The following is a 58,019-nucleotide window of genomic DNA, read 5'->3' as shown; positions in this document are numbered from 1 at the left end:
TGTCCTTAAGAGGTTAAAGCACTAAAACAGATGAGTGTAGGTTTAATGTGATATAATAAATACTCCTAGCATCACTGACTGGGAATACAAGGTGATAATTAGAGTTGAATTTGTTTAGTAATCTTGTAATGATGTGTGTATATCTCTCAATACACCTGAATGATTTCTTATTCTGTCTCCAGCTTTTTTATTTGTTGAATACAAGAACAATGCTTGGCCAGTATGGAAAAAAAAAAGGGTGATATAATAAATTGGGGCTTATGTATTAAAAGTGTGATATTTAAAAGGTAACACCATAGCAACCACTGTACTGGTCAAATCGGCAGAAGGTTTTCATTGGTTGCTATGGTGATAAGAGCCCTTTTCCAAAGTATAAGGACGAACACGTGAAACGTACAAGGTTCCTCGTAATTTAACTCATGGGTACCAGGGCTGGACTGGTGATGATAAGGTGGTCCTGGCACTTTAAGGTCAGTGGCCACCCGGTGATGTAGGTGCGACCGGCAGCTGGACATGCCGTTGTTTTTGGCTCATGTAGCGTGCGGCTGGGCATATTCCGCAGTTGGCCACACGTTGCAACACCTGCTCTGGTCAGCAGATCGGGTGAGTAAGCGTGCTGATGGCCAGTGGCCCACCGAACATTTGCCCAGTATGACAGATGGCCAGTCCAGGTCTGACAGGTTCCATGGGAGAACACAAACATTCTTCATGTTATCATGGACTTAGTCCATGTTCCTCTAGTATATCAGATGCTGAGACTTGGGCGCTGGTGGAAAGTTCTTTTTCGACAACCTTTTTCCGTCTTCTTTTCGGATGAAATTTGTCCAACATTTTAGCTTTCGGAAATCCCAATCGTCCATCCAGGTTGCCATGGGAACAAGAAATAAACACGTAGAATAAGAATAGGGAGATTTCCGGTCCTATGCGGGAGATGATAACCCTTGGTCACTGACCTTTTTGTGTTTTTCTACTGGTGTCCACTCCAGAATTGGTTATTGTCCAACAAAATAGCACTTTTGCATGGAACTTTTTAATAGAAACCATTACTAACCCGCAACGTCTTAATTTAAGACCAAGATATGTTATGCCGAAGGCAACAAGAACGTATTTAAAGCTGCGAGTTCCTGACTCTGGAAAGTATTCCTCCATTACCGATAACAAATGAATACAAGCTGTACCAAAGACAAACGTAATTATACCTCAACGAAGCCAGATCAATTCTCATCGCTGCTAGCTGCGGCTTCCTCGCTTCTGCAGGAAAACCGTAGGTCTGTCTTCATCAATGTCTTAAGTTGCTGAAAGTTTCAACTCCATGTTTTAACTATGCATTTTGCGGGGCCAACTCCCTTCACCTGCAGACTCTTGGGGTATCCACATTGTGGTTTGTTTCTATTTGAGGAATATCCCATAGGGGTTAGAGATTTTCACTAGCCCACTTTAAAGCCTGACCATGTGCTGGTCCTGTATCTGCAGTTCTCTGGTCTTGGTTCCCATACCGCTGAAGTCCATGAGCTGTACCGAAGTAGGCAGAAGATATGCAAGGACTTATGTGTAGTGGGGCTATGTATATGTTAAAGGAAGGATGGGTCACCAAGAAAATGCACTTTCACTTATATTCCAACAACATATGTTTACAAATGGAGACAACATGGTTCAAAGATAAGTCTCGCAAAAATGTTTGGATTAAAATACTTAGTAGCCTCGCTGATATATTTGTGTCTGTATTAATGGCTGTACTATTGGCGAGAGTCAATGTGAAATATCATGAGTTCTTCACCGACAGCATTAGAGGAAATCCCGAGATACGAGGAGGAAGAAGCACATTGCTCTCCATGGATGACATGTCTTCTGCGTAGAGTCCCAGTCCATGGAGGGCACCACTGATGAAGCCAGGTACGAAGGATGCTCTGTGGTCTGCTAGGAACCACCTGGTCACGTGTAGGGGACCAAGTCCCACTACGTGCCCTGACGCATATGAGACAATATATTCAATGGAATATAAGTGGACCTCTTGAACAATCCAAGAAAAACATAGAAATGCCATAGAAGATCGATAAAGGAGCCAACAGGAGTGTATATTCTGCTTAAAGCCCGGTGGCTATATGTGTAACTACAGGAAAAACACACAAGGGCACTTCAGGCAGCAGTTCCAATTCATCAAATCAGATGAATTTCCATTCCCTGCTGCCACCCGTCACATCTCAGGTTCTGGCGAGCGAGGAATGGTCAGAGAGAAGTCCATCTGTGTGACAATGTGATGGGCAGAGCCGGCCTTAGGCGTTCTGGCGCCCTGTGCGGACTACTCCTCTGGCGCCCCCCTCACTACCCCCCCTCTCTGCCCCTTCAAACTACCCGCCCTCTCTGCCCCTTCAAACTACCCCCCCATGCCCCTTCAAACTACCGCCCCTCAAACCACCCCTTCAAACTACCCCTCCCCTCTGCCCCCTCAAACTACCCCCCCTGCCCATTCAAACTACACCCCCCCGTCCCTTCAAACTACACCCCCCTCCCTCTGCCCCCCCTCTCTGCCCCTTCAAACTACCCGCCCTCTCTGCCCCTTCAAACTACCCCCCCATGCCCCTTCAAACTACCGCCCCTCAAACCACCCCTTCAAACTACCCCTCCCCTCTGCCCCCTCAAACTACCCCCCCTGCCCATTCAAACTACACCCCCCCATCCCTTCAAACTACACCCCCCTCCCTCTGCCCCTTCAAACTACACCCCCCTCCCTCTGCCCCTTCAAACTACACCCCCCTCTGCCCCTTCAAACTACACCCCCCCTCTGCCCCTTCAAACTACACCTCCCCTCTGCCCCTTCAAACTACACCCCCCCCTCTGCCCCTCCAAACTACACCCCCCCTCCAAACTACACCCCCCCTCTGCCCCTTCAAACTACACCCCCCCACACTTACCTTGTTGCCGGAGTCCTGCGGTGAGAGCGGGAGGCATCCGTCTTCTCGCTCTGCCGGCATTTCATGTTGAGAGCCGGAATAGTCCGGCGCTCAACATGAGATGCCGGCACAGCGACGGAGTCACGGAGAGTAAGGGGCGCCGAGCGGTTGCCGAGAACTTCACGAGCAACCGCTCGGCGCCCCTGACCGGGACATAGATTTAAGCATCGTTTTTTTTTTTTAACTTTATTTAACATGAATGATGTTAAATAAAGTTTAAAAAAAAAAAAAACGATGCTTTAATCTAAGTCCCGGTCAGGCGCCCCTGCAACCATGGCGCCCTGTGCGGTCGCACAGGTCGCACACCCCTAAGGCCGGCCCTGGTGATGGGAATCCATTCAATGTGGCTGCATATCTGATGTTCTCATAGTGTATTTTCTTCAGTAATGGGGTACGTGGGGATTACATGGAATCTGTTTTAGAACTCTAATGAATATATTACACAAAAGCTCCTATATATAGAAGCACAGAAAGGGACGGCAGATAAGAACCATTCGGCCATCCGGTCTGCCCCACCTCTTAATGCTTACATGCTTGCTTAAATGTCTTCACTGTATTAACCTCTACCACTTCTACTGGAAGGCTATTCCAGGCACCCACTACCCTTTCAGTAAAGTAATATTTCCAGATGTTACTTTTAAACCTTTGCCCCTCTAGCTTACTTCCCCTTTGAAATAAATTTATATTCTAAATATTTTACCGTCTGTCACCTCCCAGGATATGTATATATATATATATATATATATATATATATATATATATTAAGAGCCTTTAACTTTTCCTGGTTTTATCCCTAATCCATGCACCAGGTTAGTAGCCCTTCTCTGAACTTTCTAATATAACTATAACTAAGGCAGTTTGTTTCCGAAGTTTTCCGTAGAAGCCCGAGTCAGTATTATCGCTCTCATAAGATTTCTGACTGCATGTTCTTATTCCTCCCCGTATCTAGATATCTGCAGTGCCTGCTGCCGCCTGTCAGTACAGAGCGCTGAATGCCGCTCAGTGTTAGAATGCGGCAGCAATAAAGTTGCACTCATTGTAATCCATACACCGCAGCCTGTATACTTCCCGAGCATGTGTGGGCGCTTGGAACTCTGGGTAAACGCGTAGGTCGTTGACGTCACGGAGCAGCGACAGCCAAGATGGCGGCGCCCTTGGTGAGAGCTGCGAGGAGACCGGTAACGGGGCGCTTCCTGAGTACCACCGGTAAAAATTAAGGGGGGATGCTATAAAATAAATGAGTGTACAGACGTGAAAAAACACGTAAGGAAACCATTAGCCTGGATGTAATGGGCAGGAGGGTGACCAAGGAGGAAGTATGGGGGCTGGTTATGAATACCCCTCTCAGTCATGTCATGTGGGGTATTATGAGTAGTGTTACATGAGACTGCTGTGAAAAAACGGGGGGGAGCATCACGAGAAATACCAGAGATAGCAAATTCTGCTCATAATGAAGGAAATGGCATATAAAGGGTTACATTAGGTATTTGGATAGAAGATATTAGAGCATAAAATGCAGCTTCATTAATGTCATATTCCGGTGTCCCAGATAGCCCCGGGACGCACGCCAAAGTATTCTGTAAGTGCTTTAATATGCATTCATTTAGCCTTTAAAGTGTGTGTAGTTTTGCTTGAAGCAGGGACCGATTTTATTGGGAGCGCCTCACTAATTGGCTGCTTGAAGCAGCCAATCAGCATCAGGACGGCTCTCCCAATTTAATAAGTGGGATCACTTTCTCCCCGACGCTGGAGCGGACTGGCGGTGAGTATAATCACGTGTCAGGAGAGGCGGTCGGCTGAATGCATGTCCTTCGCTGCATTTGGTTGAGGAGTGGGGGAGAGGGGCAAATCCATATGGGAGATTCTGCCGATTCTTTAATGGACATTATAAAAAATTAAAGGGACCCCAAGTTATCATATCAGCTAAAATGGCTGCAGTGCCCCTTTAATTAATTGGGATGTTGAGGTTTATTTACGATTGATGAATCGGGGGGGGGGGGGGGGTTTGGTACAAGCTGATCATTTTCTCTTCATTCTCAGCTGCGCTATGGAGACGAGCGGCACCCCTGGGCCCTCTCCCAAACCAGCAGTTTGAAGGTCAGGATGTGGAGTCCTTGGAGAAATATAGAAGCTTTACCCGATATTACAAGGCTGCTGAGGCGGAGAGCAAGAAGCCATGCTGGTGGAAGACATACAGAAAATACCAGCAGGGACTCTCAGGTAGAATTGGTAGTGGAGGGGTGTGTGTGTGTATATATATACGTGTGTGTGTGTGTGTATGTATGTAAAGTGACATCTTAATGTCCCAAACAATATCCAGAAAAATACTAAATGGTGTGTTATGGAAATATTTAAAGAGCCATTAACTACTAAAGACAACTGAAGACTAAAAGTCTCCTGAAAATGAAGTGTGTTTAAGGTGCCGCTTCTACGTTTATATTTCTGCATTTTACATGGCATTTTGACTTTTAGACATACTGTATTTTTTTAATTCAACTGCATCCCATCAGAGATGGAATCAGATCAGCTTCACATTTATTTTATTGGGTTGTCTTCACATTACATTATATTTATTTATAAAACACCGGCCGATTCCGCAGCGCTTCACAAAGAAGCCACATTTGAGGAACTGGTGCGTGTTTGGTTTGCACTTAACCAAAATATTAATTTGTTGTTTCCAGATGAAGTTGAAGAGGTCGTGGACATTGGATTCCCTGTCTCCACACCTTCTCTTGCTAAAAGGGCAATGGCCAGAAAACAAGAGCTGAAGGCGAACCGGAAGAATCCAGAGATGGAGAGAGCGGCACGCCACCGCACATGTATGTAGCTTTAAAATTGAATTTGACAGCAGATACAAACCATTCAGTTCCCAGTCTTATCCTAGTTTCAGGCTAGCCATATGGCTATACCATGCATATTTAAATTCCCTCACTCTACCACTTCTGCTGGGAGGATGCACTGCTTATCTACCACCCCTCAGTAAAGAAAACCTCCTTACCCATGGCCTGAAATACATGTTAGAAACATAACTTATGTATGAGGTATGGAGCCATTCTCAACATCTATATGACTGTCCCTACGCATGAAGGCATTTCTCACATATTAAGTTAGCAATTGTTGCTATTTTGTTTTCCACGTCTCAGCTACGTAATATCTTCAAAACAAAATAAGACAATTACCATAAAAAGCAACAAGCACAAGTTATGGGTATTTCTGATATATTAAAAGCTATGAAGGTGCAATTTCCCTGGAAACCCTGCATGTGGCGTGTGTTTAGACTTCTTACAGTATTATTCTCATTCTACAATCTTTGTAGTGTTGCTGCTCTGGGATGTATTTTGTTAATAAAAAGAAACGGGCTGAGAGGCGATACTATGGATTATTATTTTTACATACATCACCGATTCATTATGTGGACTGTTTGGCATCGTATTTGTTTTTGTTCAGCAAAATGTCATATTGTGGTCTGGCCTAACACAGATTTGTGTATACTTAAATAAATATGTTAATCAGAACAATGTTAAAGTATTCCTAGGATTTGTAACCCATATATTTAATGGTAAAGCCAGAGCCACAGGATTTATTTTCCTACCGAGGTTAGTGTCACATAGGTAAACAGAATGGAAAACGTAATAATGTAGACATTTTTGGTCTTTACAGTTAATTTTGAATTCCTGTTTTATAGCATTGACATGGTAGTTCATAAAACCATAAGGTTCAGCGTGCACAGTGGCTCACATTGTTAGCTTATGCACTTGGCTTTGATAAGTGATTGAAATGATGAACTTCCGAGCAGTTTGTACTTTTACATAGTTAAGTCCTCAGTTAACGTCGGCAACGTATTGACAGATGAAGATTGTGTATATGACAATACTTTGCTCCTATAGTGCATATTCCGCTGGATGATGTTCGAGCAGAGTGGGAAAGGACCAGCGGCCCCTTTCATGTGCAGAGAGTGGCTAATCACTATGGAGTGTACAAAGACCTTTTTGGGGAAGCAACCTTTGTTCCTTGCATCACAATTAAGATCCATTACAACACGGGAGAAGAGTTGGCGATGCCTGTTTACCATGGAAATGTGGTGACTCCTTCAGAGGTTGGTATCGGCCCGTTTGGTGCAGCTAATTACAAAATCAGCCCCTTTCCAAAGTATCAAATATAATGGGATTGTTTGGTAACCTTTCTCCTCCCTCCACCATTTTTTTTGGTAAAGTGATTGGTAAATTAAAAGTTATATTTTTGGGTTTCTTTATGTAATCTAGGCAGATTCAGTTCCCATTTAATATGTTCAGTGTGGCAATCTGTTTTGTCCATGACTATAAGTAAAATATGAATCTAAATCCCTGCTTCACTTCCAGGCTGCTGAACGCCCCGAGGTGACATTCGATGCCGAAGAAGGCTCATTGTGGACACTTCTGCTCACCAACCCAGGTCAGTTCAGGCCTGTCTTTGTAGTGGGATAAGTCCTTAGGGTAATAAGGCTGTAGGTCAATCCCTAATTGTGTTCATGGATTGTATGAACGGTTACATGACTATGTTACTGTTTGTCCCTTGCATTTCATTCTGTGTGTAAAGTGAGCTTGTGTTGCTATTGTGTTCTGCAGATGGCCACCTGAGGGATGCAGACTCTGAATATGTCCATTGGCTGACGTGAGTGTTCTTTATCACCTCAAGAAAATACATTAACCATGTTTAACCTTTTTATTTTTCCGTGTTTATGCGCTCACTCTTGTCTTATTTTGCATTTTTCTACTTTGCAGTGGAAATATTCCTGGAAACAATGTCCTTTCTGGAGATGAAATCTGCCATTACTTTCCCCCATTCCCATCTAAGGGCACTGGCTTCCACAGACACATCTTCATTCTCTTTAAGCAGGAGGGGCACATCGATTACAAAGAGGAACAGAGACCAAACCCATGGTAAGCTTTTTTTCTCTCTTTCTCTCTCTGTCTCTGTCTCTGTCTCTCTGTCTCTGTCTCTCTCTCTCTCTCTTGTTCATGGACAGAATTACAAATAGAGGTGGTCTTACTATGTTTAGTCTGCTAAGATTTCTGTATTTCTTCCACAGTCACAGCCTAAAGCTAAGAAGTTTTAAGACATTAGATTTCTACAGGAAGTACGAGGACAAGCTGACTCCAGCTGGCCTGGCCTTCTTCCAGTGTAAATGGGAGGAAAGTGTTACCCAGGTTTACCACAATATGCTGAGTACGTTTTTAAAGTGCAATAAGTGCCATAAGAAATACAGTTTCAATGTTTAATATTGTGCCGCACAAAATCTCTTACTTTTGACAAATAATTTTCTCGTTATTGCTATTGTTTTATGTAGCACCATCATATTTCATAGTGCTGTACAATGGCTAGGCAGGACTCAAGTAGTATATAACATAACATTCTGATTTACAGAAACAGCTGAGGAGGGCTATATAAAGTTTATAGTATATATGAGTTCTGCGGTGTTTGGAAGACGATTCGAGTGCTCGCTAGTTCTTTGCATCTCAGTAAACCGTTCTATTATATGCAATGTATTTTTGTGTGAAGCCATTTACCTTTTATTCACTTTGCTTTCCTCTTCCAGACATGAGGGAACCGATTTTTGAATTTCAGCGTCCTCCTGTTTATCACCCTCCACAAGTCAAGTATCCTCATGGGAAACCCATTCGGTACCTGGACCGATACCGAGACTCAGATGAGATGACATATGGGATTTACTGAGACGGGACCTCCAAGGCGGGCAGCTATTACTGTGCCTGGGATCTGTCTTGCTTACGTTTCTGACGATGTTTTTGTATAGATAAATTTGTTCCCCAAGACCATCAAAATATGTTGCATTTCTCATTCCATTTGCCGTGAAGCATGTGTTGAAAATTTCCATTCTTCTGGTATACCGACACAGGCAGCGATACTATGCCCCAGAGCTTTTCATTCAAAGGATGTTAAACCGCGGTAGTATTCTGTTTTTTGCTGTGAAATTAGGGTTTGAAATCAAAATGAACTCTGGAGATGATGTCACAATCTGGCAAATATCTACTGATCGTTCCGGCAGCCTGCTGGGTTTGGCAGCTTAGTATTGGGTTTTGTACTTTTATTCACAATTAAATTATCTTGTGTAGTTACTTCAGATAAATAGAACGCTGTGTTTTACTTCTAAAGTAAATAATAATGGTAGGAACAGCAGCCATGATCTCCACAAATCTGAGACTGTTGTACATGCTATTGCAGTGGTTCCCAAGACACACAAACACAACGGTTAAGATTTTTTTGGATCTCCTGTTGGAATAAAATGTGGTAATTACAAAGTCCTGTGCTGTTAGTGTGTTTTGAGGGTTGAGTCTTGGTTCTAGCACCTTGACTTCAATATACAGTATGAAGATCCAACTCCAGTGAGACTTCTCGTGGAAGAAGATCTTAGCTGTCCTATATAATGCATATTTAAATCCAATCAGATTCATGTCTCACCTGTTCAATAATGCATTAGGCAGGGCCACTGCTGCAGGGGGCCCCTTAACCAGTATTACCCCAGTGCCCAACCTGATATTGAGCCACCCTTTTATGGTAGGGTGGACAAAGCAGTACATTTATATACGGGGGGGGCGGCAGAATGTGAGGGAGTACCACCTACATTAAAAGGAACCTCTTGTCATTCATTAAAGTGCATATGATGACCTGCCATAATCGAATTCAGAAAATCCTGAAAGAGAATATCCGGCCATCAGTTTGTGACCTATACCTCAAGCACGATTGGGTTATACAGCAGGAACGTGACCCGAAGCACATGAGTACGTCCAATGGCTCCAAAGAAGCAAGAAAAGGTTTTGGAGCGGCCAAGTCAAGGTCCTGACTTAAAACCCAATTGAATGCTGGAGTACGCAGTTCATCCTAGAAAACCCTCCAATGTAGCTGGGAAGAGTCGGCCAAAATCCCTCCAGTGATGTTAAAGACTCAATGCCGGTTATCGCAACAGTTTGATTTCACCTTATGCCGCCAATCAGTTATTAGATTTAATCAGCAATTTTTCGCATTGGTGATAAAGGTTTTGATTAACTCTCTACCTTAAATAAATGATCATTTAAAAGCAGCATTTTGTGTTTATTCACGTGGTCTTATTAAATTAGTTGGTAATCTGAAACACTTGAATGTGACGAATAAGCAAAAATAGAAGAAATGTATTTTTATGTCACAGGATTGTATGTAACTGTAACTTGTAACTGGCCAATTTAGACTATGGACCCCTAGCCCTAGCTTCTATTTCAGAGGCTGGCATGTACTGTAATGTCATGATGGGCAGCAAGAGATCCTCCTTGCGCTAAGTCCAGAGGGACAGCTGGGGGCCGCTGTTCTAGATCATTCCTGAACATTATGTCAATTTAATACATTTGTGCCAAATACGTATCTTGTAATGCTTGATATACTACATGGGGTTACTGAAGCCTCCTTAGGTATGTTAAAGACCTTAAATAAAACCGTGGTGGCAGCGAGAGTTTTAGGGCAATGTGCTTCTCCTGTTCACTGCAGGATCTTTCTGAGGGGTACTTGGCGTTAACTCTTTAGCACACAAAGTCCTGTCACCAGCCTAAAGAGTCTGCATGGGTCCCTCTAAAATATATCTGTCCATACCATTCCAGCTGCTAGAGAATGTATTGAATGAGGGTGATAGGAGTTGTACTTGTTGTAATGGTTGCTTGGCACGCAAGCACTCCTATTAAGCTCATCCAGACAGTAGCAGTCAGCGTTCAGATTGTTTGCAGTTATGCACCACAGTCCTGCTAAACGGAGCAACCTCCCATCAGAGGTGGTAGAGGGAATTTAGACATGCACGGGTCAGGCATATGGGTCCCGAATCTTAAGACGAGACCGACGACTGATTAAGGTCTTTACAGCGCGAAAAACAGGCAGACTAGACGTGCCGAATGGGTCTGATCTGCCGACAGCTTCTATGTTTCTATTTTTACTAAAACAACATTGGAAACAAATCCAGATTGTTTCCTGGTGTTTGTATTTTTTCTTTACCCAGCTCCAGCCCTTTACTGAGTTTCCTTTCCTCCCTTTGGCCCTCCCTTTCGCTCAGACTCTAGACTATACTTCCTCCTTCTCTTTTTCATGGCCCTCCCCAGGCCCATCCTCTCCTCTCCTAGAGTCCTTCCCTCTCATCTGTCAGTCCCTGGGACTTTAGTTTCGATTCGTCGCCGCGATGTCTTCCGTAGCAGCTTCTCATGTATGAGACTCAGCCTTCATTACTTCCCTATTGCCTTTTCCTAGCAGCGGAGGAACAAATGAATTCTCCATCCCGTCCAGGGTTCCTGACAGCGACCTCAAACCACCAGATACTTCTTTAGTCTCGGCTGGGTCCTGGACAGGCGCCCCTGTAACCCACTCCTAGCTACATCTGATTGTTCCTTCAGCCTTCCATCTCTACCACAAGCTCAACATGTCGGAATCCGAAATCATTCCAGAATCTATCCGGGAAAAGCTAAATTGTAGCATCTGCCTGGAGATGTTCCGTGTTCCTCTGACGCTCCCGTGTGGCCATAACTTCTGCCAACCCTGTATCCATGGGCACTGGGATCATGAGGTAGAATCAACGGTGCCCATTACCTGCCCCGTGTGTCGGGAACATTTCAAGGAGCGTCCAGAGCCCATGAAGAACGTCACCATCAACGCGCTGGTGGACCACTTGAAAGACGAAGAAAAGAAAAGACAAAAAGGATCTCCCATGAGATTGGAAACCAAAGCCGGAGTGTTGGAGGCCACCTGTCCTCGGCATCACAGAGCCTTAAACCTCTTCTGCTGCACTGAGAAGAAATGCGTCTGCGTTGAATGCTCCGTGACAGGGTGTCGGGGACACCAACTAGAACTTACCGAGAACGAAAGGAGGAAAGAAGAAGTAAGATGTATATGTGTGTATCATAAAATATCACCTACTGCTGCATTCATAGCTTTTAGAAACAAATTTAAGCTTGCAATTTTTGTTGTTCAATAATTAGAATTGTTTTGGAAATATCTGGTTTCAAAATGAAATATTTGGCTACATTTTGTAACCCATTCCGGGCCCAGTCAGGTGCCACACCTGTGCCATTTATTGGCTACTGAGCCTTGGACGGTTGTTTTTGAAGGTCCATTTTGTTTTATGATGTTCGTCTTTTTATGTCACAGTACAGTGCTACAGAATATGATGGCGCTATATAAATCAATACCTAATATAATGTGCTGCCTCTTTGTTGTCAAGTGTTAAGGATACTCCCCAATGTCACCTGTATTCAAGCAGGAATTTCGGCTGTGAGATACCATTGAGAACAGCATCAGTTAGGATACCTAGATATATCGTTGTATCATGAAGTAAATTTCCTGCCCTGATATTGGTGTAAAAAGAGACTTTTGGGGCATATTCTTAGCCTTCCATACCTGTAGGACCTCCGTTTTGTTTCGCATGGAGTGTAATAAGAGTCGCGTGGCTATTAAGTGAATTTTCTTTTGCCCTTCACAGGCGAGACTGTCTGCCGTTCTGCATAATAATAGCGGTAACAGGGAACAGACCGGAGCCGAGATAATGAAGCTGGATCATCTCATACAGAACATAAAGGTACAGAATGTGACGACGTTACTCGCTGTCACTGCAGATATGACGCATTTGGCCCATCTAGCCCATTTTTAATGCTGTAGAAACTCCGACCTTAATCATTCCTGGATGTTTAAATTCCCTCGCTGTATTAGCCTCTGCCACTTCTGTTGGGAGGCTGTTCCGTTTATCTACCACCCTCTCGGTAAAGTAAGACTTTCTTACGTTACATCTAAACCTCTGACCCGCTTACGTGATGTAATGTAAAGCTGGTGAGCTGAAATTGCAAACTCCTACTTTGGTGAATAGACCCCTCTGAGTTGGCCTGGGAGCTAACAGTTCTTTGTGGAGCGCTTTGGGTATTAAGTGAATTCCTGGCTAAATTTAACGTGTATTCATTTGGCATAAGAGGAGGTCACTGATTAGCGGACGTTCTTCGTTGTTATTTTTTAAAGTTTTTTTAGGCTTTTAAAGGAGCTTTCATGTTAGCAAAGCAAACTTTGCTGCTTATTCATATACCTGTTAGCCGCTTCTCGACCTCAGTAATTGTTATTGTCATTTTAAATTGTCTTATATATTTTCACTGTCCCCTATTGTAACAGCGCTACAGAATCTGCTGGCGCTATATAAATAAATGTCATGTCACCTGCACACCTGTGTACAAGCATTGGAAGTGCTCGTTCATGCTTTTATTTTGCATTCGCTCCTAGTGGCTAAGTTCAGGATTGAACATGGTACAGTATATAAGTATGTCTTCTAAACGTTCGGACATACCGGATCGTGGAAGGTTACGCGGCGGGCCTGGACTGCCCACCTGGCAAATGCCCAGCGGACCGGTGGCCACAGATCAGATGTTCCAGGATGCGGCCAGTGGCTAGATATCCCTGGCTGCAATCCACATGAGCGCCTACATCATTTGCTCAAACAAAAGGCCATCTTTCCTCGGATCTTAGAAAATAGGCATCTTTCGGTCTTTTTTTTTATTCTCCAGCCTTCTCGCTCTTCCGCAGGAATGTTGTAATAAAAGGGTGTCGGGCATCTCGAATCAGTTTGAGCGGCTGGCTACCGCGCTGGATGAATGTCGCACCTTGGCTATAGAGTCCATAAGGAAAGAGGAAAGGGCAGCTGTCGAGCAGGCGGTGAGAAACCGGGATCATTTACAGAGGCATATGGAAGCGCTTGAGAAGCAGAAGAAGGAGGCAGAGGAGCTGCTCCTAAGCACTGATGACATCAGATTTCTGCAGGTCGGTGATGCTATAACAATAGAGAGAGCGTTACATGCAAAGACAAACCCTTACAGCGGCATGTAAGGATGACTTCTCTGGAGGACATGGCAATTCTCTGGTTACCAGGGGCCACTGACTGTATGTTAAGTAGGGACAAGGCTTTTATGGATGATAACTGTTTGGCTCAAATCTATGCCGGCCGTATCAATACAGAATTTTGGGGACAAATGTAAACTTTAGGGACAAACTTTTTTTTCTAGGATCCAGAAAGAATGTATCCGTAGCGATCAACAGAATTTGCTTCTTGGCTTCTGGGTTCTTTCTTCCCTGTTTCTCTTTATGTTGAGGGCCACTTCGGTTCTTCCTTTGGACACACAGTCTGGTTCTGTGATAAAGACAAGGCTGTGGTTCACGTCTCAACATATCTGTGTTCCAGGGCCTTCCTCTTCTCGTCCCGCCTGGTTCCATCCCATTGTTGGCCAGTGTCCCTTCGTGTGGCACATTGCAAGTGGATGCGGTGACCACAATCCTACCTGAGGTGTTCAGGCTACTGAAGACAGAACTGCCTAATGCCCTCTACCCAGCGATGCCAGAGGCTACCGATGAAGGTCAGTTTCCATAAAATGCAACACTTATTGGAATCATTACTAGTGATAATATTCCGAGGCTGTTACATTCTGTTATTCTGTGCTTTAGACCCCAAAGGTTCACCCTCTCCTGAAAGACCAAGGGCAAAGCAGCGAGGACATGCACTTATCATGAGTGAGCACAGGAAACGTCTTTATAAAGGTAAGGCTTGGACCTAGATCTATGTAACTCCTCAAAACATGTCTTCTTTTATAAATTTGGAATGTATTATATTCATCATAACATACATAAGCTCATGGCATCTATTTGAGCATAGAAGAACCCAACAGGTAGATCTTTAGTTGAGACTGAACCACAACCTCCATGATTTCATGTCTCATACACACGAATAACGCACATGGAAACCATACTTCAGCATTAGCTAGAAAGCTATCCATTCGCAAATCATTCTCTCGGTGGATCTGCCTTATAGGACCATGAGTGATGAACGATGAACCACAGTCGTGAAGACCACAAACAAGGCTGAGAAGAATTGACTATTAGTAATAGAAGTCGCTGTGTATTCATGATACTGGTACTGCCCCAAACAGACGCTTCCATCGGGAATTTCAGCATTTCCTCTTTCTTGCAGATTATCGTAACCTGAGTTTTGATGCGAAGAGCTCCAACAAATACATCCAGCTTTCACGGCAGAATTGTAAAGCTTCTCATAAAGCCTGTCTCACCGGGAAGCCTGTCTCTCATCTGACGCAAAGATTCCAGAACTGGCAGGTGATGTGTACTGATGGATTTTCTGAAGGACACCATTACTGGGAGGTTGAGATCTCGGACTTCTTTGTGCAGTTGGGTGTAACGTACAGCCACCTGGCGCCTTCCAAAGGAGAAGAGAATAAAATTGGGCGCAACCCCTTCTCCTGGTGCCTACAGGTACAAAGGGCCAACCACTCAGCCTGGCACAACAACCAGGAGCAACGACTTCAGCCACCAAACTACCTCACAATTGGGATTAGCTTGGACTGCACAGCCGGCAAACTATCGTTCTACGGGGTCAAAGATGGTCGTCTTGATCTCATCCACTCTTTCACCTGTATCTTTACGGATACTCTGTACCCAATCTTCTGGATTGGCGAGGGAGCGAGTGTTTTATTGCACCAGACCCAAGATAATTCAGACGTGGTACAAAGAGTGTTGGATATGAGTATATCACCTGGTCAAGTTTAATGTGAAAGGGCAAAGGCATTTGATCATATAGTCGCATCCCCAGTAGATTACAGAGAAGCTGTCACTCTCCATAAATCCACATTTTTACATTATGGTGCATTTTTTATATTAAAATGTAAAGACATAACGAGGTACAAGGAGAAGACCGTTCTTTTGGGCTAATGAGATATTATGTTGCATTTTACATTTCAAGACAATAAATAATGTAATAATGTCTACAAATAGGAAAAAACAATAGAAATGTATTAGAAACCCACTTTATGCATGTATCTTTAGAACAACCATCTTATCCGTGCTTAAAAGTTATTCCTCCCCTTTCTAAGAGGTTAATTCCCATTGGTAAAAGCTGATTGGTCAGATAAAATTGTAGGGGCAGTTTAAGGCGAGGGGGTGATTTCAGGACCCGAAGAATATTAAATAATATGAAAAATATTTTTTATTAGTAGTAAACATATTACACAATATCATAAAATATGAGCTCCTTGGGCAAAAATAGTAGATGCCGAAACCTAAAAGTATATTGCCCCAGCTTTATCTCTTCTTGTTTTCAGAACCAATTAAGATCAAATAAATGCCTATTAAAATAAATAATGCTATAAACGTTTTTATGGAATGTCTATGTATTGTTGATTAATTATTTTTGTATGTGATCTTACTAAACAAATATATATATATAAATATATATATATATAAAAGACACAACCTATAGGACATCTTTACCAAAATCTGCATAAGTGGCACTTTCTCTTTAATAGGAATTCCAACTGAATCGGAAAATACTGGTTCAGGTATATTGTTAAAAAAAATCTTAAAATTATGTTGCTGTAATTTCCTGAGCAATATATATATATATATATGTGAGCATGGATGTGTACTTGTGTGTGTGTTTGTGAGCATGGATGTGGACTTGTGTGTGTGTTTGTGAGCATGGATGTGGACTTGCGTGTGAGCAGGGCTGTGTAAGTGGGGTGAGTATGTGTGTGTGTTAGCGAGTATGAGTGCGTGTCATTTGTGGTATGTTGGAAGGGTTAGTAAAGGTTAAAGATAGCACAGACGAGTTGTTTGGGGCAGTGCTGGCACAGAGGAGCTGTTTATGTTGGGGGGGTCCCGTGGTTTCTAGTTACGCCCCTGCGTCCATTTTAAAGAGGGCCCCTTGGGAGCTACGACATGGGGTTAAATTACATAATCTACCAAATCCACACGTGCCCTCTGCCCGCCTTGTTATTGATCATTTATCAGCCAATCGTTAAGCCTGTAGCTTCTTAACGTCACTGCACCTGCAGTCCTGTTAGATACGTACCCATGTGGGCGTGTCTAAACTGATTCCCTGTGACAGTCCAGGCGCCCGGATAGGCTGTTGCTAGGCTGCGTGGGCGTGGTTACTTGTCACCGCAACATGGCGCTGAACAGGAACCATACGGATGGCGGAGGTGTCGTAATTAATAACAGCGAAAGGTGAGCGATTGGCCGGCAATACATAGAAATAAACCCCGTAGTGGGTTATTACAGTCACCGCTTTACCGTGACGGGCGGCGGACTGTCCGCGCTTATACCAGCTAACGCTGCATTCAAGGCGGGTGTGTGGGCGTGTTTATCCCTAGTAGGGACACGCCTACCTGTCAACAAATGTCCCTTTAAAATTTAATACGTGAGAGTAACAGCTGCAGGCAACGGAGGTTTCCACCAATTACAGTGTTACTCACAATAATGGGCATATCAGGGTTCATAGATTGCGAGCTCTAAGGTCCAGAGCCCACAACACCTTTTGACACTGTGATATGTCACCTAATTGTGCAACAGCGAGAATCTGTTAGTGTTATGCAGGGACATACTGCTGGCTCCTACATTGCAGATCCTATAGGGCCCTTGAAGCATTATTGGTGCTCAGATGGATCAGCCTACCAGCAGAGGTGGTAGAGGTTAATTCAAACATGCATAAGACAAGACCAAAAAACTGATTAAGGTCCAGGGATCAGTAAAAATGCGGCTTATCTGCCGTCATATTCTATGTGGCGCCTGTTATTTATTGATCGATGTATATAGCGCTGTCATCTGCTGCTGGAGGATCTGTAATCATTAATTACTATGCCTGTGTATCTTATTAATGATCCACAATTGGAAGGAAGGAGAGGCAGGCCCCTCGGCACCTTCCATGGGGGGGCCCTAAAGTAAAAATAATAATGCTACAAAAATAGCTCTCGTATGTACTGGCGGTTCGGTGCTCGGCGCCCCCACGCTTGCTGAAAAAACAGAGAATGAATACTTTCTCGTGTGCCTGACATCCCTCGGGGTGGGGCAACTCTTTGCTGCTGTCTGACACCATGCAAGATCCATATGTCACAGGACTCAGTCTTGTTGGTTCCTGTCATAAAATGACATCATAGCTCCTTAACCTGGTGTAAGAATGCAAGGCTGTCACAAAGGATAAAATGAGAGATCTGCTAAGGGTTCACATAGAGTGCATTTAAGGTGCTTAGTGGAACCCTTCCTGATGTCATACTCACCGCGGTCAGCTACACATTGATGATGACATCACTTATGACCCCTGCTCTCCAAAACAGATACGTCCTTCCATGGCACTTTACACGTTGGAATGTTTTGTAATCGGATGGGAAGTGTTTCCGGTTCATTGTCACTCATGTCCATCTTTTTTCTTCCAGCGTCCTAATGTCTTATGATCATGTGGAGTTATCGTTCAGCGACATGGAGGACACACCAGATGCTTTCAGAGGGACCAAGAAGGGCCAAGTCATCCTCACCCCATATAGAGTAAGCAAACACGCATGTGTCCAAACCTAGCCGGGGCTTTTAGATCCACGTTAGATTGTCTTGCGTGTTACAGGACATCTACACCAGCCGAGCAAGATCTCTGACATCTTCAAAGCTCCCCCTTGACTGCCCCTGATGTAGACGTAGAGATCATTAGCTCTCCCTCAAAGCGAAGCTCCTTGGTGAGCGGTCACTCATCAGACAGCCGGACTCCTCGCCCTCTGCATCGAGCAATGCAAGCTAGTGTTCCCAGTTCCTATCTTAAAGAACAAAAAGCTTTTCTGACCAGACGCCATTGAAGCACATGGTGCCCGGCCGGGCCAGATCTTCCATACTCATCTTACTCTCGGGTTTGGTCTCTGGACCAGCGTTTAAGTGACATATCGATGAAATTTTCAGAGTAACAGTACTGGGGTAACAACTAAAGTAAACACGCCAAGATGCTCCTATTGTTCAGGAAGACTTCTGGGTACCTTTAAAGTTGGACATCAGCCAACCCCCCCCGCCCCAATATTTAAAAATTGCTTTCCGCAGCTGCTCCCCAATAAAATGATTGGTGGTGAAGCAGCAGGGGTGATTTCCTAGAGTTGTGTTTGGTCATCAGCAGTACTTTTTGTTTGATCCACAGGTGATTTTTGTGTCCAAAGGGAGAGATGCTCTGCAGTCCTTCATGATGCCTTTCTATCTGATGAAGGGCGTTGAAATCAAGCAGCCTGTTTTTGGAGCAAACTTTATTAAGGGTGCCATCAAGGCAGAGGCTGGAGGTAAGTGACGTGTGAAGCTAGAGCAAGTTGTTGTCCATCATCAGTTGGGGCAAATAGGAAGGCAGGGGTGAGAGGGGCAACAGGAACGGGGTGTTAAAAATGTATCTCTTGTGACTGCGGCCATATATTGACCTGCTAAAATGGAAATTAATGTATGACATCACCCATGTCCCGACGTGTACATTCGATGAGATGCTCTATGGCTGTCACCGTGGAGGGCTATCTCATTCAGTAGCCCATGTGTGCTGAGTGGACACTGCTTGCTCATCATTGTCGGTAAGCAATGTGCGCGTAACACAAGCAGAGCTGCAGAGCCGTTTCCAGCGGTTCAGAGAATGATGTCCATTCACCTGTTAGATGACCCCCTGCATGCTCTAAGCCATTTATATATATATATATATATATATAATAATCTGGAACCGCACACACGTGTTTACGGGAAGCCATCGTAGCCTTAATATGCTGAGCTTACGGCTGATCCTGTTCTGGCTCTGGAGTCTGCTGTAGCAGCATTTTCTTTCTCCATCCAGCTGACGTTTATCATGCAGTTTTTATGCCAGGAAAGCATCCCTGATCCTTCATTTTACATTTCACTTTATTTATTCCACTTGTCTAATGGCTTCTGCTACCAAATAAACTTAGAACCTTAAATCGCTCGAGCCCTTTGGGGATTAGCGTATAATAATACTCTACGTTATCACTATAAACCCTGAAAGGGATGTTTATTCACCTTCTATCTTATTCTTCCTTAACCTAATAATAGATTGTAAGCTCCTACGAGCAGGGCCACCTTCTCCACTGTATCACTATGCCTTTAAAGTTAATCTAATTGCCAGATTTTATGTGATTGTTCATTTTTATTCTCCCCGTATTGTGAGGGCGCTATGGAATCTATAAATAAACAGACTTCCCAAAACCAGTGAGCTTCACCCGCAAGAAGAGTTGGGTTGGCCCTGTATAATGCATAGTTAATGCATAGACCTATTGGACCATCGTGCCATAGCAGCTCACCCTTTTGTTGCCCTTAATGCATCTCAGCGTTTCTGAATTTAAACCTCCTTCTTCTGCCCCTCTATGTTTCTGTAGATGACGGCACGTTAACCTGGTGCCCGTTTGTTCTTCTTCTATAGGTGGCTGGGAAGGATCCGGGACATTTAAACTCTGCTTTCCTTCTGGAGGCGCTATAGAATTTGGCCAGCACATGTTACACGTAGCCTCTCAAGGTGAGTATTGGTTTGGAGGATATTTGGTTAAAAAAAAAAATACTAAAAAAAGGGACTATTTTAACTCAGAAGACCTGAGATACAAAGTTCTCCCCGTTCTCCTCGTATAGAAAGGCTGCTGCCAAATTTAACAAATTCATATTAATGTATCTCTATTATTCTTCGGCTTAGCATCAAGAGGAGGACCTCCTAGTGCTGGGTATCCGTATATGCCCAACGGGGGCTATACTTCCCCACCTCCTGCAGCAAATGGCATCTACCCCCCTCCTCCTGCTGGGTATCCGTACCCCCCACCTCCAGCTGGTACGTAGCGGGGTTCTTTCATCATATGGGTGTTTTGAAGGCATTCTAATGCAGTAGGTGCAGTTGATGACCTAATTTAGTTTGTTCTGGTGAAAGTTATGTCCAGAATCATCATAAAGGGGCATATGCTGCTTTAACCCGAGATATATATATATATATATATACAGTGTCAATTCATACAAGCCTCTCGTTAGGTTCCCTGTCTCTTTGATGTCATCGCTTCTGTTATTTACCCCTGCAGAGTTTTATCCAGGACCTTCAGGTCAGGATGGTTCTCTGACTTATATGCATCCTCCACCTCCTCCTTACCCAGGACCCATGGAGTCTCCCTTAGCCTCTGCTCCTGACCTCCACTCCACTTCTGCAGGTGAGTATCGGCGGACTGAGTTATCACTCTGATCTTAGATGAGTATCGCCTGTTTTGGAGAACCTGACATCTCAGTTTTATAAGCTCTCAATGTTTGAGTTGTTGAAGACGCATGTTCTGGCAGTAGGTCGGACCAGGGATGGATTCATGTCTGGCAAACATCAGAAAAAAATCCCCATTATGGGTCCAGTGACCTATATTACTACTACAAGGACTTCTATTTTTAATAACCGGATCCTTTATACCAGATAGAAAGATCAGTTAATTTAGAGCTATTTAAAATGTTACCATCTTTTATGGACCTTTCCAGTCCCTTTTTTGAAGAATTCTGTGTTTATGGAGGTACATCTTCCACAGAAGTTTGTAACCTCTAAGTTTTGTAATCATGTCATGTGTTAAAGTAGCAGCTCTAAATAACAAAAGTTTTAAAGGCATCCCGAGTCATTAAAGCTCTTTCCTCTTCTGTCTGTCTCCTTTGTAGCCGAAGCTAAAGCTGCAGAGGCCGCCGCCAGTGCCTACAACAGCCAGGCCAACCCTCCGCATGTCTACATGTCTACCGTAAGTGATCAGCGGAAACATTCTTATCATCTGTCGGGAACTTGTATTTTTCCCCCCAGTGTCAGCTTTCTTCTCTCTCTATTTTTTAAGGATTTCCCCCCACCCCCTCCCTACTATCCACCAGAAGACAAGAAAAAACAATAAAAAGGTTACATTTTGGAGACCACTGAGGAGGCTCCTGTTGATACCTTACTGCTTGCAGGCTAGAACCCCAACACATGGAGGATCAGGACACCAAAAGAAGGCTATGTGTTCCCTTTGACCTTGGTTGCTGCCTTTGTTGTTAACCATTCTGATTCGCTTGCCACCCCATCTGGCGGAATAAAACATGTTAGACGTGTCTCATTGACGTGGTCATGATCTTGTAGCTAGATCTCCATTAACGTGACATGTCTGCCAGCATCTTCTAGTGGCCATACAGCTCTAATCCTACCCCCCCCCCAAATGATGCCATGGACTGTACTGTATTGTGGTATAGAAAGCATGCAATTATTCCAATCTCCACGTGTTTTCATTGCTAAATATATAGGAGAATAATTTAAAATATAATTTATTTTCAAGGAGTTTATCTAGTTTTAGGAATGCAATTTGCATATCACATTAAAATATGAATAAAATATTAGATTTATTTTGTCTTTTATTGAGATTTGGATAGAGAATGATTGACATGTGCATGTTTTGTATTTAGGCTGGACGCGGGTAATTAATTAAAAGAATATGTTTAAAAAAAGAAAAAAAGAATATGTTTAATATCTTTATTTAAATGCTGGGGTTTAGTGAATGACCTCATTCATTATGTGACTTATAACTGCAGCACATAGTACAAGTCAAGCTCTGTATGGGTCTGGTGCACGTTTCCATTGTTTTTACCAGCCATCCAGTAATTAAAACTTGCTTTTTTGTTTGTATATGCAGCGAGGTAACTTTGACTCAAAAGTCGTTGGTTCTCACTGTATTTTAGTTGATTACCATTTACTACCGGACATATTGCAAAAAAATGTTAATTATATATATATATATACTGTATATTTATTTTAATGCAATTTTTTTTTTCTTTGCTTGTTTGACGTAAAACAAGCAATCGCTTGCACATATGTGCAAACACAAGCATTAGGTTCACAATTTGCTCTCCCACGGCTTTCTCCTATAGCTGTAGGGTTCGGGCTCTTCCTCGATCATGTTAACCAACCATCGAGGTAGAAAGGACAGAGTATGCGGAGATGGAGGACACTGTCAGATCAATCAAAAGGAACAGCCCTGCGGAAAGGACCCTTTGGGTCACTTTGGTTATAACGAGGGCACGTCAAACAAAGCGAAACATTCCTATGTTTTTATTGTTTAACAATTGAAGCACCAAAGGTTCAGGGTATTGGGTTAAATCCAGTTCTCTTACCCACAACTCCCATATGGTAAATCTTAGCTTATTGATACAGTGCACGTAACATAGAGAGCGATTGAAATTTGTAGCAGTGCTTAGTAAACATGGCCCTATTTGTGTTTCTGCGTGTTAAAGAGCAAAGTCCGTTTAAAGTTATGAGCTGCGGTAGAAACGTGCTGTGCTGGACATTACTATCGGGTACGATCTTCCTCTTATTTCTTGTCTGCCGGGGGATCGTGGGATTCGGCAGAAGTCTCTGAAACGATCTGGGGAAGAGTTGGTGGAATATGATGGCCGGGGCACGTGATTAGGATTCCAATCCAGTTCAGGTAGAGACGGTTATCAGATCTCAGACTGCTTTTTAAGATAGCATAGACAGTATTCTTGTCGAGAAACCGGCATCAATTGGTGTTTCTTATAGATCCATATTTTTCACCAATGACCCCCTTGATGTCGATTTGGGGTCCGTGTACTGAACCGACATCCAGCATTGGAGCGAGAGGTAGGTTAAAAAGTTTGGTTCTGCTCATATAAAAACATTAATTCTTTAGTACATTCAGCGAATAAATCTTAGCAGATCTGTCATTTTTTCCCCCTAAATAAAAACAGCACATGAAGTTTTTCAGTACTATGGCAACGACTGATCAGTGTCTGCTTTTTTTGTCACATGACGTGTTTCCAGCAAACAAACCACATGAATTAAGCATTTTTTTATAGGATGAAAGAATTGTTTCAGCGCTGTACTAGAAATTTTTTTTTTTTTTAAATGGTCCGTTTAATTACAAGTTTCTGAGTATTTGGAACAGCACCTCTGCCGGCAGAACCGTTCGGTCTATCTAGTCTGCCTGTTTTTTCCATTTTAAGATTTTTAATCAGTCCTCGGTCTCGTCTTATATTCAGGATAGCTTTATGTCTATCCCATGCATTCCCAGAATTCCTTTGCTGTATTAGCCTCTGCCACCTATGACGGGAGGCTGTTCCATTTATCTACCGCCCTCTCGGTAAAGTAAAGCATCTCTCCTCATTTGAAATAAACTTCCCTCCGGTACTTGGTTAAATCCTTTTAATTATTTAAATGTTTCTATCACATCCCATATCTCTTCTTTCCTCCAAGCCGTACATATTGAGATCCAATTTCCTTAGGACAACCCTATGGCTATTTAACCCTCCTGAATACGTCCGAAGCTGGCTGTGTCACCAAAACGACTTACTTTTAACCAATGGAGTATGGCTGCCCTTACACATCGCATGGCTGCCCTCACAGACACTATAACATGTTTCCTAATGTGTACGTTTTCCTTGTTTTGCACCCAAGTGGATCCAAATCCTCTAAACATTTACCCCCCCACCCCCGCACCTCCAGTCCCTTGCCCAAGATCTGTTCGGCCTACGCAAGCGTGGCTTACCTACAGCCAGCTCCAGAGATCACGATAACCAGTAGGGTGACCACTTCCGCCATGTTTTCCAGGATGTGGAATGTATGTGGGATGTATAGACTTATGGATGCCTTCCCCAATATGTAAAAATTCTGTGTGTCCTGGAAAACATGGCTGATGTGGTCAACCTAACCCCCAATAACAAAACCCCCAACTTGCTCGTTTGGTGCCCCCGTTACTTTCAAAAGGAGCACTTTCCTGTAGAGTGATTGGCTGAAACTGGTGAGAATTAGAATTTGTAATGGTGAGGTAATTTAGGGCATTTAACTGTGTTTTTTTATTTCAAAGGAGGAGCAATGTTAGAATAAGAGGTCATGATCAAAAACTAGAGGGTTTTTCTTTACTGAGAGGCATATCCGGGAACTCTCTGAGTTTGACCCGGGAATTTCCGAGTGAAGCTCCAGTTCCCTGGGTCAACGCCTAAATCCTCCGGTTCACGAGAGTGGGGTCTTGACGCGCCCATTTCCCCATTAAATGGGGGTGTTTCTTGCGATGTCAGCTGGAATGCCCACCGATGTCAGTGTGCAGTCCTGGCCGTGTCCCGCAAGAGAATGCTCCGGGTAGCCGGACCTCAGAAGTTCCCAGGTATGGGGGGAGGTGTTGGTAAATGGAACAACCTCCTAGCAAAAGTGTCAGAGGCGAATAGAGTGAATACAGGGAATTTAAACCGTTTCATCTGTCATCGAATTGTTTCCGTGTATAAAATATTTATAACAAAATATTTCCATCGAACTCTTGTAAAAATGACCAGTAATTTTGGTTTTTTTTGGGTCAGAGGACACGTATCCAAATAAACCCTGTTTTGTGTTTTACTTCATTGAGAGCTACTTTATTTCACGATTTATCTTCGTACTGAGCCCTGAGGTTCCTCCACTACAGCTCTGTCGCCAGCCTGCACCCCTGGCAGCGAGGTAGTCCCACAAAGGTCTCCCACGAAGTGTCTGCAGGAGAACGGGGTAGAGTTCTGACTTAAATTAACTCCGGACTCAGTTTATCGTTGCTCTTTGGTTGATGTTACACTCCTGTATCGTTCCTGCATTGCTTTGATCGTTTAATCTGTTCTTGACCCGGCTTTACCTGACTCTGTCTCCAGCTTTGCGATTTGGCTTCTCAAAAGAGATATTTTGGTTCTGACCCGGCTACGTTCTGACTTTGGCTCATCTAAGCATTTGAGCTCAAGTATTCCGTCACCCATTCTGCTCAAGGGGATCCTACCTACTGAACCGATACAATTTCTAAACTTAATTAATTTGTATTTGGATTCAAGTGTCCGTCAGCTGATTAGCTCTGGGACATGCTAAGGTAGGGTACGTGTGTTACTGTATGGTGTTAATGTATGTGTAAGTATTTAGTGTTAGCATGTGTGAATGAATGCTCTCAGCTTTTGTGTGGGCGCATGTTTGTGTATAGTGTTACCATGAGTGTGTGTCCGCATGTAGTGTTAGAGTGTGTGTATGTTAGTGTATGGTGTTAAAGTGTCAGGTGAGCCTAGGGTTAGTGGTACAAAGGAGAGGCGTGAGATAGTATGTGTATGTATGTGCATGGTGTTAGAATGAGTGAGTTTGCATGTGTGGATGTACGTGTGTTTTATTTAGAGGAAGCGAAGACATACTGGACCCAGGTAACTCTAATCCATAGATTAGCTACTTGTAACTCTCAGATGATCAGTTGGGGAACTATATATATAGTGTTACTAGTTAAAAGACACAAAAAACTTTTAATTAGATGGTACACACAAAATGTAATGACACTAACTATGGTACATTCCATTTATGACATTCAAAGTAAAGAACCCCAAGTTATTTTGTAATTGTTTGTGTTTAAAGTTTAGACTAATAGTAACCAAAGACTTTAGTGCATCTAGAACAAGATGTTTGGTATTTAAGATAAAAAAGTACGGGCATGAGATGAATAGATAATTTTATCTACTCCCTGTCAGTCCCCGTCTTGTGCTCAATTTAAGATAAACACCGGCTTAAAACAGCGCTAAAAAGTTTGGAAACATTCATCGAGCAGCCAGTTTGAGGTCCGTTTTCTGAATTCCAGAATCATATCCACTGGAACGTTATACATATTCATACAGGTAGTAGTAAAGTAGTTTTTTTTTCCCCTTTTGCCATAAAAACAACTGTATTCATCTTATCAGTCTCTTCTATATGGCCTTCAAATATCAGTTGTCTAACATTTACCTCCCCACTGCCTGATTTTTGCAGGGCAGTCCCTATTTTAAACACAGTCCTGCGTTTGTTGTGGGGATCATGGGCTGGTTGAGAAGATCCTCTCCATCAACAGAAGTCTAATTTCTGGGTTCTGCCCACTCCATGGGCCAGTGGGTGCAGCCCGGACACTTTCATCCTGTGCTCGCCCAATGCTAACATAATGTGCCTCTGGGCATTTCTAGCCGGTGGCCATACCCTACAGCACCCGGTCGGCTAAGCCTACCGGGGCCACAACTTGCACAAGAGGGGCAACTGCTCAAGGAGTCCCTCGTTGGCAATGCCCTGTGTCTTTGTTCTCTTCTCTACTTATTTGTGCTTCCCAAGGCTGCCCTCCTGACCTCCAGTGCGATATCACTGTGGGCACAGCCTCTGCCCCAGTTCTACCTACCAGGGCACAATTTGCATGGGCAAGAGGGTCAGCTGCCCCAGGCGCCCATAATTGGCAATGCCCCTGTGCCTCTTTTTGCCCTTCTCTGCTTCCTTGTGCTTCCCATCACCAATGTTGAGGCCTTCTACATGACATCATTTGCATCTTGCCTTGTTTACTCAATGTACAGCACTGCGTATGATGGCGCTGCACATAACAATAAATAATAATTCAATCGGATGATACTAACTCTGAAATAATATTAATACTAACCCAAAATGATGGGCGATGAACCTCTGCTTGAAGGTGCTGTACATTTGGGCACGAGCCTCCCTCATGCACCCTCTGTCACTCATGCTTTCACTTCCTTAAAGTGATAAATTTGTGGTTTCCTCTCTGAAACTGTAAAAGGACCTGAGATAATACACAGTGTTGACTTAGAAGACTCTGGTGCAGTGAGCAGTCCGTGCTGTGCAATAAAGGAGCAGTCCGTGCCATGACTCCTGTGTTTGGGGACCAGTGAGTAGTTTTGCTCTGAGATGTTTACTCTGTTAAAGAAGGCCGGGCTGTGGGAAACGTAGTAAGTAATAACAGAAAACTTAAGCGAGCGGGACGGATGAACCGGTACTATGTAACGTAGGAAGTCGCAGATACATGGGGCATCTCCCCAGCAGAAGCGGTTACGGTTCATACAGTGAGGGGATTTAAACATGCATGGGATAGGTGTAAAGATATTCTGAATGTAAGTTGAGACCAAGGACTGAGTAAGGTTTGAGTCTCTACATCAGTGAACATGGGCAGACAAGATGGGTCTGATCTGCCATGAAATTACTTAGGGTTATTCGGGGAGCTGTTGGCGCTGTTGGCACTGTGGTGTTGGTGGTGGTGTAAGATTCATCTTGTGTGTAAGCATCCTGTGTGATCAATCTGTTTTCAGCGACAGCGTGTGTACTCGATGAGTATGGGATATGAGTGTCTGTATCGCTGAATTCTGCTCCATAAGTGAGGGACTCTGAGCATCATGGACCTCAACGACAAAGAGGGTGACCGCCCCCCGCCTGGAGATACAGAACAAGAGGTATAATATTCTCTCTTTACACTTACATGTTATATAATCTCACTCCCCGCTGCAAGAACTTCTGCCCTCCTACACCCCCCGGCTGCAAATACCAGGGGTGGAAAGGGCTGCCCCAGTTCATCTACCTGTTTACCCCTTTAACTGGGTGGCAGATCTGCAATTTGGATGTGGCAGTTATGTGAAAGCGGCAAATATATGTCTTAAAGCTATACGTTGTGTGTTGTGGTATTACCTGGAAATCTGAAATGCTGTTTCTCTCCTACTCTCTCTAATCATCCTCTCTGTTCTTCCTCTTTCTCTCCCGCTCCGTTACTTCACTCCAGTCTGTAACTCTTCCTCCTCTTTCTTAAATGTCCTCTTTCTAGCTGCTTTCTTCCTCACTCCAGCCACATCTCTCATTTCATCACCATATTTCTCTTTTTGTGATCTTTATTCACTAAACTGCGAGTTTATGGCCGCCTTGCACTGTTGTCAAGTATTTGATGTCCGTGAGTCATGCTCTGCCATCTCAGCCCATCCCTTGTTCATCGTCTCTGCCTACTTATTTTCTCTTTCATCCTTGACTGCACTCTCTCTTATCTCTGATCTCAGCGCTCTCTCTCTTTCTCACAGATCTCAGATCTTATCATCCCATCTTCTTCTAATACCGCTTCTTTCTCTACAGATGGAGTCATTAGGCCCACATCGTATCACCCGTCGAGAGGTAGGAATGATGAAAGCTTTCTTTTGCCATTTGACAGAAAACTAGTGAAACTTTAATGTAGGATAAGGAATATTTTACGTATGAATTAAATCATTCCATTTAAGAAAGGTTTCTCTCGCTGCAGTGAAATACTTTGGCTGAGCACACCTTGGTTGGTATCCCAACATCTATTCAATTTCCCAGGTTATGGAAACTTTATGAGAGATTGATGGGTCATCATGGAAAAATTATGAGTCACATAAGCTGGGGACCTCAGAGGTCTTTTCTTCCATCTAAAGACGGTTCTCTTATGATACTCTACTTTTCTTCTGCATTGGCCCAAAAAAAAGGACTCAACTTGAACTAAAGGTTATACCTCTTCTTGGGCCAATATAGTAATAGCCATTTTCCTTGTCAGTGTTATGTATAAAAGCTCAATAACCCAGCTGCGTTAAATTCTGCCAACTTCCCCAATCTGGTTGGCACAGTCCCATCACAGGCACCTAAATCATATTGGTCAGAAATAGAGTTCTTGTTACTGCAGTCTAGTGCCGGACTATGCACTGAGAGGGCAAATGGGCCAGACGGGGGTGGGTCCAAGGGTGAGCTGTGGGGTTATGGCATTATGTTATCTCTCCCTGCTTATTTTACTGTTAGAAATGACCCTATGATCCCTTTGTTTTTCAGGCGAGGTATGGAAAGAGAGGGACTGGAAGAACCCCTCAGTCCAAAACCATTAAACAGACCACTTCCGAACCCAAACCTGTCTCCCCATCTGTACAGGTGAGGCAAATCCAGATGCAGGTGACGTGAAAACAAACCGTAGCTTTTATTATTCATTATTCTTTGGTTTCTATTATTCCCTCAGCATAATCTACTATATGGAGAAGCTCTGTATACTGTCCTACATAGAATGGGATGTGCGGAACCAGAGTATATATTCGACACTGGCCAATTGTATGACTATTTACAGAAGGTAAGAGAACCGGATCATTTTTATAACAGTTTTACAGAAAATCTGGTATATAAGCCCTTTCTGTAGTCCCTTTTACTAAGTTCTACAGATGGTTAGACTCCATTGTTGGAATTCTGAGGGCCAAATAGGTTCTAGGTTTAGCTGGGCGAGCGAATGTGGGCTGGAGCCCAAAGCAGATCTGGTCCAAAGGTAAGGGTGCAGCAGGCACCACCTAGTTTAGTGGTTTACATGGACCGATCATATGACGCTGACAATATAAAGCCACAAATTCAAAAATCTTATGAAGACACCATTAGGTACAGATTACTAATACTTAAGGACAATCATTTTGCTTTTTTTCTAGGCTTTCAGCATGGAACCTGAAGAGCATGAAGCCATTCTACAGCATGTTGAAGGACTGCCGGTAATAACCACTAATATAAGCCAGACGAGGTTAGATAACTAATGTCATATGTATGATGTGAAAGACATCTGATATATTGCCTGTGCCACATGCTACACCAAGGAGGCAGCAGGAGATTAAAGAGATGTATGCATGGCTGAGAAAGCGGGGTAGGAAAGAGGGATTTGGGTTTTTAGAGAACTGGGCAGACCTAAAGTCCCAGGGGCTTAACTAGAAAACATGGAGCCCTGGTGCGAAAATTGCCACGGCCCCCCCTAACTTCAACAGCTAGTCTCAAACAAATTACACACACTTACTCATACTCACTAACACACAATTCCACCTCACCCCACTTACACATCCATGCTCTCTCACACACACACAATTACACACCCGTGCTCACAGAATTACACATGCACGCTCACACACACACAACTACACATCCACGTCACACACACAACTATACATCCATGCTCACACAACACACACAAGTACACATCCATGCTCAAACACACGCATGTATACACCCATGCTCTCACACACAAGTACACATCCACACACACAATGTGATCTCTAGTGCACCCACCCTGGGAAGTGCCAAGGTATGAACGCAAGTGCAGAAATTCCAAAGGGTGAGGGATTTCCTTCCCTCTCTTAATACACACTTATGAGTCTGGTTTAGATTTGGGACGCCATGCTCAACCCTTACTACTTAGTGGTATCATCACCTCTAGTTCCTAGATCAGGCCAGGAAAATATATGTAATCTTTACCAACCAGCAGATAAACCCTCGCCAACGAGGGGAAATATACTCTCACTCATTTGCTTTATTTTCCTATTCATCACAAGTGAGTGGTCTAGTGGAAATTTCCAGACCCACCAATGGGTTATATTTGTCTCAAAGTATGCATAAAAATAATAAATCACCAGAGTGAACAAAAAAATGTACATTTTAAATATAAAGAAGATAAGAGGTGATGTTTACTTAAAACAAACTTTTATTTTGGATATACCCAGAAAGAAAAATGATGGCTTTAGTATACGTCATCGTATCCACAAAGGATAGGATGTGAACCGTTGTTACAAGGCATGTCCTGTGTAATTTGGAATTTGTCATAAATTGCACCCATTTAGTGTATGTAAATAAAAATACTTCAAAAACGCATGTACCCACTAACCTTAAACTAAACCCACTCCAGAATAATAATAATGGAAAAAAAGCTTAAAAAACCCAAAACACTGCCTTAAAAGAAACTTTTATTCTTTTGAAACCTTATTTACAGAGTAAGGAATGCAATACAAACACACAAACGTTGGCAGTTACACAAACGCTAACGATGGCTGTATATAAAAACATCATCAAAGGTGCATTTTAAGACCATATTGTCCCGAAACCACAGAATGGCAGTTTCTATTTGATATTAAATAACACATTATTTTGATTTGCTGTACAGGATATGCATTTTCAGTGCTTTTGATACTTTTATAATCCACCCCATTGCTGCAAGCCTCACTTCCTCTAATGTAACCACGGCCCTCCTCTATGAAAACAGAGCGTCTATGTCAATAATTCCTTGTGAAACCGACGATTACTGGTGTTGTAACCCATGTCCTGGGCCAGGCGTCTCAGGAGGTTGTGGATATCTGGAAGGAATTGCGTTGAAGCAGACCTACTCATCTCCCACTATCTTCACCGTTAGGGGGACCGGATGTCCCCCTTTCAGGTGGCTGTTCTCTGGATAAGTGTTCGGTCCCCATACCAAATGTCCCTCTTTTGAAGGCACAGTCCCTCTTTGGGACCCAAATCCAATCTGTCTCTCTTTCCCCTCCTAGTGTTTCTGTCTTTAAGGAGCTCACAATGTCTGCTGAGTATGAGGGTATAAAAGTCTTCTAGAGCCCCAAAGGTCTTCTAAGTGCCTTACTCTGTGACAAAAATGGCTATTAACAGGTTAAAGACACACAGTCTTCATGAAGCTCTTTACAAACCCAGCATTTTATGTTTTCTTTACAGCCACCAATCTTCTGTGTAAAAGTCACCGTCAAAGAAGCCAAAGGCATTCTGGGAAAGGATGTTAGTGGTAGGTAACTTTATTACCCCAAGGAAATAAATAAAGGTTGTTAAGAAGCGCAACAGTCTAGTGAAAATATATTCACCAATAAAAAAAAAGCACTTCTGTGAATATTTAAGTGCAGCAGATTCACAAGAGGCAGAAAAGGTGACCTCGCACACAAATGTGTATTTGAAACAAAAAAATACTAAATTTATGCATCTTCCAAAAAAATACCTTAAACCCTCCAGAAAAAAATATAAGTGTGCAATCATTTTTCGGGAACTTTATTGTCTTATCCAAGCTTTTCAAAAACAATTTAACCGGGGGGGGTAGTTTGTGCCCTGCAATATTTTCTTGTTGCTCCTCTCTTTGCACAGGTTTCAGCGACCCCTATTGTATGCTGGGGATTGACAATCGTGCGACCCATCGGTCCAGGGACAACAGTCCTAGCCATGAAAAGAAGCAAAGGCAGAAAGCAGTCGTGCGCAACTTGATTCCAGAAGATCAAACACACAAGACCCAGGTCAAAGCCCAGACCTTAAGCCCTGTGTGGAATGAGACCTTCATACTGTACGTACCACCACCCTCCACCACTACGTTGGTCAACTGGCCTTTCAACCCTAAATGCAGTGTTTGACCTGGGAGATTTGTTAATTTGTATTTTTTCTAAAAGGTACTCTAATTTAGTTTTTTTTTTAGTTTATATTACCATTGTTTGTCTTTCAGGGAAATTGAGAACCTAGACAAAGCATGGTTTCATATGGATATGTGGTGAGTGGGATGTGATTCAAGTGGTTTAATGAAACATAATCACTGCCTTGATGTTGTCTGTTGTGAACTTCAGTTGTCCATGTCGATTTCTTTGAAACAAGGCTGTCATTGGAAATTCCGGTGCCCAGAAAGCCTGAGCCCCCATGCCCCTTCCATTAGCCTGTTTACCCACTGTGCATTTTGTTAAATAAATTAGATTTTATTCAATTAAACCTCACCCTTCGCTGTGTTTACCCCTTCCATTTGTATCTGATATTTTTCTCTTTGTATTTTTTTTTAATGCTCTATACAATACCAATAACAAACCAAGTACTGGCTTTTCTGTGCACGCTAAAATCATTTCTCTTTCCCAAGGGATTCGGATGATGTAGAATCAGTCAGAGCTAAGCTGGGAGAGATCACAGACCTGCACGGGCTGAGGAGGTGAGGATCCCACAATGAGTATGGCAAAGTCTTCATCTCAAAGGTCTCCTCTCCGTACAACCCTCTCTAACCTATATTGATGATGGTGACCGGACCAAACCTTTAAAAGAAAACGCTCACGTATATTTTTGAAAAAGTTTGTTTTGTAGCATCTCAACTTCTTACATTTAATCAATTCCATAAATAATGTAACAGATTTTAAAATGGAAATCAAGGAATGGTACCTGTGTCCTAATATGATGATACATTCAGCTTTTATTTAGTCTAAACTACCAAATACTCCCTCTCTTTCTTTTACTAAGAAATAGATCACTAGCAAATTTCCACTGCATGTTTCCTTGCTTTCTATGGCTACTTTTTTACTTTTTTTCAGGATATTTAAGGATGCCCGGAAGGACAAAGGGCAGGATGACTTTTTGGGGAATGTAGTTCTACGCCTGGGGGTAAGCGTGTGTTGGCCAAGGGATCCTTGGTGGTAGGAAAGGGAATGGATGGGGAGATCTCGTTTATGATGTTTTCTTTTGATGATGTTCTAACCATTACATTCTGTCTAGAACCTGAAGTGTAAGGAGGATTGTTGGTACAATCTGGAACCTCGGACAGAGACCTACCCAGAGAGAGGGCAGTGTCACCTGCAATTCCTTCTCACGCACAAGAAGGTCAGATAGATTTCAAGTATAAGTGATTTGATTGTTTACTAAACGTAAGCGCACCTGAGTTTGCAGTCAAGACAATTTTGCGTAATGGCACATAATGTCCAACTCACATATTCAGGAATGCCAAGACAAGTGCACACTTAATAGCAACTCAACTTGCAACTCATAATGTGCTGCAGTCAACTTCAAAATTCAAGTCTATCCTCGGTTATCATGTGGAAGACCAATGTTTGCTTACCCGGTAGCGAGGCATTTTTTGGTTAATACAGTTTGGGGATGGAACAAGTATAAAGTTACTTTGACATAAAACAAGACCAAGAACCAAGAATAGGTAGGCTTGACCCAATGATAGCTGTCATATTTAGTATTTTTGTGTTTATATAGAGACTTGTGGAGCAACTATGTGTGCTGACCTATGCTGTTTTTCCTCTAGAGAGGGACAATGCTGAGTAAAACACCAAGTTACATTGTTCACCGTCAATTGCTCCAGCAGTTTATACGTCATGAGATCAAATGCCACCAGGTACGTAGCGTGAAAACCTCTGCGACCGAGTGTTCCTTGCAAATTACTGAATTACATGGGCATGGTTAGGAGGCCCTTACATCATTCACACTGGAGACATCAGCTGGCTTAACCACACAGGGAATCTCCGTCTCTCCGTGATAGAGATATACTGATAGACAACCCAGTATATTACCGGATTGCCTCTTTGCCAAGAGGGTAAAGAGAATGAGCAGGGGCTCCTTGAGTAGGTTAATTGTCCTACAAACACCATAATACGGGCCATGGAGTAGGAAGCCATATCCCTGATTTTTTTGGAGGCTCTATTTTTTCTGTTACCTGTTAGACTTTTTTTAAGGGGGTGTTCCACATATAGGAGCAATAATTGCACTTTCTAGTATGTTTTGCTTATAAACCAGAACATTTTATTATTTCCTCTGATGTTTTAATCACATAAAAACAACACACAAACATGTAAGAAGCTTTTTCCTGTTTTTGTGTCATACGATAAGTGTTCCTGGCAAAAACTATGAACAAGGCAAGCTTTTACACAATTTAAAGGAACGGGTTTGGGCATTTAACAGTATTGGGGCAGCATTTGGCTATAAAAATGTCAAATTGAGCAGAGCAGGTAGAACAGCACCTTAGATGCCATGTTACGCTATGACTTTTTTTATACCCAGAATAGAAATATATTTTAGATGTTTCTTCCAAGGCACGACAAGTCCATCTCAAGGCACTTCTTTCCCCTTAGGCTGCTGGCACCATGTGGGATGGGGAGATCAGTCCTCATGGCTGTACTATCTTGTACCTGCACGCTACTCAGAAGGACCTATCTGAATTCCACCAGGGCCTTGCGTGAGTGTTGGGTAGCCGGAGACCTTTCCTGTTTGCCGTTCCCAGTCTCCATTCATCTCCTGTTTATCTTTGGCCTGTGATACACTGTGATACAATATATTGCATTGTGGTTGATCAAGGAAAATGTATACGTTCAATTACTCCATTTAAAAACATTTATGGCATTTGGGTTCTATGAATGGTCGTGTTGTACTGACTACATATTAATTTCATTGATACCCTTATGTTTGTTGTCCATCAGCAAGACACCATTAATATTTCACGCGATGGGAGTGAAAGAGTGAGAGCGCGTGATCACCGTATTGTGATATTGTGTATGATCAGATTATTTCTTTTTTGTTTCTTTTTGGCTGCTTTGGCCCCTGTTCTTCTCTAACCTCCTCCGTTATGCCCCCTTGTCACCCTTTTCCTTGTGTTCCCTCAGGCAGTGGCTGGTATATAGTAAGCTGTACCAGAGCCTGGAGTTCAGCAGCAGCTGCTTGCTTCATCACATTACTAGTATTGAGTACCTTTGGGTTCAAGGACGGCTGCAGGAGGAGCAGGTACTACCTCTGTGCAGGACGTGCAGCGTGATGCGTGCTTTGAATTACATATGAATTACATAAATATTATTATATCTGTATTCATATAGTATTTCATCGATTTGATGGATTTTTTTCTCCTGCGTTATGATGTCATGGTAAAAATAAACAACTGTAGTCAGAGAGGAAGGAGACCTTACATGACCTCAGGGTTCAGGGATTAAATTCACTTTTTGTTGTAAAGTTTACATGTTGTATAATTAATATTTTGAGCCATGCATCCACGGATTTCTACTATTGTTTTTTTGTGCTTTACGTAATTGAAGGTTCTTTATAGAAGGTTCACCTTAGTTCCCAAAGTTCTGTGCATTTGTAAATATTTTAATGCCTGCATATTAATGTAGAAAAAAAGAAAAAAACATTCTGGATTTTCAATTTTTTTTTATTCTACGTTGTCCCATTTGTCCCATTTACTACATGTGTACTGGGCCTGCTTCATGTCATTGTATCTTGTGTCCACTACAGAAAACTGAGCTGGCAGAGTCTTTTGAGTCCCTCCTTCAATATGGCGTGTCCGTACTGCGGAAATATCGCATTACGTTCCCTCTCTCTGCCTCACGGTCTGTAGAACATTTACAGGGTCTACTACGGTGAGTGACCACTCCAGCAGCGCCTGGCTCGTTATATCAAACTATTGCCGGCTTGGGTTCTTGACATAATCAATAGTGGTTGCTCATTATTTTCCATAATTCCCGAAGGTCCATGTGCCTAAGACATCAATTTGCCCATTTGCAAGATATTTGAATTGGAAGAAGGAAGCCATGGGATATTTTTAATTCCGGGGTTCCAGCTAAAGCGTCATGAATTGGTCCATTTGGCTGTAAACCCAGGATGTGTCTTATAGACATTATGCGTGTACCTTAAGAGAACTTCCATGACAACTGCTCAACTTAACACTTCTTGTCCATACAGGGTACTAATTCAAATGTGTAAGACCAAGGCTTTCCGAGAGATGTGTTCTTTGGCCCCAAGTCTACAGGAAAGAGTATCTGATGCTATCAAGGTAACCTGGTAAACGCTACACCCTTGCCAATGGGCTACTTCTCAGATCACTATATCCATATTATATCCATTATCCCCATACAGGCTGGAACCCATGAATGGTTTGATATGAAGCGTCAGCATCTTCAGCCAATGATTCAGGTTGGTGTGAAAGAAAGAAGCAATAGCTCATCATGAGCTGTATGGAGATAGAAATGCGTGTTTTTAGTATTTAAGCAACATATATGTGTCAGAGCACAAAACACACAAAAAACAAATAAGAAAAAATACTGGTGAATTTTGATTGGTTGTTCAAATACATGGAAAAAAGTCTAACTCTACCCTAGAATTCAGCTTCAACAATTTTATACAAAGAAACAATTAAAAGGAAATATGAGGTCACCCTATTTTTGAGAAAGCAACGATATTTCTGTATGAGGATTGGGGCATTTTCCATCCTTTTTAGAATATGGATGCACACCTCCATGCCTGATGCCATTGTAGAACCTTCAGATCTTAATAAAGATACTTCTTCTACACTGTAAACTGATTGCTACGAGGGAAGAAATGTTTGCCTTTCATCCCATTTCCATTTAATTTATTAAGCCGTATTCATTTTCTCGGTCACTGCTTCTGTTTTTCTCTGCAGAGCCAGGAGGACAACCTTAAGTCTTTGCTGTGTCTGGTAACCGATATCATCAGCGATCTGCAGAGCTGCCACAAGACCTGGAACAAGTGTTTCTTGAAGTAAGATATATGCAGTGAGCTATTTGCAGTCTATAAAAGAACGAGGAGCAACATAAAAATGAGAAAATACACATTCATTAAAACTATGTCAATTAGTGCTCGGCTTCTGAGTCTCCAGGGGAGAAGATACTGCTAGATAGGGTGCACAAACCAAATTTTTAGTGGAGGCATTTCTTTCAACATTGGGGGTTTGTTGTAAAGCAGTATATAGGTCATTATTTCTGTTAACCTCTTGGCACTGGTCTACTGTATTCTCAGCACCGTTAAAGTTGATATCTTCAGCCTTACGTTCCTGGAACTGGAGGAATTGGTAAGTAGCGTGTATATAAATGTAAACTTTTGCGGAACTCTATAGTTTAGCTGGTGTTGTTATACTTCTCAGATGTCTGCACCCCTCTCTATCTGTCTGTATTTGCCATTTCTCACTCTTATTTTGTTCAGGTTTCCCAGCATTTGCTCAGCCAGCTCCCTTCACCAAACCATAGTTCTCAACCACCACTCTCTGAGCTCCTGTACCAGCTCTACATCACCTTACGAGAGCTCCATAAGCTTCACATCTACCTACCCAAGAGGTAAACATGGTCCATCAATCACGTGGGTGGATGTCACCTATACTAAGTTACTTTATTCAATGATATTGTGTATTATTACAGAAGACGATGTCCCTTGTGTTGAGATTATGACTGCTCTTATAGTTAAAGACATTTTTTCTTCCAGGGATGTCCCACTTCCATTGTCTGGATTCCATCGCTGGTTTGTAAACTCATTACCCAACTGGCTGCTGAAAGCTTACACCACTGCTCAAGAGAGAGTGCAAAGAGCTGTACAAATTGACCAGGTGAGTGGGACCTGGGAGGGGATACTCTATGTTTCATAGGCATGCATGCTTGTCCTGAAATGATTTTGAGAGAATGAAATACAGCCTTATGGTATGTTAGAGCTTCAAGCTTAGTGGCAATTTCTTAGCCTGAAAGAATCTGCGATGATGCCAAGACAGTGCTCTTGGTTTGATTACCAACACTCCTATCTTCCAAAGTCACATAGTCAATATATTTTCAAGCATGGCCCACAACATATATTAGGTTGTTTAATACATACAGTAACATGGGCATCCAGAGTATCCTCTATGATACTGTTGGACTGTGATGGAAATTGAGTGGAACTGAGAGTCTGTCTATTCTATTTGGCTCTCAAATGACCCAAGCACAACGTCCTCACTAGCATATCACTATGTGAATGTTTGTGATTCCACAGCTAGTACCATTGTCAGAATTACAGAAACATAGTGCTTCCACTGTGGATCTGTCCACATGCTTCACACAGATCGGTCGCACGTGGCAGCAGCTCGACTGGCCGGATCCTGAAGAGGCTTTCATGATTATGGTAAAATTCACAGAGGTGAGGAGGAAAAAAGTAAACAATCTATTAAAGATTGTTAATGTTACATTAGTTTTTGTAGAAGTAGTCTATGAATTTTCTGTTGAAGGGGTGTTGCATCATTGATGAGTCTGAAATAAGATGTTTTCATGTCTTTAGGCAACCCTTGTACCCTGGCTGATTACCTTCTATGGTTCCTCATGGGGTCTTGTTTAAGGATGGCTTACACATTCATGGATCATCTATTTTTTTGTATTCTCTCTCTCCAGGACATGTGCCGCATTGCCCTCTCTTACTGCACGATGATTAAAAAAAGAGCAGAAGAGATATCAGAAAGAGGAGATGCTGGGCAAGCTGCAAACAAGGTGACCGTTTTCCACTTGATTGTCTTGGTGGTTTATATTATCTGTGGTTAGGAAAGTAACCTGATGTTTCCCATTCGTGCCCTTAGCTCTGCCTGGTTGTGAATAACATTGAACAGCTGCACTTGGTGGTGCAGTCCTTGCCTGTGAACTTGGACTGGGAAGGCCTGCAGCGTAAAACACGTGAAGTTATCAGCACAGACCAATTCAAGCACACGCTGTATGGCCAGCTGGAGATCGCTGTACGGTCCCTGGACCACGAGATCAGAAGTGTTGTGCAGGCACTTGCTCAGAAAGTAAGGGTCTCCTCCTTGTTCCTCTCAACATTCCCTCCATCACTTTCTCTTCCCAACTCTTATTTACTGTTCTGTCTGTGATGTCTGACTGTACTTCCCATCACCCTCACTTTTACATCATTCTGTCTTTATCCACATTCACTTTCCCGGCTCCCTTCCGTCTAATCATTCCTCCTACTGCTGTATTTCTGCTTCTCACTCCCACATTTTCTGTCTATTTATCACATAGTTGGTAGCTGGAATTGCCAAACACCTTCACTCTCTTGCTGCTGCCAGTGACTCCAAAGATCTCAGTGATGTAAGTATGTTTAAATGCTCCTCATACCACCTCTGTTACCCTAGTTTGTTCCTGCACCCCAAAAGCTACCATCCCTTTTCTTTGCCTGCTTGTTGCCCTCATTGATAATGTGTTATCTCCCATGCCAGCTCTGACTTCTGCTGTACTAACCTGATGGCCACGTGCCCTCCTTCTGTCCATTACAGTGCGTTATACCCCTGATGAGATTCCTGGAGTCGGAATTGCAGTACATGAATCAGAACTTAGTGCACGAAAACTTCAACTGGTAAGGTATTCACTTTGCATTGTATTCTCATTTCCCATACACAATGAATTATTTGCTGTTTCTATTCTATCATCCCATAAAACTATTCACCACATATCTGTGAATGTCGGCAAGAAATCTGACGACACCAATTCAATGAGTTGAGTAAGCAAGAGCTTCTTTATTCAAGTGCGCACAGGGGAGAGTCCAGTTCGCAGACTTCTGTACCCCTCCTTAATTTTCTAACAATATATAGGCAAAGAAGCGCAAACAGTTATTAGCATATTGTCTAGCCATCTGTTGGTATATTTACTTTGATTTGCTGACACACACGGTTTAAAGAGGTGAAGAAAAATACCCCCCCACCCCAGACATGTGAAATCTTTACTTACAGAAGGTCAAGAAAGGGACAACTTGTCCTTTGTCGTGGCGGACTCTGATTCTTTTGCAACAAGGCACTTAGAGCAAAGAAAACATACGAAAACATACCATATGTACACATTCTTCCGAGACACAAACAAGACATAAGTAAACTAAGAAATGAGGTAGACAGGTGATTGTAGTGTTATCTTATCTGCTATCAGCAGAATAAGCAATGAGGTAAAGATCATTGTACTGACATCCAGAATCAGCAAAATTCTTCAACTTCCACATATCACAACTTCTTAATTTCAAAGAAATTTGGCAAATTCATTCATATTTCTACACTCTTTACTCACACACACACTCACACTTTAGTCTTTGTCCCTTCTCACCTCCCATGTATTTTTCCTTCCCAGTCTCCTATCCCTGCTTTGGTCACACATTCTGACTGTGATCTCGAGTCTGTCCAGACATATCAGTTCCTCCCCACGATATTACAAGAGACTGCATGTGGCACTTAAGGTGAGCTTCTCCGTTACAAGACGCAGAAGAGTCTCTGGGGTCTGCTCACAAAGGTGTGAGTTGTGTTGAGTTCATGCTTGTTTGGAACAGCTCAAGTGAGATGGTTGTAAGTCAGCAACTCTCGACAGAGTTGATTCTATTGCCAACCTGCACCATTTAAAATATACTTCATAGCAATTGGACGAAACTCTATAACAACTTGAACAAGCTTGATAAGAGACTCTGTCTATCTCCAACCTGACCGCAGTTACTTTTGTAACCCAACTGAGACTTGCGAACGCATCAGATTTTGCTTTTCTTTTTTGATTTCACTATGCTTGCGATTATCATGTAATTATTCATGATATTGACACACATGAATATTTAACCACTGAGGTCAAATAACTGTATGCTTTATGGCATATTTAAAAACAACATGTCTGACAATAAAGGATGTAGTCATACTGAGCATCTCGTTCTTCCAGAACCTGGAGTTATGTTTCCATGCAGAAGGCTGTGGCTTGCAGACAGAAGACCTTCATACGCCCATTTTCACTGTAAGTGTGGGGACAAAGCTAAAAGCATACAACCAAACAAATTGGGATATAACAGAAGAATTCAAATACATAACAAAATTAACATACATGAGAAAATCCTATTTTATTAGAGGTCATGCTAGGGTGAGATGTCTTAACCTTAAACTAGCTTGTAAGAGTGCAAAGTGCATCTTTGACAGTTCTTCTTCACTAGTTGTCCTAACTTCCTAACATAAATGGAATTTGGCTAATGGAGATAATTATCACTTGTATTAGGGTTGGGATCCCCTAAATCTTTGCACTCAGGGCCCCTAAAAACCAAGAGCTTACCCCTAGGCTTTGGTTGTTCTGATAACAGGCATCTCTCATTGTCATCTTGTGATAGACTGAATACAGGCAGTATGGAGAATTAATGATATTGAATGTTTTTTGTGTTCCCGGCAGAACCTGGAGAAAGAACTGGAGCTTTGTTCTTCCTCTACTCAAAAAGTCATTGAGTGTTATTACCAACAAAGGATCCAGGAGCAGGTAACCTGCCAATTAACAGAAAGTGTGTGGAATAGTAACATAAAAATAGAAATTGTGTGGAATAGTAACATAAAAATAGAAAGTGTGTGGAATAGTAACATAAAAATAGAAAGTGTGTGGAATAGTAACATAAAAATAGAAAGTGTGTGGAATAGTAACATAAAAATAGAAAGTGTGTGGATCACTGACGTAACTAGTAAATCCAGCGCATGGACAGGATTTCCTCCCAGAAGGACACACAATTATAAAGAATTATCAGCCTTTGGAAATTGTCAGTCCACCTGCCAGGAGTCTCGGCCATCACAAGTAACTCATGTTCAGGACACAGAGACGCTGCTCGGGCGGTGGACAGAACTTTCTAACAGGCTGATTGCATCATTTGACCTCCAGGAACAACCAAAAACATGAAAATGTGACTAGTATTAGGAATGGAGGATAGTGACAGGGTTCCATCTTATTTGTGTTAATATTTGTGGCATTTAAAGTGCTCATGAGTAGATGTTATCCTGTCTTAGTCTTACTTGGTCAGCAGATTTGTGTTATTCTTGTGTATATATTGTTTTGCAGATAATCTTCATGGATATGAACAGTCTGTAGAATTTATACTACAGGAAACATGATCCACATAACTCTACAGACGAGTTATGATAGTAAATAAAGCCATGATGACGCAATAAACTATATTTTTTTATAACTGTACTCGTAGCTGGAAACCACGTCTGAGAAGTATGGAGCGGTGACAGTAAAAGCCAGCTACCTCCCGTCAGACCAGAAACTGCGCATTGAGATCCTCAATGCTGTGAATCTCCTTCCTCGGAATTCAAACGGTAAGATGACTCTAATAGAGACTTACATTAAGATAACCTATAGATGGTACCTGGTCCCAACTAGACTCAACAAAATCAGCACTGTACATTCAAATAGATGCTGGCGTTGCCTCTCCCATACAGGCACTTTTGCCCATATTTGGTGGGAGTGCCCGCAACTGTTGAACTTAAGAAACAATCTTTGGCAATTACTCGGTTCACTTTTCCCCTGTCAGGAACAACTAGATTCACAGGTGTTCCTTTTCCACCTGGGACTTGAGAATTATTGTCTAAATCATAGAATCCTAATTACGCATGTTCTTATGGCCGCAAAGATATGCATAGCTAGGCACTGGAGACAGGCAGGTTTATTTAACTGGAGATTAGTTATTAATCAAATTAACCATCAGTATCTAATGGAAAGAGGATATTATACCAAAATTAATAAACTTGCCAAATTTGACAATATCTGGCGACCTTGGAAACATGTTTGTGATATTGATTCTTAGAATGTTAGAGATTCTATTTGAGGATTAATCTTTTTACTTCCTTTTTTATATATATACATAAATTACTACGTAATATTTACCTACTTTTTTTATTTTATTTTTTTTTTACCCCTGGGCGGACAATTTATCACGACTCAATCTACGACTATGACCAACAGCTAGCCCCTATATGCAGGGCCGGCCTTTGGGGTGTGCGACCTGTGCGACCGCACAGGGCGCCACACTCCAGGGGGCGCCGCCGCCACCGTAGCGTACCGCTGCCGCCAGCAGCGTACCTAGCACCCGGCACCCCTCCAGAGACGGACAGTAATGTCCGCCGCTGGAGGAGCAGGCTTGCAAGGGAGCGGTATCGGAGGTCTTTAACAGACCTCCGGCTCCCTTGAGTGATTTTAGGCCGGTTCAAGGATCTCCCTTGAACCCGGCTTAACATCACTCAAGGGAGCCGGAGGTCTGTTAAAGACCTCCGATACCGCTCCCTTGTGATCCGCGCGGCAACAGCTGCTGTGCGCCGGGGTTTGTTGTCAGATCCCGGCGCACAACACTGAAGCCGCGCCCACCGCTGTCCGTGCCCTCTGACCCGGAAGAAGACAGAAGAACTCAAGAAGAAGAACGAAGAGGAGGAAAAGGAGCTGTAAGGAGAAAAGAGGAAAGGTAGGAAAGCATTCAGTGAGAGTGGATTGGTATGTGTGTGGATTAGTGTATATATGTGTGGATTGGTATATATGTGTGGATTAGTGTATATGTGTGGATTGGTATACGTGTGGATTGGTATACGTGTGGATTGGTATACGTGTGGATTGGTATACGTGTGGATTGGTATGTGTGTGGATTGGTATATATGTGTGGATTAGTATGTGTGGCTTGGTATACGTGTGGATTGGTATGTGTGTGGATTGGTATGTGTGTGGATTGGTATATATGTGTGGATTGGTAAGTGTGGATTGGTAAGTGTGGATTGGTATATATGTGTGGATTAGTGTATACGTGTGGATTGGTATATATATGTGTGGATTGGTATGCGTGTGGATTGGTATGCGTGTGGATTGGTATGCGTGTGGATTGGTATGCGTGTGGATTGGTAAGTGTGTGAGAGTGATGGGTGTTATGCTGTACCATTTCCAATGTCTTTTTCATGATCTAATTATGCTCTAAAAGTACATCATAACTCCCATCATTCTATACTGTTCCATACAGTGGCAGAGCTGGGAGGCAGAGGCCTTGCACCCCCACCGCAGGACTCCTGAAAGGTAAGTGAACTTCAAAGAGGGAAAGGGTAGATAGTTAGGAGGGCGTATATAGGGAGAAGGGAGTGAGACAGGGGAAAGGGGGTAGATAGGGAGAAGGGAGTGAGAAGGGGTAGATACGGCAGAAGAGAGTGAGAAGGGGTAGATAGGGCAATCATACTCCTATCATGCCAAGTCTGCGAGTAAATCCTGGAATCTGGGTATGCCTGGGCATGATAGGAATGTGATTGCTGTTAATCATATATATATATGATATATATAGACTTGAAAACCGAAGTTGTTTGTGTGGTTATTTGGAAAGTCCCTGGAGTGCCGGTAACTATTTTTGGACTTTATATATATATATATATATATATAATATTATTTAATTGTTTTCTCCTATTTTGGTGTGTTACTTACTTTAAATAAAAGTGTTAGATTTTTTATGGTGTTGGGGGGGTCATATTCGGTTTTGGCCAGGTAAATGCTGCACTTTCGGTTTCAGTCCAGAATTCGTTTCGGTGCATCCCTACTACTAAGCCAGACAATTAAGTGGTAGGCCTAGACCACATCAATGTTTGGCGTAGTATATAGTGATTGGGGTTTTGTTACAAGTTTTGTAACAAGTTTTTATTCCTTTCTTTTTTTGGGATGGGGGGGCGCCAGAGAAGTAGTCCGCACAGGGCGCCAGAACACCTAAGGCCGGCTCTGCCTATATGTCTCTCATCTCCTCCCAAGTATGACTGATGTATGAATGGTATGGTATTTGTGACTGACCTTTGGCTGTTATACTTACAGCTTATACTAAATATCCTGTAATTTACTTTTTTGTTGTTTTTCTTTCATTCGGTGGGGCCAGAATTAAAGTGTTTGATTGCTCATAATTTGTCCTTAAACAAATATACAATTTATTGTAGTACTAAATACAGTAACGAATAAGGACTGGATATTTTGTTTTGTTTTGATTAAGCGTTTATATCTATTTAATTTTATATACTTTTTTGTTGGCAAGAAAGAATTGACATTGTAATGCCCTACCGATGTACTTTACATTTGTGTCAAACTGTTTGAAAATTTAAATAAACATAAATATCAAAAAAAAGAAATTGCGCATTGAGATCCTCAATGCTGTGAATCTCCTTCCTCGGAATTCAAACGGTAAGATGACTGCACGGACATGAAATAAAGTTCGGACCTAAGTAAAAACAAATCATTTACCTATTGTTGGATAATTAACATGTAACAGCCTTATTATGACAACACATTGACTGTGCCAACTGACATGGCAACACTGAAGATATACAGAGATAGACAGACAGAAATGATTCAATTGTGACAGACGGTAGGAGTTATAAATCTCTTGAGCAGTTTATACACACAGCCTGTATCTCTCTAACATACTTAATGTACCTCTTTGTTTCCAAAAGTAGCCCATCATGAAACAGATGAGATTTACTGTCTAATTATCATCTTTCTGGAACTATCCTCTATGTACATTAAATCCTTACAACAAGCATGGATGATATTGCCTTTGTTATCGGTTGTACAAACTTACGCCTGTATTTCTATAATTATTATTAACTACAATCCACGCTAAAGTACAGACTTCCAGCTCTCGGTAAAGTGCAAATCCAACAATGCTCAGCTGTTCACGTGCTCAGCTGTGCCATCATAGGATTTGGAGATCGTCGACGGCTGGAGAGCTGCATTTAGCTAATCTTTACTGCTTTTCCGCACAGGGGGCAGCGACCCGTTCGTGCAGCTGAGCCTGGAACCTAAGCACGTTTTCCCTGCTGTGGAGCAACGTTCTACCCAAATACAGAAGAACGAGCAGAACCCATTGTATGATGAAACGTTTGACTTGTGAGTTCCATTCATATTCCTATGTGTTATTCCTATGTGTTATTAGATTGTGTGATAAAGGCTGAGTAAATAAATCTGTTTTTAAAAAAATATAAAAATGTATATATATATATATATATATAAAACACTTTCAAAACTGCTGGTTACTAGCACCGGGCTTGGAATATTTGGAATGGTGTGCAATGGACTCTGTGAGTAAATATATATATATATATATACCGTATTTGCTCGATTATAAGACGAGATTTTTTTCAGAGCAAATAGGTCTGACTATGAGACGACTAAGATCCAGATCCCCCGCAGCTGCAGGGGACCTGGATCCTCCTGCCCCCCCCCCACTTACCGGTACCTCTGAGTCCCCGGTGTGTAGCTGGGGCAGCGTGTAGATGTCTACGCGATTCGCGTAGACAACTTCTGCTGCAGCAGGAAGGAGGTATGGCTAGCAGCGGGGGTTGTCTGCGTCCATTCCACAGACCTTCCCCGGCTGTCAGAGATCAGAGTTCCCCGCACCGGTGCCGGTGCCGCACCGGTGCGGGGAACTCTTATCTCTGACAGTTGGGGAAGGTCTGCGCGATGGACGCAGACAACCCCCGCTGCTAGCCAGGCCTCCTTCCGGCTGCAGCGTAAGCGCGTGGGATCTACACGCTGCCCCGGCTACATGACAGGGAAGTCAGAAGCACCGGTAAGTTTGGGGGGGGGGCGGGGGAGTGTTAAATGGGGGGCATAAGGCATTTCTGGAGGCAGAGTGCTCTGGAAAATGCCTTTTAACCCCCTTAATGCCACTCTGCCTCCTGAATGCCTTATGCCACTCTTATGCCACTCTTCCCCATAATATGCCTTTTAACCCTCTAAATGCCAGAGTGACATATAGGGGTATAAGGCATTTCTGGAGGCAGAGTGGCACATAGGTGGTCAAAAGGCATATCATGGGGCACAGTGGCATATAGGGTTAAAAGGCATATCATGGGGCACAGTGGCATTTAGAGGGTTAAAAGGCATATCATGGGGCACAGTGGCATATAGGGGGTATAAGGCATTTCTGGGGCAGATGTGCATAACTGGGGGGCAGGTTGGAAAATAGAAGGAAATAAAACCTAAATATTTTTCTCAATCATAGATTTTATTAAAAAATAGTTTACATGAATTAACATTTACTGGTAAAACTTTTTTCCTATAGGGTCGTCTTATATTCAGGCTTTTTCTTTTTTTCCTAAATTAATATTCAGATTTGGGGGGTCGTCTTATAATCGAGCAAATACGGTATATATATATATATTTATATATATATATATATATACGTTTAAGTTTATTGTTTTTTAATATGCATATATCCATCTTAGGAATTGTTTTATCGGATCATGTACTTTTAATGTTCTGTAATAACATAAATTGAAAATACGCATATATATTGTCACGACACAGCGTACAGAGGAGACTCCGTAGTCAGGTAGGACCGCAGGGATGGTCCAGAGAGCCGAGGTCAGGATACCGGAGAGCAGGATAAACGAGGAGCAAGCCGAGGTCAGGATACCGGAGAGCAGGATAAACGAGGAGCAAGCCGAGGTCAGGATACCAGAGATCAGGATAGTCAAACAAGCCGAGGTCAAATACAGGAATCAAGCAGGAAAACGCTATCTGGGTGCTAGCACAGGGCATAGACGACCATCAGAAGGCAAGGTCTCAGTGTACTGAAGTCTCTTAAGTAGGCACAGGAAGTTTAGGCACTAATTGGAGATTTCCCGCCAAAATTTCAAAGTGCCGTTACGTCACTTCCTGCGCAGCCATCTTGTGGTTGGCGATTGCGTAATCTTCCTATATAATTAGATGTAGTCTCCGCGGGCGCCACTAGGTGGCGTGAAGAAGAACGCGTCCGGACACCAGAGCTGGACCTGTGCTCTGGCTGAAGCTGCTGGGAACGCGACGTGGATGAGGTAAGTTCCCCCTCAATCTGCAGCGGCTGCCTCCGCTGTGCAGAAGCGGGGGGTCTCCCCCTTCTCCGCGGCGGTCGCGTCTGCTGTGCAGAAGCGGGGGGTCTCCCCCTTCTGCGCGGGGACTGAGGCTGCCGTGCGGAAGCAGGGGGTCTTCCCCTACCTCGCGGCGGCTGCTGCTGCCGTTCAGAAGCGGGGGGTCTCCCTCTTCTTCGCGGCAGCTGCGGCTGCCGGACCGAAGCGGGGGGTCTCCCCCTACCTCGCGGCGGTTGCTGTTGCCGGCCGGGGGACCCAGCGGATCTCCCTGCCGGTAGCGTGACATATATATATATATATATATATATATATATATATAATAAATTGGTTTAATGCAATGCAACAATGGTCCAATAAGAAGTATTGTGCCATATTTTGGAAGGCTTATTATGGCACCAATTAGCTAAATGTGAGGCATTCGATCTTCGCATTAGAACTGTGTCCCCGTGCTGCTCACTTTAACTACGTCCCTTGCCCTGATCTGCTGTAATATGTGATATGGAAAGCATTTTATATGTAAACTCACTTGTTGTCCTCAGTCTGGTGACCTCTGGACAATGTGAGGAGCCTGGAGCTTGCCTTCTACTCGCCGTCTTCGATTATGACACCTTCCTGTCAAATAGTTTGGAGGGAGAAGCATTCCTGGCTCTGGCAGATCTTCCTGGATTACAGAGAACAGAACTGGAAGGCAGCGACGTCATGGTCAACATAGCCCAACGGCGGCTGCCCCTTACTCATCCAAAACCTGGCGGTAGGTCTAAATCCTGGAGGTATACTGGGTTTGCGTAGTTATAAGGGTAGAAACATGGTACGTCATAAACTTTAAACTCTACAAGACTGAAAGCCAGAAGCCTAATAGTTTTTTGCTTCACAAATATCTATTATTTACAGATTAAACGACAAAAGAAAGATGCGCCGTTGCTGCTTACTTTATTTTATTTATGGCTATATGTCCCACATCATATTAAATTTGTGTAACTGGACTAGCTTTGGTTGAGAAGGTCTCTATGGTTTGTCACATAACAAAAGCAGAAGGAATATACATTTTTGGTAACCTTCCAATATGTATATGAATGTGAACAAGTTTGGGTCAGCATAGGAGTTCTGCAAATATATGGGGCCTTTGAGCAGTTTCGGACACTAAATTTCTTCTAGGGTGAGAAAATGAAGGGTGAGCTTCATCATTCAAGCTGTTGGCTTCGTGTTCAGCCACCAGAAGGTGCCAGACGTTCCTTTCCCCGGTTATAAAGCGTTGCTTACCAATCACATCACGTTGCTTCCCTGAGATAGATCTTTAGTCTAAATATATAAAAAATGACACTGACAAAAGCACACGTTATTGGTTTTAATCAATACATTTTAAAAGGTGTGACAACAAAAGCTAGTATATATATTTTTTTCACAGTGCGGGATATAGACAACATGATTAACACTCATAGGGTTCTGTAAAAAAACATAAAAAGCTAGTTTGAGAAGACGAGTAAAATAGTAACAATGTGTTTCAGCGTCATACAAATATTAGTCCGGCATAACAGGACTACTATCACATGTATCTACCCACATTCTAGATATTGTTTTGTCACACATCTCAATACTTTGCAGCAGATCGAATCCTTGATCTTCTGGAGTCCCGTCGATCCGACAAGGAAGCTGCCATGTTTGTCAAGTTACGTAAGCAGAGGGTCAGGCAGTGTATGAAATGTGAGAAATGACCCAGAGACGGCGCCATAGATGAAATATACTTAAAAATATCCTGAGATGTGATATTCCTGCACAGCTTCAGGAAGAGCGGTTACCTTTGTGCTAGGACCGGGACATACAGCAACGGCTTTGCCATGTTTTTGGTCTACGCTGCCTGCAGTTGTGTAAAATACCAAACAATTGTTGGATCTCATGTTTTATAATAGATGTTATATAATACATGTATGCAATAAATAAATTCAGCCCTTCATTGACAGGTTTGTTCAACTGATGGTACGCAAGCCATATATTACCTTGCTTTTTAGGCAGCCCCACAACTTATGTTGCAATATATAAATGTTTCAGCTCTTATGGCACTTGGTATTTAAATAAAAAGTGGGTACCTGTTCGGTAGCATTGTTACATATGGGTCTAAGGATGCAGGTGCTCTGACCTCATTGTGGTAGTTTGACATATATTAATGCCATAATCTAATTTAGAAAAAAATGTTTCAAGTTTCATTTCTCATTTGTGTTTAAACTTTAGCATTTCTTAAGCTTAGGAGATCTGAACCTATAGTATGACCCTGGAATCATTAGGACAGGACACAGACATGAAGCACCTAAAAAACAAGTTAGAGAGGCTACTGTCATATGGCGCTTAAATGTTATTAACAACTTAATATGTTTAAGATGAGATCAACATTGAAGTAGAGGTCAGAAGTTTGCAGAAAGCTGTCTGTGAAAATGTTTGCTCCGGTTGAAGTGTTGGGTTGTCTGTCCATCTCCAATGGACACAATGGAGTTCCAGCTGATGAAGAAGATAGGGTAAACTGGCTGGATAAAAGATGCACGGAAACGGTGCAGCAGAGGCATTTCATCGGACACTTCATGAAAGGACAAACTCCCCGCATCCCAGTCCAAGAAAATCCCAAGCCTCTCCTGCTGGCCTATAGCAACCAGGACTTTCTGACCATCATGCCAAGCACAGCATCGGGTGCTACTCCACTCAAGGCACCAGGAATGAGAGTTGCGACCAGCCAGGCAATGGCTCTGGTGACCTTTACGGGAGATGCCACGATAGGAGACACCTAAACTCACACGGTTGCCAGACAGATGGACCTCCCAGTAATGTCGACCTTGGCCTAAAGCTTCCCGGCCCATCACTTGGGTGTAGTGATCAAAGCGTCCAGGGTGTTCTGGATAGGCTTGAGGCTGCAGCTTGCACAGAACTCTACGGTCTCCCTGCATCAGGTATAGATTATGATGAGCAGTATCTGGGTCCAAGCTAATGTTCCGTAAATCTGGAAGTATAAGCATGTATCGCCAGTCAGTGCAAAAGGCATCCAGGTACAATAGAAGGTTTAACATAAATGGAAAAACCAGAAACAAAGTTTATCAAATAACATTCTTACACTGAAGAAATTCGACCCGTACCCTTGGCATAAGCGGAGACAAAGGGTTCCCACTGAGTTCTGAAGACATAGGTAGACAGCCGGTACGTGTACGCCATACTGAGGAATAAAGTTGCTGATGTCAGGAGAAAATGTTATTTTTTCATGCCCACACTTTACTTGCTTTACCTGGAATCGGTTCTACATTTCTCCATACATAATGTCCATAACAGAAAAGTAATGACTTCTCCCTAACATCCCATACAACCCATTTTCTTTAGATCACACTGACCTGTCCTTTCCATTTGAAACCAAATCCATACTCACTTCAAGCTTTTCCCTTCACTATAGTTCCTTCACCTACATGCCATCTCAGCTGCAGTTCTGTCCACAGTACAGACATGTACTGGGGTGTACCACTAACCCTACTGATTATTACCTCTAGTAGAGCATCTAGTGATGACTCGAGAAACCTCATACTAATATCGCTTCATGATTATTGCCTTAGTACCCCTCCTCTATCATTTTCCCTGGCCAATCTTACCTTTTTGCACCATCCTTCCCATGTGATCTGCACAAAGGTCCAGCAAACTCTCTTTAAATTTGGAGACAGCCGCTGAAAGCCCAGACCAAACTGGCTCCACCTCATCCGACACATGCAGCTCCTAAAACAAGATCCAAGACTTTTTATGCTGTTTTGCAACCAGTAGACAGCTTGAGTTTGTTCACCAGTATTTCCTGCATTAATGGTCATCCTCTCCAATGATGTCGGTGTGTTGTATCTTTCTTCCCATTATACCTCACTCAAAATATCCATAATTGTACCTTTTTATGACCCTGGGTGGACTCGTAAAATGTCTAAAGGGTAAAATCCAGCCGTAATTTGTCAGGGTGTGAAAACACAACTGTGTTAAAAATTATACCCACCAAGGATGTGAATAGTTCTCGTTCCCCATCTGGTACTACCTGGGCAGACTGAATTGCATCCATGATTTGTCCTTCTTCCAGTCCATAACTTTGTGCTCTTTCCCCGCTGTCTGACTGCTCCATCAACTGCAGGAGCCGAAACCCAGAGGCCTGCAGAATCCGTACCATGTCTGAGAATAATTGTGTCACTGCTCCGCGTTCTCTGAGCAAGGAGACCTGCGGGTGCATCGATGTCACAAATAGAACATATAATGTTCACATAATTACCAACCAAATACCGTGAATAAAAACTAAATCGGCATAGTTTTAACTTCTATATGCTATTCTGTTTCCAGAACGTAAATGAAAGAAAAATATATGATAGTTACATTGGTAAACAATATATACATGTATGTGTGTACACAGGGAACATGACTTGTCTCTTATGTACATGCATCTATATAATTGATCTATATAACTTAATACAATAGACACACACGCTTATATGTTTGTTGCGCAATACTTGTTGATCATGTTCATCTGTTTTGCAATAACCTGTTCAATTTTAATATAGAACTTTTAGAAGTGGTGTAAGACAGACAAAACGAGGGTGTTAGCAGTTGCTCGACAGGGAACAAACAACGTCAACAGTACCGGTTACTGGTTACTCACACTGGGATTGGCGCAGTCAGGCGCTCCAGGGCTGGCCGATGGGGTGACCCTTCTGTTATCTGTTGTGGGTTCTTCCTCAAGTTTCTGATGGCCACACGCTGTGTGTGGTCCGGCTTGATGGATTTTTGCAGTGGCCTTCTCACTGTGTCTCTGCATATTGGAGAAATGATCTACCATCTGGGACAGTATGCTGTTCTTGCAGAGTCGTGGCTGGGAATCTGAACTGAAGGTGCTGCGGCATTGAGGGCAGGCGATAGATGCGTCCTGCAGCGACCAGCATTGGGTGATGCAGCTCATGCAGAAAGTGTGCCCGCAGGGGATGGTGACAGGTTCGTGGAATACGTCCAGGCACACGGGGCAGCGCAGGTACTCGGAGCACAAGAGAGCGGCAGTGGCCATGTCTTTCTGTGCTAGGATACAAACACTGACTAGGAAGTTCCAGAACAATGGCAGGATATAACACCCCTCATCCTGCATGCACCATACTAATCATCATCTTCCAGCCTCCTACAAAACAACCAGAGGCTGGAATCTGGTCAGAGAATAAAAACTATGTGCTTACGTCAAGAACTACTAATCACCTGCTTAGAACAGTTTCTAATAAATATACTTTAAAAAGTCATAGCACCTTGGCTGACTGGCAAAGCACTGGCAGAACCTGTCCCATACAATCCCTACCAGTGGGTGGTTTTTAAAGTGTAAGATGCGACTGGGGATGTTGTACTTCTTTAACATAGGGGCCCTGAAGAAAAATGGGATAGGCCTTTTTAACGTGGACAGGACCTTAAGGGGTTAACAGGATGGGCTGCGGCGGGCTTGAGACCACAGCCCTAAACTGATACGCTCTCCAGTCGCACTCCCATTGACTGATTCTCCATATATAAAATAGAGGACCTAGAGTTTGTACATAATTTAACCCATTCTTATATATGCCTACCCTGTGATATGTCCCATACATTGACCTACATTGGCTGTTTATGCAATCTACATATATGGACAACCACTTATTTTGCATAAAAGATGGTGTGAGCTTTTAAGAAAATTATTTTGTTTCTGTTACTTTTACTATTTTATTGGGAATTCATGGAAAATAATGTGGGATTAGATTTTTGTGTGGTCTTTTTTTACTATTACATGATGAGATGGGATGCATGTTTTTTCTAAATGATGTATCTATGAATCGCTAAATGTGAAAAAATATATGTTTCCCTAAATAAAGTGTACGCTGTCTATAGGATTGTCATCTAAGGATAACTAGATGACCCAGCCTCCCATGGGGGAAAATGTATCTGACCCTCATCACTGTATTTTTTAGCCCTGTTCTGTTCAGAGATATGGGACTGTAGACCATCTAGCAGTCTGCCATGCCCATGACTCAAATGGGCCACAGCTTGGTTTGATGCAGGGGATGGGCAAACTGTGCGTACAAGGACACTAGTGTCTGTGGAAAGGTTCATGAAGGTTCATGGAACATAATTAAATCGTCCACCACAGACCACAGTAAATGCCCACCATGAGCAATGTTGGTGCCTACGCCTGGTTTCATGCAGAACACAGATGCCAGGGGACAAGGTGTGTCCAACAATGTGAACATACACAGACTATCTGCCTCTGCCAATTTACATTGCAACATGCTTCAGATTTGTATGAAATAATAAGCCCATCTTGCTGTATCTCACATGACTGCCTGTTTTTCATCAGGGCCTTGGAATCTGATAAAACTATTACTCTGCTCACACGGAAAATGTCCTATTTCAGGCTCAAGACCATGGATGGTCAGTAAATTGTTCCTCTCAGTGTTCTTGATTTACAGTCCCTTTGGTTGGGTAACCAACGTTACCTCTTAGACAACCCACTTCTTAAATATACTGTAGGTAGGACCCACGATATTTCTCTAGCCAGCAATTTTTGGTCTTGAGACATCAAAACATGGACAGAATAGTAGGGAAATATGCCCATGGTAAATGAAGAGTGGACTGTGGAGGAAAGTATGGATCTGGGGTAGTATGAGTAACAGGACCAGTCTTATGTGTAAAGAACATTAATGTTTCCTTTAAATACCTATCAAATATGACGGGTGTTGAAGACTCCATTCTGTTGGTTGTTATGTTGACAAGTCCACCTTTCAAAGTTTGCGTCACAGTCGCGATTATTAGCGGCATACAAGATCAGCCTCCTGCCAATTCAAATCACACTGTTTACTACATAGATTTCCTCTGGCACAATAACACTAAAGTGAATTATGTACATAAATCAAATTTATGCAAAAACCTTTAACAAGACGGAGGCAATTACTTTGAAATGAGTCCCCTGGAAAAAATAATTCAAGAAATAAAACCCATTCTGTACAATCTGCTTCCTTTACCCCCCCCCCCTTTCCCTTTGTCTTTGTTTTGTACTCTTGGTTATGTTCTGTATTGTTGCTTTTCTAGTGCCCTCTTATTAAAGCGACAGCTGATTCCATTTGTCTTCTGTCTTGACAGAGAATTACCAATTTGGGTGAGTTTATGGATACTGGTGTGTATGTTAGTCTCTACATTAAATATATTAAATATTAAAACTCGTAGTTTCCTACGTTATTTTGATAACATGGATGAAAAACACAAATATCCCCACAAAAGCATACATCCTAATACTTCCAATGTCCAAAGACGTGGCGTAGGGGTTTACTGAAGGGTGGACGTTGGAGATGTACTAAGAATGTTTAGGTGACATCACATACTACAGATAACTATTAATGGAACTGAGTCATCTAAAACAAGACCAAAATATTTTGTTTTCACGAACAAAGCCAAAGAACATTTCCTGCACTCTAAACTTAATTTAGAATTTCTTCAGCAAGAAAGACCAAGTTAGCCCTGGACAAGGCATGATTAATACAATGAGACAGTATATCTATATGATCTAACAACATCTCACCAGCAACCCAGAGATTATACTGATGATGGTCAGTTTTAGTATTATCTTCTGGTATTACAGTGCCGTTTCATCATTTCACCTGGTGGCTTTCCGGGACTCCTCCTGGTGTAACCTATAGCTGCCCTGTACCGGAATATGTATTCAGTAACCTGAATACTTAGAAGCCGAACAGGATTTTAAATTAAGCCCAAGGGATGGTAACACCTAGTCCTTTGTTTCAGGAACTGGCAGCGATGTTTAGGTGTGATAGATTACAACATATTTTAAAATGCAGGAACCGCATGAGCACTGCCATTCCATCTTCTCAGTCTCCTGAATAAACACGCTAACATGGTTAAGTTAAAGAAAGTTTGCACTCTAAACCTATAGGGCTTCCTAAATATAACGCAGAAATACTACAGACAGAGGTCAAGTTCTAACATTAGTCCCTGTAAGTAGAAATGCCCATTATTTCCTAATAATCTGGGGGACTCCTAGTCCGTAGATGTCTGTGAAGTAAACATGGCTGCTTACTGGTTAGAAAATTGTTCAGTTTGTTCCCCGGCTGTCTGTGACCTGGTTACCTGTCTGGATTTGGACTGCTTGCTGGTTAAGGTAATAGTTTTCTTTATGTGATTCATAATTGCTATTGTTTGGCATTTAATGCCATGTGAGGGATGGATCTGTTGGGTGCGTTCAGGAAATTGGCATCTGGCTGTGCTTAGATTACTTCTACAGTCTGACCGCAAGCTGTGCCGACAACCTTGATCCCTGTTTTTGTCTGCTTGTGTTTATGCCTACCTTATCCTACCCTCCTGAATTTGCCTCTAAAGACACTTACGTGGCGGGGCAAAGGCTTGGGGTTGTTATGTGTAGTTGTGGATTGGGCCAATGTGAGAAGAAGAGAGATCTGAATCCGGGACACAATGCTACAAGGCCACACAAGGGCACTTTGTTTCAGCAGTGTGGTTGGAGGTATATCTGGCGGGGTGTATCATTAGGGAGACATATTATATGTTTATGATTGCAAAACCTTTAGAGGCTACATGCAGACTCTGTCAGTTTTAATGAAGAAGACCCAACGCCCTTCCTGCCTTCTTAGGCATGCACCTTATTAACAGAAGCATAATGGTCTCTACCTTCTTCCTTGTCAAAGCAATCCTACTGGAAACAGGGGTGACGAATCAATCCAAAAGTAACCTGGTTTCTCTGTTGGTACCAGTCCCAATTGGCCAATTGGAGATGTCCTCAAATTGCTATAACGCCCAACAAAGAAGGACACAGCCATTCCTCCCAAGTGGACCACTGTGTTTTTGCAACTTCCTGGCTATATATTCCCTGGCTGATTTTAATTCAAATATTTAAGTATTTCAACATGGATCGAACACCATAGTGACTTTGAGACATAGCTGTACAATGAGTTATATTGTTAAGCAATTTAAATATCACAAAGGTGCAATATACCACATTCAAATGGTTTCATCTGCCTGATCCAGATACCAGTTTTAATAAACCAGCTGCAACTCTCATATGGCTATTTAAATTTTCTTAAAAGAAGGTCACTGTTTTATGGTTGAACATGACAAAAAATCCAGTCCAAATTTTGAGATTCTCAGGAACGTAAACGGCAGAGCTGGGACTTAAATGCTGCAATTGGTGGGTTGCATGGTAGGCTTCAAACACTGAGCCATCTACATCTACTGCTGGACCTGGAGATATAACTGGCCAGTAGAAAACTTCTTCTAGAAGGTCAAAGGGTAGAACACACTGCTCAGCCACACTCCACCATCCCTCTGAGCTGTAGTTCTCTACAGAGGTTAGACGTGGTTCATCTGGAGAGCACCTCTCCCTGCCATTCTGGGCTAAATCTCAGATACAACCTTTATAAACTCTGTTTCTACATCACCATTTGCAAATGGACCACGTTGATGCTCTACAGAATATAGTAAACAGTTGTGGCAAATCAATGTGTGCCCATGAAAGAACCGA

The 58,019-nt window shown here is 42.7% G+C and overlaps 5 protein-coding genes across 6 annotated transcripts; 4 read left to right on the top strand and 1 right to left on the bottom strand.

Annotated features, from left to right (window-relative positions):
• Positions 1-4,093: 4,093 nt before the first annotated feature.
• Positions 4,094-8,663, top strand: LOC149275974 (large ribosomal subunit protein mL38-like). Its single transcript, XM_089504063.1, has 9 exons — positions 4,094-4,157; positions 4,992-5,171; positions 5,633-5,770; positions 6,839-7,047; positions 7,310-7,382; positions 7,556-7,601; positions 7,712-7,870; positions 8,020-8,156; positions 8,527-8,663. Exons 1-9 carry the CDS (start codon positions 4,094-4,096, stop codon positions 8,661-8,663), a joined length of 1,143 nt encoding a protein of 380 aa, XP_089360189.1.
• A 2,713-nt stretch (positions 8,664-11,376) lies between these two features.
• LOC149275973 (E3 ubiquitin-protein ligase TRIM65-like) lies at positions 11,377-15,539 on the top strand. Its single transcript, XM_089504068.1, has 6 exons — positions 11,377-11,832; positions 12,433-12,528; positions 13,515-13,748; positions 14,167-14,338; positions 14,427-14,519; positions 14,950-15,539. The coding sequence occupies exons 1-6, from the start codon at positions 11,377-11,379 to the stop codon at positions 15,537-15,539; spliced, it is 1,641 nt and encodes a 546-aa protein (XP_089360194.1).
• Positions 15,540-16,935: 1,396 nt separating this feature from the next.
• On the top strand, positions 16,936-21,667 carry LOC149275972 (WW domain-binding protein 2-like). Of its 2 annotated transcripts, XM_089504059.1 has the most exons (8): positions 16,936-16,994; positions 18,200-18,308; positions 18,937-19,072; positions 20,203-20,295; positions 20,467-20,598; positions 20,840-20,965; positions 21,447-21,523; positions 21,614-21,667. In XM_089504059.1, the coding sequence occupies exons 1-8, from the start codon at positions 16,936-16,938 to the stop codon at positions 21,665-21,667; spliced, it is 786 nt and encodes a 261-aa protein (XP_089360185.1). The 2 variants fall into 2 exon arrangements, with proteins under 2 accessions (XP_089360185.1, XP_089360186.1); XM_089504060.1 differs by lacking the exon at positions 20,467-20,598.
• A 6,277-nt stretch (positions 21,668-27,944) lies between these two features.
• Positions 27,945-50,193, top strand: LOC149275971 (protein unc-13 homolog D-like). The gene is made up of 32 exons (XM_089504067.1): positions 27,945-28,001; positions 28,666-28,704; positions 29,552-29,659; positions 30,003-30,062; positions 32,053-32,119; positions 32,470-32,662; positions 32,819-32,863; positions 33,218-33,286; positions 33,660-33,729; positions 33,841-33,945; positions 34,376-34,465; positions 35,199-35,302; positions 35,727-35,844; positions 36,349-36,473; positions 36,796-36,886; positions 36,970-37,026; positions 37,514-37,611; positions 37,870-37,930; positions 38,062-38,183; positions 38,329-38,449; positions 38,866-39,009; positions 39,258-39,353; positions 39,440-39,646; positions 39,876-39,944; positions 40,130-40,209; positions 40,968-41,073; positions 41,538-41,609; positions 42,033-42,116; positions 42,823-42,943; positions 46,394-46,517; positions 49,021-49,232; positions 50,084-50,193. The coding sequence occupies exons 1-32, from the start codon at positions 27,945-27,947 to the stop codon at positions 50,191-50,193; spliced, it is 3,225 nt and encodes a 1,074-aa protein (XP_089360193.1).
• A 684-nt stretch (positions 50,194-50,877) lies between these two features.
• On the bottom strand, positions 50,878-53,531 carry LOC149275970 (E3 ubiquitin-protein ligase TRIM21-like). The gene is made up of 5 exons (XM_089504065.1): positions 53,133-53,531; positions 52,482-52,697; positions 52,099-52,219; positions 51,598-51,690; positions 50,878-51,464 (listed from the first exon to the last, which is right to left on the bottom strand). The coding sequence occupies exons 1-5, from the start codon at positions 53,529-53,531 to the stop codon at positions 50,878-50,880; spliced, it is 1,416 nt and encodes a 471-aa protein (XP_089360191.1).
• Positions 53,532-58,019: the final 4,488 nt, after the last annotated feature.

The sequence above is a fragment of the Sceloporus occidentalis genome, unplaced genomic scaffold (genome assembly GCF_023333645.1).
Source record: "Sceloporus occidentalis isolate IW3139 unplaced genomic scaffold, rSceOcc1.0.p SCAF_253, whole genome shotgun sequence".
Taxonomy (NCBI): Eukaryota; Metazoa; Chordata; class Lepidosauria; order Squamata; family Phrynosomatidae; genus Sceloporus; species Sceloporus occidentalis.
This window is presented reverse-complemented; position numbering and strand designations above follow the sequence as displayed.

Bases quoted from the DNA above. Each gene is read 5' to 3' on its own strand.
- LOC149275974 (XM_089504063.1), top strand. From the start codon at position 4,094: ATGGCGGCGCCCTTGGTGAGAGCTGCGAGGAGACCGGTAACGGGGCGC. The intron at 5,172-5,632 runs GTAGAATTGGTA...TGTTGTTTCCAG, and splicing joins ATACCAGCAGGGACTCTCAG to ATGAAGTTGAAGAGGTCGTG. The intron at 8,157-8,526 runs GTACGTTTTTAA...TTCCTCTTCCAG, and splicing joins GGTTTACCACAATATGCTGA to ACATGAGGGAACCGATTTTT.
- LOC149275973 (XM_089504068.1), top strand. From the start codon at position 11,377: ATGTCGGAATCCGAAATCATTCCAGAATCTATCCGGGAAAAGCTAAAT. The intron at 12,529-13,514 runs GTACAGAATGTG...GCTCTTCCGCAG, and splicing joins ATCTCATACAGAACATAAAG to GAATGTTGTAATAAAAGGGT. The intron at 14,520-14,949 runs GTAAGGCTTGGA...TCTTTCTTGCAG, and splicing joins CAGGAAACGTCTTTATAAAG to ATTATCGTAACCTGAGTTTT.
- LOC149275972 (XM_089504059.1), top strand. From the start codon at position 16,936: ATGGCGCTGAACAGGAACCATACGGATGGCGGAGGTGTCGTAATTAAT. The intron at 16,995-18,199 runs GTGAGCGATTGG...TTTTTCTTCCAG, and splicing joins GTAATTAATAACAGCGAAAG to CGTCCTAATGTCTTATGATC. The intron at 20,296-20,466 runs GTGAGTATTGGT...TCTTCGGCTTAG, and splicing joins GTTACACGTAGCCTCTCAAG to CATCAAGAGGAGGACCTCCT.
- LOC149275971 (XM_089504067.1), top strand. From the start codon at position 27,945: ATGGACCTCAACGACAAAGAGGGTGACCGCCCCCCGCCTGGAGATACA. The intron at 36,474-36,795 runs GTGAGTGACCAC...TTGTCCATACAG, and splicing joins CATTTACAGGGTCTACTACG to GGTACTAATTCAAATGTGTA. The intron at 38,184-38,328 runs GTAAACATGGTC...TTTTTCTTCCAG, and splicing joins CACATCTACCTACCCAAGAG to GGATGTCCCACTTCCATTGT.
- LOC149275970 (XM_089504065.1), bottom strand. From the start codon at position 53,531: ATGGCCACTGCCGCTCTCTTGTGCTCCGAGTACCTGCGCTGCCCCGTG. The intron at 52,698-53,132 runs GTGAGTAACCAG...ATGCACCCGCAG, and splicing joins CTGACTGCGCCAATCCCAGT to GTCTCCTTGCTCAGAGAACG. The intron at 52,220-52,481 runs GTGGGTATAATT...ATCTTGTTTTAG, and splicing joins GAGAACTATTCACATCCTTG to GAGCTGCATGTGTCGGATGA.